Below are 71,020 nucleotides of genomic sequence, written 5' to 3'. Positions count from 1 at the left end.
TCACAATGGACTTTTTGTTCCATGAGCTTTTGTACTGCCAAAACCAGACAACAACAGTCTCCTTGGTTCCATGGTGTCACACTAGACCTTGGTTCCATGGGTACTCACAGTGTCAGAAGGGGCTCCTTGGTTCCATGAGGCCCTGCAGAGCCCCTTGATTCAACGAGGCCTCAAAGTGTCATAATGGCCTCCAGGATTTCATGAGGCCCCACAGTGTCACAATGGACCTTTGGTTCCATGTGTTCCAGCACTGTTCCATTAATCCTTAGTTCCATGGGGCCCTGTAGTGTCACAATGGACTCCTTGGTGCCACACAGTGTGACAACTGCCCCTTGGCCTGCCAACGCTCCATGGTACCACAATGATTCCTTGCTTCCAAGAGGCCTTGTAGTGTCACAATGGCCCCTTGTTTCAATGAGGCCTTTGGTGTCACAGTGGTCTCCGTGATTCCATAAGGCCTTGCAGTGTCACAACAGACCATTGGTTTCACTGAGCCCCGCAGTGTCTCTGTGGTCCCCTTGGCTCCACAAGGTCCTGCTGTGTCACAATGGACCTTTGGTTCCATGATGCCCCAGAGTGTCACAATGGTAACCTTGGTTCCTTGGACCCTTCATCCCATGGAGATCCCCAAGGTTCACTGTAGTCCCCTTGATTCCTTGAGGCCGTGCCATTCTATAATGGTCCTTTGGTTCCAGTGGGTCCCAAAGTGTCAGAACAGTCTCCATTGTTCCATGAGGCCCCACAAAGTCACTGTGGTCCCCTTGGTTCCACCGGCCCCACAGTGTAAAAATGAACTCTCGGTTCCATGAGGTTTCTCAATCCCAATGGCCTCCTTGGATCTGCAGTATCACAGTAGCCCCTTGGCTCCATGTGGCCACGCTGTGTCACAATGGCTCATGATTCCATGAGGCCACAGAGTTTAACAACGGACCCTTGGTTCCATAAGGCCTTGCTGTGTCACAATGGATTTCTGGTTCCATGAGCTTTCACACTGCCCACAGCAGTCTCCTTGGTTCTGCAGGGTCACCATGGACCATTTGTTCCATGAGGTTCCATAGCAGAACACGGTCACCTTGGTTCCGTGAGGTTCTGCAGTGTCACAATGGGCCCATGGTTCTACCAGGCCTTGCTGTGTCGGAATGGCCCCATGGTTCCCAGAGGTTTTTCAGTGTCACAATGGTCTCCTTGAATGTGCAGTTTCACAATGGGCCATTTTTTCAATGTGGCCCCAATGAGCCAAAATGGATTTTGGTTCCATGGGGTGCCATGCTGTCACAATGGACCCTTTATTCCATGGGTTTGCTCAGTGTCACAGCTGAATCCTTGGTTCTGTGAGGCCTCACTACTATCAAAGCCAAAATATCAGAATAGGACTCATTAACACTAAATTGCTGTTTAAGAGGGTATCATTTATTCCGGCCTGAGGTCTAGTTAGGGATAACTCCTAACCCTATGTGGACGTGTAATTCTACCAGCATCACTAAATGTGTATTACAATTTACCCATTACCATAAAATCCACCCCAAGTTCCCAGTTTCAGTCCTTCTTTTTTCTGCCATTACATTCTTGAGCTAGATGTCTTCTTGTCTTCCAACCATCCTTGCTGGGAAAGCAGCCCCTGCATGGCTTGTTCCTGTGCTGAAAGTTCACAGGCACAGTAAAAATTGAATGAACCCTTTTGGTATCAGCCCAAGGCTTTGTGTGGGCAGGCAGAGGCAGGCAGGAGGCAGAGCTGTCAGCAAAGGAAGGGGCCAGCCAGGTGGGGCAGCCGGGGGATGCCCACAGCCTGCAGGGACAGAGGCGCAGGGCAGGGACAGCGTAGGACAGCCTGGGCTGCACAGGCCACAGGGATGGGCAGCAGCTGCAAGACAGCCCTGCCAGAGCCAACTTGGGCAGCACTTTGGCCACGGTAGACACAAAGAGCACCAAAGCCCCAGAGGGTCATTAAAGCCCTTGTGCTGTGTCTGTGCTGCTGAGCTGGGCTGGGCTCCTGGCCCAGAGGCAGCTCCTGGCAAGGGCAGCAGAGCTGCAGAGAGACAGCTCTGGCCAGGAGCAGCTCCTGTGCACAGCCCAGCAGGGCTGGGGCACTGCCAGGGCCCCTCAGGGACACCAGCAGGGCACAGACAGAGCTCCCAGGGGCTCAGCACTGGCAGGGGCTGTGGCATGTCCTAGAGGGGGCTGTGTCACAGCAGCTCCTCTGTGGCTGTGTCATGGAGGCACAGAGCAGTTGTGATGTCAGCAAGGGGCTGTGCGACAGCACAGAATGGGCTGTGTGAGGTCACAGACAGGGCTATGACAAGACAGAGTTTTTTCTGTGAGGTCACTGAGCAGCTACAGCATCATAGAGGGAACTGTATGACATCATAGAGGGGTTCTGTGACATCACAGAGCAGGCTGTGAGATCATGGCATGGCTGTATGGCATCATAGAGCTGGCTGTGAGGTCAGAGTGTATACTGTGACCTTACAAAGTGGCAATATGACATCACAGAGAGGGTTTTGTGATATCATTGAGGGGTTTGTGACATCACACATCTGTCTGTGACATCACAGAGTACGGTGTGAGGCCATAGAGCAGATCCTGAATTCATAGAGGGTGGCTCTGTGACATCAGAGAGAGCATTGTGACATCACTGGGCAGCTGTGTAATATCATAGAGCAGACTATGACATCACAGTACAGATTATGACATCACAGGGTGAGTTTCTGACATCACAGAGTCTTCTGCGGCATCACAGTGCAGCTGCATGACATTCCAGGGTGACATCCCAGATTTGGCTCTGTGACATCACAGGTTGCTGTGTGAGGTCACTGGGGAGGTCACTCTGCCCCGGCCCCCCTCACAGTTCCCCCCAGAGCAGTCCAACCCTGCTCGTGCACAGCGGGGTCCCCTGTCCCCCCGGGTCCCCCCGCCCCCGGCCCCGCAGCCTCCCCCAGAGGATGTTCCACGAGATCGACCCCAGAGCCTGACACGGGGACGGGGGCCGGGGCCCTGGGTGTGGCACAGGGGGACAGGGACCCCCCGGCAGTGTCCCCGTGTCCCCCAGGGCCAGAGCCTGGGCCAGGGCTCCTTCACCCTGGTACCAAGGAGGCCTTGAGAGTGCTGAAAAAATCCCCAGCAAGGGAGCAGCAAAGCCAGATTTAATATTAAGCACCACAAAGTTCCTTGGCAAGAGTCATTTTGCTTCTGACTGGACACTTCAGAGACACCAAGAAAACAAAGCAACAACAAAACCAAAGCAAATCCAGGCAATCAAACCAGAAATGAGCCAAGAACTGTCCCTGTGTGTGAGTGACACAAGGACAGTGAGGGCAAGGATAAAAGGAATACAGCCCTAAGGTTTAACAGAGCTGAAACTTAGCTTATACCTTACCCTTAACTGACACCTTCAATTTCACCGTTTAGCAAAGGACAGCATTTAGCAGGATTTAATCTAATTTATAACCTATGACTTTGGAATTTTACAGAGGATAAACATTTAACAGTATTTAACTCAGCTTATAACTTTTATTAAACATAACAACTAAGGAAATCATCAACTCTTAGCAGTGTTTAACTTCACTTAGACCTTGTGACTTAACCTTACCTACAGGTAATGTAGGTAAGGTTAAGTCATCCTGGCCACACTTGGCATCCACAGCTTTCTTTGGCAGTGTGAGAACAGGGATGTTGTGCCACTGAGGGAACAAAACCAGTTCCCAGGGCTGCTCCTCCAGAAAGCAGGAGCTGGTTGGGCAGCAGCAGTGCCTGGAGCAGACAGTGTTTGTGATGAGCTGCAGAGGAGCTGAGCCCAGGGGCTGTTGGCCAAGGCCGAGCCCCAAGGAGCATTTCTCAGCTGGCAGGGCGGCCTGAGAAGGGAAGAGGGGAATGCAGCAGCACAGGGCCCATGGAACCAAGGGACCATTGTGACACTGTGGGGCCCTGTGAGACCAAGGGACCATTGTGACACTGTGAGGCTGAATGGAATCATGGAGACCATTGTGACATTGCTGGGCCTCATGGAACCAAGGGGACTGTACTGGTGCTGTATGGCCCCATGGAATGCAGGAATCATTGTGACACTGGAAGCCCCATCAAACCAAGGGTCCATTGTGTCACCGCGGGGCCTCATGGAGCCAAAGGTCCATTGTGACATTGCAAGGCCTCATGGAACCATAGAGAGACCATTAAAACACTTCACAGCCCCATGGAACAACCAAGGGGCCATTGTGACACTGCGGGGCACCATGGAACCAAGGAGACCATTGTGACACTGAGGCGACTCATGGGATCATGTAGACCATTGTGACACTGTGAGGCCCAATGGAATAAGCAAAGCATTGTGACACTGTGAGGCCTCATGGAACAAGTGAGGCCATTGTGACACTGGGGGCCTGGTGAAACCAAGGGGCCTTTGTGACACTGCAGGGCTGAATGGAACCAAAGCTCCAGGGTGACATTGCAGGGACTTGTGTCATCAATGGTCCATTGTGACACTGTGGAGCCAATGGGGACCATTGTGACACTGCAAACCTCCAGGCTCCAAAGGTCCATTATGACATTGCAGGGCTCATGGAACAGAGGAGTCACGCGACATTGTGGAGGCCTGGGGAACCACGGAGACCATTGTGACACTGTGGGGCCTAATGGCATCATTGGGACCATTGTGACACTGCAGGGCCTTCTGGAACCTTGGGGCCATGGTGGCACTGTGGAACCCAATTGAAAGAAGGGTTTATTGTGATACTGCTGGACCCCATGGAATCAAAGCACCATTATGACACTGAGAGGCCCCATGGGTCCAAGGCATCATTGTGACACTATGGGGCCCACAAAACCAATGGAACACGGAACAGGTCTGGCTGGATTGGCCTCCCAGGGACCACCTGACTTGTCCAGCTGACCCTGGCATGTTGAGGGTCTCTTCTCATCTGCTGCGGAAACATTGGGGCTTTCCTTCCCAATGGAAAAGAACTGTCCTGCTTCTCCAGATGCCCATGGCTGAGATTGGGGTTGCACCTCCAAAATTCCCTAAAAGCAAAGACTGCTCCCAGACAAAATCTGCCATTCCTGACAAGTCTGGCTGGCCTTGGCCTAGTGAGGCTCTCACCTGCCTTCTAAACACAGAGGGTGTGTGCTTCCCTTCCTATGGAAAATAATTTTCCTTCTCATCCAGATGCCCATGGCCAGAATTGGGATTTCACCTGCAAAATTGCCTTACTGTGAGAGACTGGAGGAGATTGTTGGCTCAAAACATTTTGTGTGTGGGGGAGGAAGGGGCAGGTCCAGCCTTGCCCTGCCCTGGAAGCCCAGCCCTGCCCTGCCCTGGAACCCCAATCCCCCCAGAGCCTCTATCCCAGCCCAGCAGTGGCTGCCAGGCCCTGGCAGAGCACAGGCAATGCTCCACAGCCACCTCTGCAGCCCCAGCCCAGCTCCTGAGGGACCAAATGAGCCCAAGCCCCACCTGGGGGAAGGGCCCAGGGAGACCAAGGGGTATTGAAGGCTGACCACAAGGCAAGCACACATCTTGACCCTGCATCCTCTTGGAATTTCCATCTGAACTCTGCTGGAATCCAGGAGTTGGAAGCTCTGTGTGTGCTTCCCTTTTTTTGTCTTTCTTTCTGTGTCTTCTTCTTCTATTTCTGTCCATTTGCAAATTTTGATTAACTTAAAATTGAACAGGCTTAGAGTTTATGTAGTTGAATGGGCCAAGGTAATGCCTTGAGAAGTGTTTTCTGCTGATTGAATGTGACATTAAACCATTTGCCAAAGTTTCTGTGATTTTCTGAAGTAAAGGCTCTTTGGTTGTTTTGAGCTCCTGAGAACCTCTTGTTGGTATTTCTCCAATGCTCCAACTCAGAGTACACAAACAATTGTAATTACTTTAAATGTCTGCTTGAGAGAGTTTTTTTGGAGATGGTGGTCAGGAATTGTCTGTGCTGCTTGGCCCAGCCCAGGCAGGGCTTTCCCAGCCACATTCCACACTCCATTGCCCAGCTGGAGCCGCTGGTGCCTCTGAGTTGTGCTGCCCCAGCCCCAGGGACGCTCTCCTTGTCTGCCCATTCCCCCACGGTCTCTGGGCAGGGATGGCCTCACTGGGGGCTGCTGACATCCTCAGAAACTTGGAGGCTGCTGCTGAATTTTCCTGCTCCAGAGGCTTGTTCAGCCTTCAGCTCTTCAGTGCAGGAATTCAGTGTCCCAGGGCTCATTAACATTCAGAATACCTTAACAAGCCAAACGTCTGGGAATCATTTGATTTAATTTTCCAAATCACTTGTTCAGCCTTCAGCTCCTCAGTGCAGGAATTCAGTGTCCCAAGGCTCATTACCATTCAGAACGCCTGAACAAGCCAAGCCTCTGGGAATAATTTAAGTGTTCAAATCTTTTGTGGTTAATTTGACAGACTTCCATAGTGTGTTCAAAGTGAATGCATTATATTTAAAAAGCCAGTGAGAAAACATTTTTTAGGTCCTGTTAAGGATTTTTTCCTGTTTATAAATCGATATGTGCAATCTCCAATTGACACTGAATCCAAGTACCTCCTCGTGCAGTTTGAATGGATATGAAAATCAAGACCCTCCATGGCTGACAATCAATCAGACTCTGTCCCTACCCCCACCCCACCATTTCCCCCATCCAAGCCCTGGCACTCAGAGCAGCCTTGTGCAAATCTGAGCTCCCTCCAGCCCAGGCTGCACCTGCAGCTTTCAGCTCCTTGGCTCCCACTCCCACCTGCTTTCCTTGGAGAAGGAGCTGCCCGAGACACAGAGGGATGTTCATTCCTTGTCAGCCAACAAAGCCAAGGGAAGGCACAGCTCCATCAAATGCCAAAGTCATTCTTCTCCCTGGCTCTGCCCTGCCCCTGATCCCCACAGCCTATCCTGGTTCCTTCATCCCTCCTTTGCCAGGGACTCTCTGGGACAAGGGAGCTCTGCTCTGGCTATGGAGGGAAGTCCAAGTGCAGCCCCTGCTGTGGGAGCCACAACTCATCAGGTTTGTGTCCTTTGGGGGTCAGGAACTGGTGAGACTCAGAGTAACAGAAAGTTTCTCTTCATGGCCAACAGACCACAGTTGAACTGGACACAATTTAATAACACTCACGCTCTTCCCTGAGCTAAGTGCAATGTCCCAGCAGTGTCTGATGAGTCCACCACCCACAAGTGATTTCCATCCTAAAAGTAATTTTAGACAAATGTGTCTCTGTGATAGATATAAACACAATGAAGTTCTTGTATCAGGATGCTCGTCCTGGAGTGGGGGCAAAACAGCTCCAACAATTCCTGATTTGCAAAGCTGTCAGTGGTGGATGGAGAAGGGAGGTCAGGCTGCTCTTGGTGCTGAGGAAATGCTGAAACCAGCCTGACTCATTTCATCTCCTCCTGTCCTGGCTGATCTCCCCTCTTTCCCCTCCCACCCATTGGCTTTTGTCTCCCACCAGGCCCCCGGTGAAGAGCCTGGCTCTGTGTTCTCCATCCCCTCCTCGCTGGTACTGCCAGGCTGGGATGAGGAGCCCCTCAGCCTTCCCTGCTCGGGGCTGGACAAGCCAAGCTCCCTCAGCCTCTGCTCACAGCCCAGGGGCTCCAGCCCCACCTTGGAGGCCCTTCCCAGACCCTGCTCCAGCTGCCAGACATCTTTCCTGCCCTGGGCAACCCAACCCAGGCCACAGTGACCTGGATAATCCCCGTCCTTGATGTCCTGGTCACACAGCCCTGGCCCCTTGTCCCCATGTCAGGCTCTGGGGTGGATCCTGTGGAACATCCTTTGGTGGAGGCTGTGGCTCCAGGTGGGCCGGGGGGATCCCGGGGGACAGGGACCCCGCTGGGCATGAACAGCATTGGACTTGTTGGGAGAAACTGTGAGGGGGAGCTGGGGCGGAGTGACCAACCCAGTGACCTGACACAGCCCTGCTGGGATGTCACACAGCCCCTCTGGGATGTCACACAGCCCCTCTGTGATGTCACAGCCTGCTCTGTGATGTCACAGCCCATTCTCTAATGTCACACAGCTGGTCTCTGATGTCACAGCCAACTCTGTGATGTCATAGTCTGCTCTGGGATATTAGACCTCTGCCTAATGATGTCACAGAGGCAGTCTATGATGTCATATCTGATCAATGACCTCACATAACCCACTCTGTGATGTCATAGCCCACTCTGTGACCTCATGTTACCAGATGATCAATTGCCTACACCAGCTGAGCTGACACCTGGAGCTTGTTCTCCACATCCCCAGGCCTATGGAAACCACACAACGCCCATTGTGTGAGAAGGGGAACTGGAAGTTCAGCAGCCTCAGGGTCCTGCCAGCTCAGCCAGGCCCACTGGAACATTGGGGTCCACGACCACCAGGGACCACCAGAGAGACCCCCAGGACAGAAGAACACATGGGTAAAGGGGAGGGGAAATGTGTTAATGAATTTGGGGAAATGATTATCATATGCATGTTAAGTCCAGGACAATCAATGAATGTGTGTGCAAAATACAGAAAATAAACAGAAACTTTCCTGCACTCAGCCTGCATGGCTTTGGGAGGAGCTCTCCCCTGTGCATCCAGCTGAATAAAGAATGCTGCTTCTTAATGCTACACTGGTGTTAAGGAGTTTTCTGTTTCACTGAATTTTTGCTAACACTCCCACTGCCAAGGAAAGCTCTGTCTGCTGCTGTTCACAGAGAGAGAAGGGCTGGGGGCAGATGTGGGGCTCAGAGGCTGCCTGGGGCACAGTGATCATGAAATCATCAAGTTTTCAATGTTCTGTGAAAGAAGGAGGGGCAGCAACAAAACTTCTACACTGGAATTAGGAAGGGCAGACTTTGGCCTGTTTAGGATGCTGATTTGGGGAATATTGAATCAGGTACTGATTTTTTTAAAGAGAAACAGCCCTTAAAAACAGAGGGGTCAAGGAAGGGTGACACATTTCAAGAAAGTAAACTTAAGGGGGAAGGAGCAGCCTGTCCCAGTGTGGCAAAAGATGAGCTAGTGAGGAAAAGGACTGTCCTGGCTCCACATGGTGCTTTTGTAGGAACTTGGGAATGAAAAGAATGCATGAACTTTTGACAGAAGGTCAGGCAGCTTAGGAAGTGTTTAAGAATGTTGTTAGGTTATGCAGAAAGAAAAGTTCAGATGTGAAAGCTCAATTAGACCTTAACCTGGCCACTTCTGTGAAAAATAATAGAAAATGTTTCTATAAATAAAGTATTATCTAACGATAAGATAAGGAGAACCTCTACTCTTTTTTGAGTGCAGTGGGGAATATAGTAACTAAAAATAAGGAAAAGGCTGAGCTACTTTACACTTGTTTCTCTCAATTTTCAATATTAGGACAGGTTGTCTTCAGGACAAGTGTTCTCCTGAGCTGGTAGATGGGCACAGGGAGCAGAACAGCCCCCTGGAATCCAGGAGGAAGCAGCTGGGGACCTGCTGAGCCACTCAGATGCTCACAGGTGTATGGGATCAGATGGGATCCATCCCAGGGGGATGAGGGAGCTGTGGATGAGCTCCCCAAGCTGCTCTCCATCATTTACCATCAGTCCTGGCTCAGCAGGGAGGGCCCAGAGCACTGGAGGTGCCAGGGTGAGCCCATGCCCAGGAAGGGCTGGAAGGAGGAGCTGGGGAACTCCAGGCCTGTCAGCCTGACCTGGGTGCCCGGCAAGGTTATGGAACAGATCACCTTGAGTGCCATCACAGGGCACGCACAGGATGGCCCAGGGATCAGAGCCAGCCTGCGTGGATTTAGGGCTGGCAGGTCCTGCCTGACCAACCTGGTCTCCTTTTATGCCCAGGTGACCCACCTGTGGATGTGGGAAAGGCTGTGGATGTTGTGTGCCTGGAGTCCAGCAGAGCCTTTGACTCTGTCTCTGACAGCATTCCCTGGAAAAGCTGCAGCCCACGGCTTGGGCAGGTTCCCTCCTGGCTGGGAGATTTAAGAGCTGGCTGGAGGCTGGGCCCAGAGAGTGGTGGGGATGGTGCTGCACCCAGCTGGTGTCCAGGCACTGGTGCTGTCCCCAGGGATCTGTGCTGGGCCCAGCCCTGTTTAATATCTTCACTGATGATCTGGGTGAGGGGATCGAGTCCAGCATTCACAAATTGCAGATGGCACCAAGCTGGGTGTGAGTGTGGATCTGCTGGAGGGCAGGACAAGAAGACTCAGCCTTAAGCTGCACCAGGGGAGGCTCAGGCTGGACAATAGGAAGGAGTTCTTCACAGAAAGGGTGAGTGGGAACTGGAATGGGCTGGCCAGGGGGGAGGTGGCAGAGTCACTGTCCCTCTCCAGTGGTACTCAGTGGCATGGTCTGGGTGACAAGGCAGTATTAGGGCATTGGATGGACTTGATGATCCCAAAGGTCTTTTCCAGCCTATTTGATTCTGTCATTCTGTGATGATTGGGACACTCTGGGGCCATTGTGACACTGCAGGGCCTCCTGGAACTAAGAGGACCAGGGTGACACCGTGCAGCCCCACAGAACCAGGGGTCCATTGTGGTGCTGTGGGGCCAAATGGACCCAGGGAGTGCCCCGTGACACTCTGGGTCCTCGTGGAACCACAGAGGCCATTGTGACACTGCAGGGCCTCGTGTAACCAAGGGGTTTCACCATTTTGACACTGCAAAAACAAGGAGACCATTGGGAGACTGCAGGGCCCAGTGGAACCCAGGGGCTGTTCTGACACTGCGGGGCCTCATGGCACCAAGGGGACATTGTGACACTGCAGGATCCTGTGTAACCAAGGGGCCACTGTGACACAATGGGGCCTCAAGGAATCTGGAAGAACGTTGTGACACTGTGTGGCCTCGTGGAAACAAAGAGTCCATTGTGACACTGAGGGGACTTGTGGAACCACAGAGACCATGGTGACAGTGTGGGACCTCATGTGACCATGGGGCCATTGTGACACCCTGGTGCCCCATGGAACCAAGGAGTCCATTGTCACAGTTTGAGGCCTCATGGAACCAAGGAGACCAGTGTGACAGTGCAGGGCCTGGTGTAATCAAAGGGCCATTGTGAAACTGAGGGGCCCCATGGAACCAAGGACATCTTTGCAGATGACACCAAGCTGGGTGTGAGTGTGGATCTGCTGGAGGGAAGGAGGGCTCTGCACAGGGCCCTGGACAGGCTGGATTCAGGGGATGAATCCAACAAGGTGAGGTTTAACAAATCCAAGTGCCAAGCCCTGCTATTTGGCCCAAGTGCTGCAGGCTGGGGACAGAGTGGCTGGAGAGCAGCCAGGCAGAAAGGGACCTGCAGGGACTGATGGACAGCAGGCTGGACATGAGGCAGCAGTGTGCCCAGGTGGCCAAGAAGGCCAATGGCTCCTGGCCTGGATCAGGAATGGTGTGGCCAGCAGGAGCAGAACTGCTGGGCCAGCACTGATCTGCCCCAGCTCTGCACACAGACATTGCTGCTGCAGCTCCACAGAAGGCAACTAAAGGGCATCTCTGCAGAAAACTCTGCTGGGAGATCCTTTAGTTCATTTAAAGCCACCAAGAGCACAACCCCTCATTGACACAGTCTGTGGCCATAGGGAAGGTGGAGAGAAACAAAATGAGAAATGGCACAAACAATGACATTTATTTGTAGATAATATGAAAAAACTAAAAAAAAAGAAAAAGAACTTCCAAAATGAAACCAAGAAGAAGTATCAAATATGAATTTTATTTCAAGTGATTTAAAGAAATTGGCCAGATGTTTAATGTTTGTGAAACCATCCAGTCATCAGTCTCCACACTGCAGCCTTGAGCTCCTGGTTCCTCAGGCTGTAGATGAGGGGGTTCAGGGCTGGATGCACCACCGAATACAAAACTGCCAGTGCCAGATCCAGCGATGGAGAGGAGATAGAGGGGGACTTCAGGTGAGCAAAGATAATAGTGCTGAGGAACAGGGAGACCACAGCCAGGTGAGGGAGGCAGGTGGAAAAGGCTTTGTGCCGTCCCTGCTCAGAGGGGATCCTCAGCACAGCCCTGAAGATCTGCACATAGGAGAAAACAATGAACATGAAACAACCAAGTGCTAAACAGGTACTAACACCAAGAAGCCCCAGTTCCCTGAGTTGGGATTTGGAGCAGGAGAGCTTGAGGATCTGTGGGATTTCACAGAAGAACTGGCCCAGGGCATTGCCATGGCACAGGGGCAGGGAAAATGTATTGGCTGTGTGCATGAGAGCATTGAGAAAGGCACTGGCCCAGGCAGCTGCTGCCATGTGGGCACAAGCTCTGCTGCCCAGGAGGGTCCCGTAGTGCAGGGGTTTGCAGATGGACACGTAGCGGTCGTAGCACATGATCGTCAGGACGGCAAGCTCTGATCCAAGGAAGAAGAAAGTCAGAAAGACCTGTGCAGCACATCCTGAGTAGGAGATGTTCCTGGTTTCCCAGAGGGAATTGTGCATGGCTTTGGGGACAGTGGTGCAGATGGAGCCCAGGTCAGTGAGGGCCAGGTTGAGCAGGAAGAAGAACATGGGCGTGTGCAGGTGGTGGCCGCAGGCTACGGCGCTGATGATGAGGCCGTTGCCCAGGAGGGCAGCCAGGGAGATGCCCAGCAAGAGGCAGAAGTGCAGGAGCTGCAGCTGCCGCGTGTCTGCCAATGCCAGCAGCAGGAAGTGCCTGATGGAGCTGCTGTTGGACATTTGCTTTGCCTTAGCATGGGGATCTGTAAGAAAAGTAATCATGGAATAGTTGGGTTGGGAGAGGACTTGAAATCTCCCAGCACAGGCTGGGGGCACTTTCCCCCCACTGCCTGCCCAGGGCTCTGCTGCCTGGAGCTGTCCCTGCCAGCAGCTGCTTCCCTGTGCCCAGGGCTGGGCCCTGCCAGTGCTGCCAGAGCCCAGCCCAGCCCTGGGGGCTCAGCTCTGCCCTGCAGAGCCCTCCCAGCTCAGCCACTGCCCAGGGGCAGCTCTGGCTCTGCAGGCTCTGATGGCAACGTCAGAGCAACCCTGAGGAGGCTGGAAAAGCGACACTGAGGATGCCCTTGAGAGGCCCTGTGCTGATTTCCTTAAGTGCCTGGTTTACTAACATCTGAGAGAAAATATTTTTATTTTTCTCAACATGATCTGAGAGATGAATATCTATGTGCAATATCCCATCCAGGCAACCCAGAGCAGTAGATTAAGAAAACAGGATTTTCCCTTTTATGCAGGCCCTGCCTTGCTATGCTCCCTGTTTAATCTACTTGAAAATGTTCTGCAGTTAAATGCCATGCTGGGAGCAGTCCTGAACAATGCAGCATCCTCCACACACAAGGAGAACACTCCCAAGCCTCACCAGCTGTCTCCTCCCAGCCAGATCTTGTCCCCCAGTGCTGGGAGCAGCTGCCAGGGCTGGCTGAGAGCTGTCCCTGGCAGGCAGCAGAGTCCCTGCCCCAGCACAGCGCCCTGGGCTGCAGGACCCTGCTCTGCAGGACAGCCCTGGGCACCCCTGGCTGCTCTGCACAAGAGACAAGCAGAGAATGTACTCACAGGCTCTGCAGGCATTGGCATGTTCCAGCTTGAGGAGATGGCTCCAGGAGCTGCAGCTGCATTGTCCTGCAGCCAGAGGTTCCTGTGCCAAGGGCTGGCAGTGATTGTGCCCCAGGCACTTCTCAGCCCCTTCCCAGCCCTGACTGATTGAAGCTCTCTGTGCCTCTGGGCTGTGCCCGCGCTGGCTGCAGGCAGTGCCCCAGCCCTGCTGGGCTGGCACAAGAGCTGCTCATCCAGAGAAATGTGCTTTTGAAGCTCTTCTTGGTGACCAGGAGCTGCCTCTGTGCCAGGAGCCCAGCCCAGCTCAGCAGCACAGACACAGCACAAGGACTTTAATCAGCCTCTGGGCCTTTGTGCTCAGGCCCTGAACATCAGTCCCTGAGAGGGAGCTGAAGAAACCTCTCCAGAACTCCAAGGCAGAATCCAACTCCAAAGTTTCTTGGACTTTTAATGGGTCCCAGTGAGGGACACGACTGAGCAAGTGTCCCCAGGCCCCAGGCAGAGCAGAGAACTGCAGGCAGTGATGACAGGTGGGGACAAAGAGAAGCCAAGTCTTGGTGCCCTGGGGCCCAGCAGGGTCTGTGCCAGCAAGGGCTGGGAGGAGACACCTTGTCCTGAGGCCCTGGGCCCTCCTGGCACAGCCCCAGCCAGGCTGGGCACTGTCAGCCCCTTGTGCTGCCCTCAGCATCCCCACCTAGCCCACATCCCAGTGGCCTCAAGGATCTGCTGCAAGGAGTCCCTGGGGAGCCTTGCTCAGCAATGGCCCTGGGGGCTCCTTCATGCTCCCTGCAGGGACTGCAGCTTTTTCAAAGGACTTTGGGTTTGGCTTTTGCCTTGGAATCTCTGAGAGGTTTTGGCAATCATGGCCTCCAATTATCTGCTGTAATTAGTCTCTGGAGAGGCTTTGTCAGTAACAACACTCAGTGGGCCTCATTAATACTTCAGGGTACTCCAGTTATTTTAGGGTACTTGGTGTTTCCCTTTTGATCCAGACTCTGTGAGAGGTTTGTGCAATCATGGCCCCAGTTATCTGCTTTAACGAGTCCCTGGAGAGCTTTGTACTGACACTCAGTAGTGCTCATTAATACTTTTAGATACTCAAGATTTTTGAGGTACTTTATTGATTTAAGAATACTTTTAGGTAGTTTCAAGGATTTTCCTTCCTTCATTGAGTCTCTGAGAGGTTTTTGTGCCATCCTGGCCTCTAATTCTCCCCTCCAAGGAGTCCATGAGGAGCCTGTGTTGGGTATCTTCCCCCTTTCTCTTTTACAACAAAGATTTAACTGAAAGAGTTTTGTAAGACTTTCTAAAAGCATCCAAACAAACATGGGACAATTAACAATACAACAACAACCACTAAGATAATTGATAGTCCTGTTTTAGCTAGACATCATCCAACACTTTAGTCCCTTAGATTGGATGAGTTTTTTTAACCAGTCGTTGTTTTCCACTTAAAGCTTCTTGAACCCTTCCTTCAGTACCTGAATGCTCTTGTGGATTGACTCGCTGTGGCTGGAGAGGTTCATGCAGCACATGCCCTCAGAGTCTACACAGCCATGCCCATGTGCCCAGAGTAAAAACTCTATCGCTGTTCTGCAAGGTGGCGTGTCTGATGGTCTCTGTGTCTGAGAGCAGCCACTCAATGTGAGGGAGGCAGCATTGGTTTGCTTACTTAACAGGCACCCAGGATGGTCTGATTGCCCTAAAGCTTTAGCTGCAGCCCCCAAGGTAGTAAGATGGAGGCTGCCATTCTTTTGTTTTGACTCCAATAGATGACATTATTTTTGCAATCAGATTCAAAGTAGTGTGTAGATCTTTTTGCTCTGTTTCTCTGGCCATTAATCATTTTTGTGTTGGGTGCCAGCAAGGTAAGCCTCCCCAAGCTACAAGGTCTGCCTTTGATGTCTGAAGGGACACCTTCACAGGCCATGGTCTATCCTTGCAAATAAGAAACACACCCTGCAGAAAGTTGAGTGGGTAGCTACTGGACCGAGAAATCATGGAAGAGGTGTAATTACACCTCTTGTTGTTGTAAGTGGGATGCTATGGGGAGATGTCTCTCCTGATAGCTTCTTTTTTCTTGTAATTTTGTTTCTTTCACCCTCTTCCCATCTCAGACAGTAATAAAACCTTACACAAAAATCCATTTTTACAGAGCTGAGAATTTCTACCCCCTGAGTTCGAGTGGTGCATGCAGGAGCTTCTGGGTCCAGTAGTCCCAAGCACCAACAGGGTTACACTTCTATTTGCTGTCAGGATTGTCACCTGGCATACTGCAAATGGCACCCTCAGTTATTGGCCAGACATCTGTAGGCAACCCCAGTAGGCAGGTGGAGAAGGGGTCATCAGGGCTAGCGACAGACAGGCACAGGGTGTCTTGTTTCATGGCTTTTGCTAGTTATCCATACACTGTGCTTTGTGTTTTTGAGGGCTACCCATCCACTTGCGAGGAGCATGGTTGCAAACAGGCTGAGGAAGGTGAGTAGAAGCTTCCTATGTGTCATCTTCAAGAGAATTGTCTAGTCCAGGTGCTAGAGTCACTGTCTGGTGGGTTTGTCTTGGGGTGGACTTGGGGGTTCCTTTGCAGAATCCACACTCAGTGGCTACAGGTAGGGCTTGATGTTCTTATCTGGGATACACCAAGGTCCTTTATCACAAATGGTCTCATTGTGGCAATTTGGCCTTCAGGTCCTTTAATGTTAATAAGTTCTGCACTTCGGACACTGTCACTATCACCTCCAATCTCAGACAATATTCCTGCAGTAGCTGTAAACACCCAGTTAGGAGCCCACTTGGAACGTGAGATACCTGTCACGTCTGCTCCCATGTCCACAAGCCCTGTCAAAACAATCTTTTCACTGTTAAGTTCCAGAGTGCAGGTGATTTTTGGTCAATCCTGATTTATCACATCCCTAGTGAAGTGTCATCAGCATCCTGCCTAGGCAATTGTTAGTCCTTGGGGTATAAAACAAGGTGGGTTGAGAGACAGGGCCAGCACTGTAATTTCTCATTGTGAGGACATTGATAGTATGGATGGCAATACAAAAAATCCTTCAGTGCTTGATTGATAGTTTACTAAAATTAATAGTTCACAGGGCTGATCTTTGGGCCCCAGCTCTCCTGTCGATATTTCATGGGCAAAATAATCAGTTAAAACAACAGATTCCAGACTCACCAACTTCAATTTTGCCCCCTGTGGTAAGGTGGTTGGCAAATGGGAGATGAGGTGCTGGAGTTTAGGGCTACATTATCTGTAATGGGTGTACAATTCAGCGATTGTAGGCATCATTGGCTTGAACATTTGTGCCATAGCCTGAGGCCACCTTGCACTGCAATGGCAGTTTTTGGCTGCTTGGTGTAATTACCTTTTGAGAAATTCCACCTAATTTGATGTTGATTATCCATTAGGGACCGGATAGGCCCCTCCTCCTTGGGGACAATCTTCTCTAAAATGTCCTGTTGACCACACTGGAAACATATTTTTGGGCCCTGTAGATGTTGCTGGGGCCCCTTAAAGGGGAATTTCATGGCCCCTAGGGCTTCTACAACTCCCGATGCCTGGGCTTGTACAGCTGCTCTGTATTCTGTTGTTCTGAGGCAATTTCAGGCCTCAATCATCTGCAGGCGTGTGGGTTCCAGCTCTAGTGGAAGGGCACACAGCACTTTCTTACATTCCAGGTTGGCATTGGCTACCCCCAACGATTTTAGTAATTAATTTTGAGTCTTTTCATTCCAGACTTGTTTCTCTAGTGCCTGTTTAAGGTGATCAATAAATTTCATGTAGGGCTCTCCAGGTTCTTGTCTTCTGTTTACGTAGTCCAAACTGGGGGTGGTACTATCTGGTACCTGGATTCAAGCTTTCAAAACCATTTTTTTTTATATCATCCAGTGCTTTTCTGGGGATACCTGCTGCTTGATCATCTGGTAGGCTGTGTTGTCCTTCTCCAGCTAGATGGTTGTTTGTCAATTCTGCCCTTGCCTCATTATTAGCACAGTCTTCTATTAATTCATTTAGCAAACGTTTCCATCCCCCTTCCCACAGGGTGTATTCTGTAGGTGACAACAACATGGTCATAATATATTTTAAATCATAGGGGGTTAAGATGTGCTGTAAACATGGCCCTCATTAGGCCATTAAAACAAGGTGAGTCCTTCCTATGGTCTTTAGCTGCCCTACACAGATCCTTGATTTCCCCATAAACCAATGGCTGATACCTGGGGTTCTGCCCCCTTCTTTCATAACATACGGGGGTAACGAGGAGTTTCGAGACAATTTGCCAGTCTCCTTCCTTAACTGCTTCCTTCCAGATCCTTTCCCAGGGATCTTCTGGGGTTGAGGGGCGAGGTGGCTCTGGGGAGTCCAAACTTTCTTCCTGGGAGGAAGAATAACTTGGAGCAAAAACATTCAGATTAGAAATATTGTGACAGCTGGGCTTTTTATCTTTGGTCATGGGGTTATATTTTGCCGGAGAGTGAGGCAAAGGGCGCTGCCATTTTGTCAGGTGTTGGGGAGGAAGGGCCTTGATTGAGGATGGCGGACTCCTGGGGTGGAGTTTTGGAGGCATGGCCCAGGGTGAAGGTGGAATGATTGACAGTGGGGGCGTGACCCGCAGTGGGGGGGGTGGAGTCTGGAGGTTCGTTCAGGGCGGAAGAGAAGGTTGTGGTAGCAGGAAATGGAGGAGCCAAGATGGAGGGAGGATGATTGGGCTCCTGAGCCACGTTCAGGCTCCTTCTGTCTCGAGGGCATGATGCTCCAAGACAGCCTGGCCATTGCCATCTTGGACCATTGTAGAAGGTCTGAGAAAGGCAGGTTTGAGGGGAGGTCCCGAGTTAGGAGTGACCAATGGATTGAGTTTTCAGCACACTGCTTGCTGGTGAAGGGTCTCAAGGATGGTGTGGAAGATGGGGAGCATGCAGGGTGCAATGGGGTCCCTTTTAACTCCCATGGAGTCCCAAAATTCAGTGGTATGAATTTCATCAGCAGAGGCGTCTGGAAAATTTTTAATGATCCACCTCATGATTGATTTTAATTCATACTTTGAAAATATTATGTCATGATCAGTTAGAATTGAAGCATCCATGTATGCTCCTTTCTACTTTGGACATCTGACTGCCTTTTTTTTTTATTCTGCCTTACGGGGAAGAGCCACCAGAACACCCCAAATCAGTTATGGGACATGGGTGCATATTGTACAAACACAGTGGCAAAATGGGCAATAAATGTCTTGCATTTCCCCAAACCCACCTCCAATCCTATGCAGGTGAAACCGTCGTTGTCCCTGCTGATCCTGGGCAAGGTCCCTCAAAGCAACAATGAATCTGCTGGGCCTGGCACAATCCAAAATCCCGGGGAGCCCTGGCCTATCCATCAGCCAACCCCAGCTGACGTGACTGACACAGGGAGCCCTGAGTGTCCTGGTCCCTGCTCGGGCGCCAAAGGTCACAATGAGGGTGGCTGTGACAAACCTCTCTGGTTCCCTGACTTCAGGGCGAGGGTGGTGGAAATGAAAAGGAGTGGGTTCGATGGAGTTGCCCAAAAAGAACTTTAATAACAGGGTGAAAAACAAGAAACATGGAGAAGTTGAGCACAGTACAAGGGGCAGGATCCTAAGACCCAAGACAAAGGGGAAGCAAGAACATAGACACTTGGGGCTAGAACACTCTGGAACAGTACTTGTTTCCGTATAAGGGAAACAAGTAACCAATAGGGGAGTAGAACTTGGACAACTCAGCATAACAACACTAAAGGCTTATTGGGGAACTCTCAAACTCACCCTAAGTTAAACAAATGATTCCCAGGGCTTGAAACTCACGCCCAGATTTTTGGAGTAAAATCTGTCTGACTCTGAGTTACAGCTGGGCTAACTCCCACACTGCTGCTTTGCTCTGGTCCCTTGGGACCATCCGGCCCAACAGAGCCACAGGGATGTCCTTGGTTCCACGAGGCTCCACAGTGTCACAATGGTCCCTTGGATCCATGGTGCTCTGCAGTGTCACAATGGCCCCTGCATTTCACAAGGCTCCAAAATGTCACATTGGTCTCCATAGGAAAGAAAGCACGCAGCCCCCATGTTTCAGGAGCTGATGAACAGCAACCACCAGAGGCCAAGGCAAGCCTGACCTGTCTGTCCTGGCAGGTTTGCTTGGAACAACCCTTGGATATTTGAAATTATGAATGTGAAATCCTAATTTTAGACATTTGTGCCTGGAGAAGGATGATTTTTTCCATACAAAGAAAAGCACAGATCCCTTTCCAGTGTTTAGAAAACAGGTGAGTTCTGGCACTCAGGTTTAAAAGACCAGCCAGACCTGTCTGTCCTGGCAGCTTTTGTCTGGCAGCAATCCTTGGATACACAGAAATTTGGAGGTGGAATCCTAATTTTGTCCATGGATACCTGGAAAAAATGGACAATTCTTTTCTATACAAAGGAAAGCCCAGAGCCCCAGTGTTTCAGGGGCAGATGGGAGTGGCCTTCCACATTCCAAGGTCAGCCAGACCTGTCAGGTGACCCCTGGGAGGCCAAGGCAGCCACACCTGTTTCATGTTCCCTTGGTTCCACAGGGCCCTGCAGTGTCACAATGGCTCCTTGCTCCCATGATGCCCTCAGGTGTCATAATGGCCCCTTGATTACACAAGTCTTTAAGGATCCTAATGGTCTCCATGGTTCCACAAGGCCCCACAGTGTCATGATGGTCTATTGGTTCCATGAAGCCTGGCTGTGTCCAATGGCCCCTTGGTTCCATTGGGGCCCAGTAGTGCAACAATGATTCCCTTGGTTCCACGAGGCCCCACAGTGTCACAGTGGCCCCTTGGATCCATGGTACCCTGCAGGGTCACAATGTCCTCTGCATTTCAGAAGACCCCAAAGCTTCCCAATGGTCTCCACGGTTCCTCAAGACTCCACAGTGTCACAGTGGCCCCTTGGATCCATGGTACTCACAGTGTCACAATGATCCCCTTGGTTCCACAAGTTCCACCAGTGTCACCATGGCCCTTTGGCTCCACAACGCCATGCAGTGTCACAATGGTCTCCATAGTAAGGAAACAAGTGAGCCCCAGTGGTGCAAGGTCAGATGAGAGGCAGTCACCAGAGGCCAAGGCTGGCCAGACTTGACTGTATTGGTAGATTGTTTTGGAGAGTAACCCTTGAATATATGGAATTTTAGAGGTGGAATCCTAATTTCAGCCATGTGAGCTTAGACAAGAAAGACAGTTCTTTCCCATAGGAAGTAAAGCACAGAGCCCCAGTGCTTCATGGTCAGATGGGAGTGGCCCTTGGCATGTCTAATTCAGTGGGACCTGTCAGACAGCCCCCAGGAGGCCAAACCAGGCAGACCTGTTCTATGTTCCATTGACTTCATGGGTCCTAACACTGTCACAATGGTCTCCTTGATTCCATGAGCTCTGGCAATGTCACAATGGCTTCTTGGTTTCATGAGACCCAACAGAGTCACAGGGTTCCCGTGGCTCCATGTGGCCCCGCTGTGTCACAATGGCTCCTTGTTTCTATGGGCCCCAATGTTTGATCATTGACCCTTGCTTCCATAGGGCCCCTGAGTTGCACAATGGTCTCCTTGATTCCATGAGGTTCCGTGGTGTCCTTGGACCTGCATTGTCACAACAGAGCCACAGCTCCATGAGGTTCCGTAGTGTCACCGTGGTCGCTGTCAGAGGCTGGATGAGATCCATGTCCCGAGACACCTTGGGATGCTCGGAATGCCCGTGTGGAGCCAGGGCTGGGTCAGGCCTTGGTTTGTGGTGGGACAGAGCCCCACCCCCAGCCCTGGCCTGGCAGAGCTGTCAATCACACAGCAGGGGCGGCACTAAGCCAGCTCTGATTGGCTGAGCTGTCAATCAACACACCAGCAACTGGTGCCTACCGTGACTCTGATTGGACGAGCAACTGGCAATCCCACCCCAGGGGCGGGGCCATGAAGGCCCAGGGGGTTAAAAGCCGGAGCACGAGGCCAGCCCAGGGTGTGGATCCTGCCTTCTGCTGGGGTTCTTCTGTTGGTGATGCTGGAACCTGAGCTGTTGGTACCTATGTGCGTGTCTTTCTATGGATCTTCTGTCTTGCTGTTCTTTATTTCTTCTCCTTCTAATCCTACTTACCTGGCACATTTTTGGGTAACTTAACATCTTAAGGGTTAACGGTTTTTAGGTTAAATGGGCTAAATTTATGAAGTTAATACTACGATAAGCATTTTCTGTTGGAGTGGATGTTGTATTAAACCCTTTGCAAAAGTTCCTTGATTGTCTATATTTTACCAGTAAAATTTTGTGTCATTTTGACCTCTTAGCTCTGTTGGTTAGAGCATGGTGCTGGTATCACCAAGGTTGTGGTTTCAATCCCTGTGTGGGCCATTCACTTAAGAGCTGGACTTGATGATCCTTGTGGATCCCTTTCTAAAAAGAAGAATATCCTTTGCATCTGTCCATGTTGAGAATATCTGGTTGGTGTTTCTCCTGTGCACCAAACTCAAGGAAATGAACCTTTGGTTACCCCCAGCATTTCAGTGTTCTGGGGTGTTCCAGCCCTGCAGGCTCACAGTGGCCTCTTGTTTCCATGAAACCCCACAGTGTCACATTGGCCCCTTGGTTCCATGGCCCCAACAGTGCCACAATGATCCCCTTGGTTCCACAACTTCCCACAGTGTCCCACTGGCCCCTTGGTTCCATGAGGGTCTGCAGTGTCACACAGGTTTATGACATTTGTCCTTGCTGTCCCTCACATCCCACTGCCCCTCAAAGAGCCCCGAGCCACCCGTGAGGGACAGGCCCTGCTGTCCCAGGCTGAGCTCAGGGCTTGGCCTTTCTGCTTCCCCCAGCCAGCCCAGGCCTTGCTCAGCATTGCAGTTCCCTGCTCAGAGCCTTGGGCTCCCTGAAACCCTGGCCTCAAGGATCTGCTCTCAGCACTCCCTGGGGAGCCTTTGGCACTCTGGTGGGTGACAAGGTTGGAGTTTTGCTTGAAGCCCTTCCCACAGTCGGGGCAGCGGAAGGGCCTCTCCTCGGTGTGAATCCACTGGTGCTTGAGGAGATGGGAGCTGGTCTGAAACCTCTTCTGACACTTGGGACACTCATAGGGCCTCTCCCCCGTGTGGATCATTTGGTGGATGATCAGCTGGGACCTCTGACTGAAGGTCATCCCATATTCCCCACACTTGTATGGCCTTTCCCCAATGTGGATTCTCTGGTGGTGGATCAGGCTGGAGCTGCAGCTGAAGCTCTTCCCACATTCCAGACACTCGTAGGGCCTCTCCTCGCTGTGGATCTGCTGGTGGGTGATGAGGGTGGAGTTTTGCTTGAAGCCCATCCCACAGTTGGGGCAGCGGAAGGGCCTCTGATCCGTGTGAATCAGGAGGAGACTGGAGCTGGTCTGAAACCTCTTCTGACACTGGGGACACTTGTAGGACCTTTCCCAGTGTGGATGATGAGGTGGGAGCTGCAGCTGAAGCCCTTCCCACACTCCCCACACTCACAGAGCCATTCCCCCGTGTGGATCATCTGGTGGCTGATCAGGGTGCTGCTCTGCCTGAAGCTCTTCCCACACTCCAAGCACTTGTGGGGCTTCTCCCCATTGTGAAGCTGCTCATGGACCACCAGCTCTGAGCTCTGGCTGAAGCTCTGTCCACCTTCCTGGCTCAGGGTGGGTCTTTCCTCCTCAGAGCACCCTGGGCTGGGTTTGCAGCCCCTCTTCCTGTGGGATCTCTGGGATTTTCCTCCCCATTGGATTCCTGTACCATGGAGCCACTCAAAATGGCCTCTTCCACGTGGTTCTGCTGTGGGGATTTGTCCTCCCTGGTCTCCATCCTCAGCTCCTTGTCTGGGGGAGGAAGGACAAGGAGAGGATGGGATTTGCCTCCGTGCCAGAGGGAAGGGGAAGGAGATCCCCCCAGTGCATCCCCGGCAGGACGGGGTTGGCAGCAGGGTTGTCCTGGAGCCGGGGGCTGTGCTGGGCTGGGAGATGGAGCAGGAGAGAGCGGGAAAGGGGCACTGACTTCCTCCTCACCTGCCTGGGGCTCATGGAGCATCTTCCTTGCAGCCTTCTCCTCTATCCAGCCAAGGTTTGGGAATGGGAAATCCTGGTTTAGGAAAAATTCAATGCATTAGCACATTGGGTTAGGGGGTTCCCCCGCCCAAGTCCAGCTCTACAAGTCACCAACCATCTGGGGTGCACAAAAACCTCCCAAACACCAAGATTCAGCCCTGAAAATGCCTCCCAGCAGTTCCCTGTCTCTGGTCTCTCCCATTTGGCGTTTGGGGTTCTCCCTGTCCCAGCTGTTGGGGGTCAGATGTATTGGGGGTCCCCTGTCTACCCAGTCCCCACCCTTTCCAGGCTGCTGGGAGTCCCAGCAATCCAAAAAGTTCCCCTTTTCCATCTCCCCACTTAGGGATGCTGGGGGTCTTGCGGTCCCAGTGTCCCTTCTCCCTTTATTCTCTGCTTTGGGGTGCAGGGGCTCCAAGGAGTCCCCCCTGCCCCTCTCCAGGCTCTTGAGGGTCCCACCAATGGCAGCGCTCCCCCCTCTCTGGGCTCCCCACTTTGGGCTCCTGGAGGACACAGGGCTCTGCTCCTCCAGGCTGCCTCTGCCGGCAGCTGCCACTGGGACCCCCCAGTGTCCCCCCAAGGGGCATTTTCTGCTCAGCTTTGGAGTTCTTCATTCTCCAAACATCCCCCCCAAAAAACCCAACCCAGGGACCCCCCAGGGTATCTGGGCAGAGCTCCCCTGCCCAGGGCACCTGCGGGATGGGGGGGTGATGATCCCACAGGTGGGGGCTGTGAATTCAGGGAGGGCTCAACCTCTTCGTTCCTTCTTCTTTCCCTGATCCTCCTTTGTCCCTCCTCCTCCTCCTCCTCCTCCTCCTCCTCCCCCTCCTCCCCCCCCTCCCCCCCAAGCCCACCTCCTTCCCCTAGCCCACCTCCTTCCCCTACTTCCATCCCTTCTGGCTCTCCTCTTTCATCCCTTCCCTTCCTCCTCCTCCCCCAGCAGTAGCCACACCCTCGGTGCCCGTTCCCGCAGCCCTCGCAGCACGCGGCAGGAGCGGGGATGGAGCCGGGATAGGTTGGGATGGGCAGCGCGGGGCTCTCGGCTGCTCCCAGCCGCTGCGGGCGGGGGGAACCCGGCCCGGGCCAAAGGAGAGGCAAACTGGGCAAGCTGGGGGCTGCACATCCAAACTGGGCCTTGCTGGGGACCCTGGCTGGGCACTGCCAGCCCTTGGGGCTCCTCTCGGGAGCTCCATGAGGGGGGAACGCAGAGAGGGGTGGGGGATCCCAGGAGTGGCGTCTCTGGGAGGGACTGGGCTGTACTGGGATCATACTGGGAGTGAGTGGGAGGCTGCAGGGGGCAATTGAGACCATGCTGGGGGCAAATGGGATATACTGGGAGTGAGTGGGATCGTTCAGAGGGTGACCAGGAGCAGCTGTGAGCAACTGGCATCATGCTGGAAGGAACTGGGAGTCACTGGGTGCATGCTGGGCATGATTGGAAGCAACTGGGCTTATACTGGGATGAACTGGGATCATGCTGGAAGTGACTGGGATCATACTGGCAGTGAGTGCAGCTACACTGAGGCTGACTGGGAGTGGCTGGCAGCAAATGGGATCAGGCTGGAAGGAACTGGGACTGACCTGGAATATGCTGGAAGGAACTGGGTGAGACTGGGAGTGACTGGAACAAAAGTGAGGCTGAAAGGGAGCAACTGGAACCATGTGGGGCACAACTGGTTCATACTGGCAGTGACTGGGAGCACACTGGGCTCATCTCTGGATCATACTGGGAGGGACTGGACTAATGATGGGAATGTCTGAGAGTGACTAGGAACACACCATGCACATCATCCCCCATACTGGGGGGTACTGGGGGGGACTGGGAGCAACTGGGAGCACGCTGGGAGCAAATGGCATCATACTGGGACTGACTGGGTTGATCTAGCTGGAGGCAACTGGGACCATTCTGGGAGTGATTTGAAGTTTCTGGGATTATACTGGGACCATACTGGGAGTGCTGGCATGTGACAAGGATCATACTGGAGGTTACTGGGCTCATATTGGTGTAGAAAGGGAACAATTGGGATCACACTTTGGACTACTGGGAGCAACTGAGAGAAACTGGGATCATGCTGCAAGCAAACTGGAGGGACTGGGAATGACTGGATGCGTGCTGGAGGCAACTGGGATATATTGAGCATGACTGAGATCATACTGGGATAACAAGCACCTTACTGGGACCACTGGGAGTGTCTGGGAATGACCACGGACATGCTGAGGGCACCTGGGATGTACTGGGAGTGTCTGTAACCATACTGGGGATGACTGGGAACACACTGGGAACAGCAGGGATCATGCTGGGGAGAACTGGGACCCCATGCTGGGGGCAACTGGGAGTGAGTGGAAGAGACTGAGTCTACACTGGGGGTAACTGGGCATGACTGGGACCATGCTGGGAGGGACTGGGATCATCTATGGAGTGACTGGGACTACAGAAGGGACAACAGGCTTCAACTGGTATCACACTGGGAAGAGCAGGGAGCAACTGGAACCATGCTGGGGGCAACTGGGATCATGCTGGGTCATACTTGGAGCAACTGGGACTGCACTGAGGGTGACTGGGAGTGGCTGTGAGCAACTGGGATCAGGCTGGAAGCAACTGAGGACAACTAGGACTAACTGGGAACCTGCTGGGAGTAACTGGAATACGCTGGGAGTGATTGAAACCACAGTCGGGGTAAATGGGAACAACACTGGAACCACACTGGATGATAATGGGAGCAGCTGTGCCCATGCTGGAGTCATACTGGAACTGAGTGGGATCATACTGGGAGTGCCTTGAAAAGTATTAGGAGTATCTGAGAATGACTGGGATCCTGCTGGAACCAGACTGGGAGTGACTGGAAAGGTGCTGGCTGTGACTGGAACCATGCTGGAGGTGACTGGGAGCAACTGGGCCCACACTGGGAGTGACAAGGGGTCACTCTGGGCATGACTGGAATCATACTGGGAGGATCTGGGAATGACTGGGGTCATACTGGGAGTGACTGGAACCACACTGGGGGGAGGGGACTGGGTACAACTGGGATCATCCTGGGAGCCACTGGGATTACAGCAGGTGAGAATGGATCCTGACTGGGGGGTACTGGGAGCTACTGGGCCCATGTTGGGAGGAAAATATGGCACATTGGGAGCAACTGGGATCAACTGGAAGGTACTGGAACCATGCTAAGGGGACTAAGGACACAACTGGAGCAACTGGGTGTGAGACTCTGTCCGAAATTTCCCTCATCTGCCTCACGATTGTCATTGGGGACCACTGAAGAAAAGATCCCCTGTCTTAAATCTCTGGCCCTGTAGGAGAAAGTTACATGCTAAGGGCCCTGAGACCCGAGAGCATTGCTAAGCTATTGTTTCACAGATGTGTTTACTGTATGCTACACTGAGCTCCATGAAAAGAAGAGAAGGACATTCTGCCCTTTTTGCAACAATAGCTCTGGGATTTTTCCCCCACCTCTGGCTGGACTTCTCTCGAGTTTTGGGTGGTCCTCCAAAGAAGACCCCTCTCGCTCCTTTGCAATCACCGTGACAGACAAACTGAGATGTAAGAAGCCTCTTCACCAGAGAAAAACCGAGACATGAAATCCCTCTGTGAGAAGGGCCCCTCTCACTCTTTCCAAGGACTGGGACTGAGACCCCCAACCTGGGGGAGGTGTGTGGGGGAGGCAAGCTGACCAAAGCAAGATGGATGTTGCAGGTGTGAGCATTGGAGCACAAAGACAATGGCTCTCGCCCACTGCTGAGAACATGGACTGTGTGTACCCTTCTCTAAATACCATTCTTTCCCCCGAAGAAACAATAGATTAGCTTTGATTCGGTTTCAAGATCTATTCCCCTTCCCCCATCAAAAGAGAGTATAACTAGAGTCCAGATGGACTGCACCTCTGAGATCTGCCCGGACGTGACCTGGTGAACTCCATTGGCTGGACATGGAAGGACTTCGCCGTTCTACGTTTGGTAGCTCTATACCCATTCATTCCCTCCCTCTTTTATCTTATTTTTTCCTTTTTTCCCCCGCTTCCTCCCCAATGCATTTTTGCTGTGGTTATTTCAAAAGAGGTGCATTTGTTTGGATTATCACTGCAAACCCCCTTGTACCATGTTGGTTCTTTTGCACTCTGAGATCGCGAACCATCACAAAACTTGTTTGTAAGGATGGATTGTGACACCAGGTCAGTGTGGCCTGGGTTGGGTTGCCCAGGGCAGGAAAGATGTCTGGCAGCTGGAGCAGGGTCTGGGAAGGGCCTCCAAGGTGGGGCTGGAGCCCCTGGGCTGTGAGCAGAGGCTGAGGGAGCTGGGCTTGTCCAGCCCAGAGCAGGGAAGGCTGAGGGGCTCCTCATCCCAGCCTGGCAGTGCCAGCGAGGAGGGGATGGAGAACACAGAGCCAGGCTCTTCACCGGGGGCCTGGTGGGAGACAAAAGCCAATGGGTGGGAGGGGAAAGAGGGGAGATCAGCCAGGACAGGAGGAGATGAAATGAGTCAGGCTGGTTTCAGCATTTCCTCAGCACCAAGAGCAGCCTGACCTCCCTTCTCCATCCACCACTGACAGCTTTGCAAATCAGGAATTGTTGGAGCTGTTTTGCCCCCACTCCAAGATGAGCATCCTGATACAAGAACTTCATTGTGTTTATATCTATCACAGAATGACGTTTGTCTAAAACTACTTTTAGGATGGAAATCCCTTGTGGGTGGTGGACTCATCAGATGCTGCTGGGACATTGCACTTAGCTCAGGGAAGAGCATGAGTGTTATTGAATTGTGTCCTGTTCAACCATGGTCTGTTGGCCATGAAGAGAAACTTTCTGTGCCTCTGAGTCTCACCAGTTCCTGGCCCCCAAAGGACACAAACCTGATGAGTTGTGGTTCCCACTCCAGTGGTGGCACTTGGACCTCCCTCCATCCCCAGAGCAGAACTCCCTTGTCCCAGAGAGTCCCTGGCGAAAGAGGGATGAAGGAAACAGGACAGGCTGTGGGGATCAGGGGCAGGGCAGAGCCAGGGAGAAGAATGACTTTTGCATTTGATGGAGCTGTGCCTTCCCTTGGCTTTGTTGGCTGACAAGAAATGAACATCCCTCTGTGTCTCGGGCAGCTCCTTCTCCAAGGAAAGCAGGTGGGAGTGGGAGCCAAGGAGCTGAAAGTTGCAGGAGCAGCCTGGGCTGGAGGGAGCTCAGATTTGCACAAGGCTGCTCTGAGTGCCAGGGCTTGGATGGGGGAAATGGTGGGCTGGGGGTAGGGACAGAGTCTGATTGATTGTCAGCTATGAAGGGTCTTGATTTTCATATCTATTAAAACTGCATGAGGAGGTACTGAGATTCAGTGTCAATTGGAGATTGCACATATCAATGAATTAACAGGAAAACAAAACTAAACAGGACCTAAAAAATCTTTTCTTGCTCTCTTTTTAAATATCATGTATTCAGTTTGAATACACAACTGAGATCTACTTAACCACAAAGGATTTGAAAATTAAAATCAAATGATTCCCAGAGGCTTGGCTTGTTCAGGTGTTCTGAATGTTCATGAGCCCTGGGACACTGAATTCCTGAACTGAGGAGCTGAAGGCTGAACAAGCCTCTGGAGCAGTGAAATTCAGCAGCAGCCTCCAAGTTGCTGAGGATGTCAGCAGCCCCCAGTGAGGCCATCCCTGCCCAGAGACCGTGGGGGAATGGGCAGACAAGGAGAGCGTCCCTGGGGCTGGGGCAGCACAACTCAGAGGCACCAGCGGCTCCAGCTGGGCAATGGAGTGTGGAATGTGGCTGGGAAAGCCCTGCCTGGGCTGGGCCAAGCAGCACAGACAAGCCCTGACTCCCATTCCCCAAACAACTCTCTCAAGGAGACATTTAAAAGGAATTACATTTGTTTGTGTCTTCTGAGTTGGAGAAATACCAACAAGGGATTGTCAGGAGCTCAAAGCAACAAAACAGACTTTACTGGCAAATTTAGAAAATCAGAGAAACTTTGGCAAAAGGTTTAATATGACATTCAATCAACACAAAACACTTCTCAAAGCATTAACTTGGCCCATTCAACTTCATAAACTCGTAGTTTGTTCAATTTTAATTTAGTCAAAATTTGCAAGGGGACAAAAATAGAAGAAGACACAGGATGAGAGAAAAATGTGATATAGAGATGCACTGTTCAGATGGAAATTCCAAGAGGAGGTAGGGTCAAGATGTGTGCTTGACTTGTGGTCAGCCTTCAATACCCCTTGGTCTCCCTGGGCCCTTCCCCCAGGTGGGGCTTGGGCTCATTTGGTCCCTCAGGAGCTGGGCTGGGGCTGCAGAGGTGGCTGTGGAGCATTGCCTGTGCTGTGCCAGGGACTGGCAGCCACTGCTGGGCTGGGATAGAGGCTCTGGGGGGATTGGGGTTCCAGGGCAGGACAAGGCTGGACCTGCCCCCTGCTCTCCCCCACACACAAAATGTTTTGAGCCACCATTCTCCTCCGGTCTCTCACAGTAAGGCAATGTTGCAGGTGAAATCCCAAATTTGGCCATGGGTGCCTGGATGAGAAGGACAGCTCCTTTCCATAGGATGGAAAGCACAGAGCCCCAGTGTTTGGAAGGCAAGTGAGAGCCTCTCTAGTCCAAGGCTTGCCAGACTTGTCAGGAATGGCAGATTTTGTCTGGGAGCAGTCTTTGGATATAGGGAATTTGGAGGTGACTCTTTGTGTCTGTGTGCACACAGGAGTGCCTGTGCTGGGGAAATGTGGCAGAAATGCTGCTCTCTGAGGGGTTTGAGAGCCTTGCATAGCTGAGTCAGTCAGGCCTGTAAGTAAGGTTATATCATAAGGAATAAGTTATTTGGTGTTAAGAGCTTTTTTTTGCTAAGTAAAGTTTAATATAAGCTAAGTTGAATATTGTTTAATGTTATTCTACCATTAAATCATTGAGTCATAGGTTGTAAGTTAGGTTAAATACTCTTTGTGGGAATCCATGCAATTAGAGGGTTCTAGGAAAGCTGCAAAAGGCAGGCCTCAGATACAGCAGAATTGTGAACAGTGCTAAAGCAACAGTCATGAGATAGGTCAGCAGAAAAATTATTTAAACTGTAGAAAAGGCAAGGGCAAATAGAACAATAGCCTATGTATTAATGCTTGTCTGAAAAGCTCTCTAAGTTGCAGAAAGTTTATCTAGCAAGATACTAGGAAGGTTAAAGCTTGATAATGGAGCTCTGTGCGTTGTCTCTTACAAACGGGTATTGTATTCTAAATAAGCAAGCATTGTTTTAACCAAAGGTACGTGTGCTTATGGTGGTTGGATAGAACTACTCTCAATATGCTTTTGCTTTCTGTGATTGGTCAAGAAGCTTATAAAGTATGTTGTAACATTAAGTTTTCTGGCCTGCTGCCTGGATTGTGAGCTGCTAGCATCTTCCCATTATCAAAATCATGTAATGAGACTGATGCTGAAAAAAGAAACAGCTCGAGACACTTTCCATAGCAGCCCCATCTCGTTCGCATCTGTAAAAAAACCCCCGGCTGGTGTTAAAGTTAAGTGCTGTTCTTTTGCTAAATTGTGAAGTTGAAGGTATCAGTTAAGGTTAAAGTGTAAGTAAAGTCCTGTTAAGTTTGAGCTCTGTTCAGCTTTTGGGCCATATTCCTTTTATCCTTGCCCTCACTGTCCTTGTGTCACACACACACAGGGACAGTTCTCGGCTCATTTCTGGTTTGATTGTCCAGACTTTATTTGGTTTTGTTGTTGCTTTGTTTCCTTGGTGTGCCTGAAGTGTCCAGTCAGGAGCAGAGTGACTCCTGCCAAGGAACTTTGTGCTGCTGTCCCTTAATATTCAATCTGGTTTTTGCTGATCCCTTGCTGGGGATTTTTTCCGCACTCTCAAGGCCTCGTTGGTACCAGGGTGAAGGAGCCCTGGCCCAGGCTCTGGCCCTGGGGGACACGGGGACGCTGCCGGGGGGTCCCTGTCCCCCAGGGCCACCCCCAGGGCCCCGGCCCCCCGTCCCCGTGTCAGGCTCTGGGGTCGATCTCGTGGAACATCCTCTGGGGGAGGCTGCGGCGCCGGGGGCGGGGGGACCCGGGGGGACAGGGGACCCCGCTGTGCACGAGCAGGGTTGGACTGCTCTGGGGGGAACTGTGAGGGGACCGGGGCAGAGTGACCTCCCCAGTGACCTCACACAGCCCCTGTGATGCCACACAGCCTCCTGTGATGTCACACAGCTGCTGTGAAGTCACAGAGCCCCCTGTGATGTCACACTGCCCCCCTGTGATTTAAAACACCCCCCGTGACAACACACAATCTTCCTATGATGTCACAACCCCTGTGATGTCATACGACATCCAGTGATCTCACACAGTCCCCTAGCATGTCACACAGCCCCCCCCTTTGATGTCACCCTGTGATGTGATACATCTGCTCTGTGATGTCACAGAAGACACTTTGATATTAAAAGTCATCATGTGATGTCACTGTCTGTTCTGTGATGTCACAGACTGCTCTATGAATTTACAGCCAGCCAGTGATGTCACAACTCACTCCCTGATGTCAAAGTTCCATCCTCTATGATAGCAGGATCGGCTCTATGGCCTCACACCCTACTCTGTGATGTCACATAGAGCTGTGTGATGTCACAACCCCCTCAGTGATGTCACAAAGCCCTCTCTGTGATGTCATACTGCCACTCTGTAAAGTCACAGCACACACTTTGACCTCACAGCCAGCTCTATGATGTCACACAGCCATGCCATGATGTCACAGACTGCTCTGTGATGTCACAGAATCCCCTCTATGATGCTGTAGCTGCTCAGTGACCTCACAAAACAAACTCTGTGATGTCATAGCCCAATCTGTGACCTCACACAGCCCACTCTCTGCTGTCACACAGCCCCTGGCTGACATCACAGCTGCTCTGTGCCTCCATGACACAGGCACAGAGGAGCTGCTGTGACACAGCCCCCTCTGGGACATGCCACAGCCCCTGCCAGTGCTGAGCCCCTGGGAGCTCTGTCTGTGCCCTGCTGGTGTCCCTGAGGGGCCCTGGCAGTGCCCCAGCCCTGCTGGGCTGTGCACAGGAGCTGCTCCTGGCCAGAGCTGTCTCTCTGCAGCTCTGCTGCCCTTGCCAGGAGCTGCCTCTGGGCCAGGAGCCCGGCTCAGCTCAGCAGCACAGACACAGCACAAGGACTTTAATGACCCTCTGGGGCTTTGGTGCTCTTTGCATCAGACTCAGTCCCTCAGAGTGTGCTCAAAGAACTTCTGAGGGACTCAAAAAGAGGGTGAAACAATGAAGTTTCCCCTCATACTTTAGAGAGATCCATGTGAGGGAAAGGACTGAGAAAGCGTCCCCAGGTTCCAAGCAGAGCAGAACACTGGTGGCAGTGATGACAGGTGGGGACAAGCAAGGCAAAGGTGTCTCTGGTGCTGAGCAAACCTGGATGTGATTCAGGATTGCAAAGGGCCAAGGCCTGAGCCCTTTGGAATTAATTCTTCCTTTCTCCTGCTGTTCTCTACTATGTCAAAAGGATCCTCCACCTCTGAAACCACCCTTCAATCCCTCCCAAAGCTCTCCTCTGCTGTCCTCAGTTTCCACCCCACTGAGCACAGAGCTCCTGTGTCCCTATAGAGTGGTCAAGTGCTTGAGGCCAAGAGCACCTGGACAAGAGGCACAGTTCTTTTCTATAGGAAAGAAATCTCAGAACCCCAGGGTTTGATGGTAGATGAGAAGCAGTCACCAGAGGCCAAGGCAAGCCAGACCTGTCTGTCCTTGCAGCTTTTGACTGAAAGCAGCCTTTGGATATATGGGGAAGTTGGGAGGTGGAATTCCATTTCAGCCATGGGTTCCTGGACTGGAATGACAGTTCTCCATAGGAAGGAAAGTGCAGAGCCCCAGTGTTTTAAGGGCTGATTAGAGGCGGCCCCAAGGAGGCCAAGGCCAGCCAGACTTGTTGTCAGGGAAGAATCCTTGGAGAGACAGAATTTGGGAGGCCAAACCCCACTTTTGTCTACAGGGATCTGGATGAGAAGGACAGTTCCTTTCCATAGGAAGAAAAGTGTGGAACCCTAGAGTTTCAAAGGTAGATGAGAGCTGGCCCTCAGGAAACCAAGGGAACCTAAACAATCCTGGCAGCTTTTCTCTGGAAGCTATCCTTGGATTTAAGGAATTTTGGAGGTGGATTACCAATTTTGGCCATGGATGCCTGGACTTGAAAGATGTTTTTTTCCATGGGAGGAAAAGCACAGGCCCACAGTGTTTTGAAGGCAGATGAGAGGTGGCCCCCAAAAGGCCAAGGCCAGCCAGAGCTGTCTGTCCTGGCAGGTTTCATATGGCAATAATCCTTGGATATAATCAAATTTGGAGGAGGAATCCCAATTTCAGCCTTGAACCCCTGGAGGAGAAGGACAGTTCTTTCTGACAGGAAGGGAAGCATGGAACTCCAGGGTTTCAGGGGCAGATGAGAAGTGACCTTCAACGTGCCAAGGTCAGCTAGACCAGTCAGGCAGGCCCCAGGAGGCCCAGCCAGCCAGACCTGTTCCATGTTCTTGGATCCTTGGGGCCCTCCAGCATGACAATGAGCCCTTGGGTCCATGAGGCCCTGTAGGATCACAACAGATCTTTGTTTCCACGAGGCCCAGTGATATAACAATGGTCTCCTTGGCTCCACAGTGGCACAATGGCCCCTTGCTTCCATGAGACCTTGCAGTGTCACAGTGGTTTCCTTGTTTCCATGGGACTGTGCAATGCCACAACGGCCCCTTGGTTCCATCACATGGCAGAGTCTCAAACTGGCCCCTTGGTTCTATTGGGTTCCCCAGGATCACAATGGCCCCTTGGTTCCACCAAGCCTGGATGTGTTACACTGGCCCCTTGCTTCCATGAGACCTTGCAGTGTCACAGTGGTTGCCTTGGTTCTACGAGACCCTGAGATGACACAATGGCCCCTTGGTTCCAGTGGGTCCCTAAGTGTCATATCAGTCTTCTTGGTTCTATGAGGCCCCACAGTGTCACAATGGACTTTTGGTTCCATGAGCTTTTGTACTGCCAACAACAGTCTCCTTGGTTCCATGGTGTCACACTGGACCCTTGGTTTTATTGGGACTCACAGTGTCAGAAGGGTCTCCTTGGTTCCATGAGGCCCTGCAGAGCCCCTTGATTCAACGAGGCCTCAAAGTGTCATCATGGCCTCCAGGATGTCATGAGGCCCTGCAGTGTCATAATGGAACTTTGGTTCCAGGTGTTCCAGCACTGTTCCACGAATCCTTAGTTCTATGGGGCCCTGTAGTGTCACAATGGACTCCTTGGTGCCACACAGTGTGACAACTGCCCCTTGGCCTGCCAACGCTCCATGGTACCACAATGATTCCTTGCTTCCAAGAGGCCTTGTAGTGTCACAATGGCCCCTTGTTTCAATGAGGCCTTTGGTGTCACAGTGGTCTCCGTGATTCCATAAGGCCTCGCAGTGTCACAACAGACCATTGGTTTCACTGAGACCCGCAGTGTCACTGTGGTCCCCTTGGCTCCACAAGGCCCTGCTCTGTCACAATGGACCTTTGGTTCCATGATGCCCCAGAGTGTCACAATGGTATCTTTGGTTCCTTGTACCCTTCATCCCATGGAGACCCCCAAGGTTTACTGTAGTCCCCTTGATTCCTTGAGGCCGTGCCATTCTATAATGGTCCTTTGGTTCCAGTGGGTCCCAAAGTATCAGAACAGTCTCCATTGTTCCATGAGGCCCCACAAAGTCACTGTGCTCCCCTTGGTTCCACCGGCCCCACAGTGTAACAATGAACTCTCGGTTCCATGAGGTTTCTCAGTGCCAATGGCCTCCTTGGATCTGCAGTGTCACAGTGGCCCCTTGACTCCATGTGGCCACGCTGTGTCACAATGGCTCATGATTCCATGAGGCCACAGAGTTTAACAACGGACCCTTGGTTCCATAAGGCCTTGCTGTGTCACAATGGATTTCTGGTTCCATGAGCTTTCACACAGCCAACAGCAGTCTCCTAGGTTCTGCAGTGTCACAATGGACCCATTTGTTCCATGAGGTTCCATAGCAGAACACGGTCACCTTCCGTGTTCCGTGAGGTTCTGCAGTGGATATGGACCCATGGTTCCACCAGGCCTTGCTGTGTTGGAATGGCCCCATGGTTCCCAGAGGTTTTTCAGTGTCACAATGGTCTCCTTGAATGTGCAGTTTCACAATGGGCCATTTTTTCAATGTGGCCCCAATGTGCCAAAATGGATTTTGGTTCCATGGGGTTCCATGCTGTCACAATGGACCCTTTATTCCATGGGTTTGCTCAGTGTCACAGCTGAATCCTTGGTTCTGTGAGGCCTCACCACTATCAAAGCCAAAATATCAGAATAGGACTCATTAACACTAAATTGCTGTTTAAGAGGTATCATTTATTCAGGCCTGAGGTCCAGTGAGGGATAACTCCTAACCCTATGTGGACATGTAATTCTACCAGCGTCACTAAATGTGTATTACAATTTACCCATTACCATAAAATCCACCCCAAGTTCCCAGTTTCAGTCCTTCTTTTTTCTGCCATTACATTCTTGAGCCGGATATCTTCCTGTCTTCCAGCCATGCTTGCTGGGAAAGCAGACCCTGCATGGCTTGTTCCTGTGCTGAAAGTTCACAGGCACAGTAAAAATTGAATGAACCCTTTTGGTATCAGCCCAAGGCTTTGTGTGGGCAGGCAGAGGCAGGCAGGAGGCAGAGCTGTCAGCAAAGGAAGGGCCCAGCCAGGTGGGGCAGCCGGGGCATGCCGAAAGCCTGCAGGGACAGAGGCTCAGGGCAGGGACACCGTAGGACAGCCTGGGCTGCACAGAGCACAGGGATGGGCAGCAGCTGCAAGACAGCCCTGACAGAGCCAACTTGGGCAGCACTTTGGCCATGGCAGACACAAAGAGCACCAAAGCCCCAGAGGTCATTAAAGTCCTTGTGCTGTGTCTGTGCTGCTGAGCTGGGCCGGGCTCCTGGCTCAGAGGCAGCTCCTGGCAAGGGCAGCAGAGCTGCAGAGAGACAGCTCTGGCCAGGAGCAGCTCCTGTGCACAGCCCAGCAGGGCTGGGGCACTGCCAGGGCCCCTCAGGGACACCAGCAGGGCACAGACAGAGCTCCCAGGGGCTCAGCACTGGCAGGGGCTGTGGCATGTCCCAGAGGGGGCTGTGTCCCAGCAGCTCCTCTGTGCCTGTGTCATGGAGGCACAGAGCAGCTGTGATGTCAGCCAGGGGCTGTGTGACAGCAGAGAGTGGGCTGTGTGAGGTCACAGATTGAGTTATGACATCACAGAGTTTGTTTTGTGAGGTCACTGAGCAGCTATGTCATCATAGAGGGGATTCTGTGACATCACAGAGCAGTCTGTGACATCATGGCATGGCTGTATGAAATCATAGAGCTGGCTGTGGGGTCAAAGTGTGTGCTGTGACATTACAGAGTGGCAGTATGACATCACAGAGAGGGCTTTGTGACATCACTGAGGGGTTGTGACATCACCGAGGGTGTTGTGACATCACACAGCGATCTGTGACATCATAGAGTAGGTGTGAGGCCATGGAGCATATCTTGCCATCATAAAAGGTGGCTCTGTGACATCAGAGAGTGGGTTGTGACATCACTGGCTGGCTGTGCAACATCATAGAGCTGGCTCTGCCATCACAGAACACACAGTGACATGATATGGTGACTTTGTGACATCACAGTGTCTTCTGAGACATCACAGTGCAGCTGCATGACATTCCAGGGTGACTTCCAAGAGTTGGCTCTGCAACATCACAGGGATGCTATGTGACATCCTAAAGTGGGCTATGACATCACTGGTGGCTGTGTGACATTGCAAAAGTGATCTGTGGCATCAGAGTGGGCTGTGTGACATCACAGGTGCTGTGTGAGGTTAAAGAGATGTCAGTATGACATCACAGGATTCTGTGTGACATCACAGGGGCTGTGTGAAATCACAGGTTGCTGTCTGATGTCACAGGAGGCTGTGTGACATCACAGGAGGCTGTGTGACATCACAGAGTGGGCTGTGTGAGGTCACTGGGGAGGTCACTCTGCCCCGGCCCCCCTCACAGCTCCCCCCAGAGCAGTCCAACCCTGCTCGTGCACAGCGAGGTCCCCTGTCCCCCCGGGTCCCCCCGCCCCCGGCGCCGCAGCCTCCCCCAGAGGATGTTCCACAAGATCGACCCCAGAGCCTGACATGGGGACGGGGGGCCAGGGCCCTGGGGGTGGCACAGGGGGACAGGGACCCCCCGGCAGCGTCCCCGTGTCCCCCAGGGCCAGAGCCTGGGCCAGGGCTCCTTCACCCTGGTACCAAGGAGGCCTTGAGAGCACTGAAAAAATCCCCAGCAAGGGAGCAGCAAAAAACAGATTTAATATTAAGGGACAGCAGCACAAAGTTCCTGGGCAAGAGTCACTCTGCTCCTGACTGGACACTTCAGGCACAGCAGGGAAACAAAGCAACAACAAAACCAAACAAAATCCAGACAATCAAACCAGAAACAAACCAAGAACTGTCCTTGTGTGTGTGTGTGACACAAGGAGAGTGAGGGCAAGGATAAAAGGAATATGGCCCAAAAGCTTAATGCAGCTTAAACTTTACAGGACTTAACTTACACCTTAACCTTAACTGATACCTTCAATTTCACAATTTAATAAAAGAACAGCACTTAACACTATTTAACCTAACTTAGAACATATGACTTAGCAATTTAACAGAGGAATAACATTTAATATTCAACTTAGCTAGTAAAGTAAATTAAACTTAATACCTTAGCAAAAGAACAACTCTTAGGAGCATTTAACTTAGTTTAGACCTTGTGATTTAACCTTACCTACAGGCCTGACTGACTCAGCTTTCCAAGGCTCTCAAACCCCTCAGAGAGCAGCATTTCTGCCACATTTCCCCAGCACAGGCACTCCTGTGTGCACACAGACACAGAGTCAGTGCAAGGCACCTGGGAGAAATTCCCCTGAGGGCAGGAAATGCTCTCTGTGGATCCTTTGGCATCTCCCCAGAGGGTGAAGGGTTGAGCCTGGAGGAGTGGGGGGATCGGCCCAGGCTCCGTCATTGTTGGGGATCCCCGAGTGCAGCAAACGGGAGAGTTCCCGGCTGGGAGAGGCCCCACTCAGAGGGAGTCGCTGGCCCAGGAGAGCTCCAAGGGCTCCTTTTGGAGCGCTGTTTGCAGGGCCCCAAGAGAGGGGCTTCAGTCCCAGCAATGGTTCATCCTGGCCGCACTTGGCACCAACAGCTTTCTTTGGCAGTGTGAGAACAGGGATGTTGTGCCACTGAGGGAACAAAACCAGTTCCCAGGGCTGCTCCTCCAGAAAGCAGGAGCTGGTTGGGCAGCAGCAGTGCCTGGAGCAGACAGTGTTTGTGATGAGCTGCAGAGGAGCTGAGCCCAGGGGCTGTTGGCCAAGGCCAAGCCCCAAGGAGCATTTCTCAGCTGGCAGGGCGGCCTGAGAAGGGGAGGGGGGAATGCAGCAGCACAGGGCCCATGGAACCAAGGGACCATTGTGACACTGTGGGCCCTGTGAGACCAAGGAACCATGGTGACACTGTGAGGCCTCATGGAACCAAGGGACCATTGTGACCCTGGGGAACTCTGCAGAACCAAGAGGACCATTGTGATACTGTGGGGCCTCCTCAAACCAAGAGGCCTTTGTGACACTGCAGGGCTGCATGGGACCAAAGGCCCATTGTGACATTGCAGGGCCTGATGTTATCAGTGGTCCATTGTGACACTGTGGAACCAAAGGAGACCATTGGGTAACCACAAACCCCCAGGGTTCAAAGGTCCATTGTGACACTGCAAGGCCTCATGGAATAGAGGAGTCATGTGACACTGTGGGGCCTGGGGAACTACTGAGACCATTGTGACTCTGCAAGGCCCCATGGAATTGTTGGGACCATTGTGACACTGCAGGGCCTTCTGGAACCTTGGGGCCATTGTGACACTGTGGCACCCCATGGAACCAAGTCACCATTAGGTCACTGTGGGGCCTCATGGATCCAAGGCATCATTGTGACACTATGGGGTCCCACAAAACCAATGGAACACAGAACAGGTCTGGCTGGTTTGGCCCCCCAGAGGCCACCTGACTGGTCCAACTGACCGTGGCACGTTGAGGGTCTCTTCTCATCTGCTGCTGAAACATTGGGGCTCTGTGCTTTCCTTCCTATGGAAAAGAACTGTCCTTCTTCTCCCGGCACCCATGGCCAGAATTGGGATTTCTCCTCCAAATTTCCATATATCCAGGGATTGTTCCAATAGGAATATTGCCAGAACAAGTCTGGCTGGCAATGGTTTCACAAGGGTCACCTCTCATGTGTCCCCAAAACACTGGGGAAGACTCCATGCTCCCCTTCCTATGGGAAAGAACTGTCCAGCTTCTCCACGAACCCATGGGTGAGACTGGGCTTCCACCTCCAAATTTCCATATATCCAAAGACTGCTCCCAGACAAAATCTGCCATTCCTGACAAGTCTGGATGGCCTTGCCCTAGTGAGGCTCTCACCTGCCTTCCAAACACTGGGGCTCTGTGCTTTCCTTCCTATGGAAAAGAACTGTCCTTCTCGGCCAGATGCCCTTGGCCAGAATTGGGGTTCCACCTCCAAAATTCCCTGTTGTGACAGCCCGGAGGAGATTGTTGGCTCAAAACATTTCATGTGTGGGGGAGGAAGGGGCAGGTCCAGCCTTGCCCTGCCCTGGAAGCCCAGCCCTGCCCTGCCCTGGAACCCCAATCCCCCCAGAGCCTCTATCCCAGCCCAGCAGTGGCTGCCAGTCCCTGGCACAGCACAGGCAATGCTCCACCGCCACCTCTGCAGCCCCAGCCCAGCTCCTGAGGGACCAAATGAGCCCAAGCCCCACCTGGGGGAAGGGCCCAGGGAGACCAAGGGCTATTGAAGGCTGACCACAAGGCAAGCACACATCTTGACCCTACCTCCTCTTGGAATTTCCATCAGAACACTGCTGGAATCCAGGGGTTCGTAGCTGTGTGTATGTCGGGATTGTTAGCTTGTCAGAGTGACCCCGAGAAAAGTTTGAAAGTCTCTTTTCCCAGCCTGGCGCTTGAAGAAGGAGTCAGAGCTCTTCATTTCTTGGTCTCAAGGTTGTTTATTTTACCTTATCTATACAAAATTTTCTTCTGCCCTGCTGAGGTCAGATAAGCAGGACAGTCCGAGGCATTCTGCCTGCCCCCGGGGTGGTGTTATGTCTTTATACTAAAAACTATGTGTACAATGTTTACAATTACTTTCCAATTCCTATCACCTATGTTAGACAGTGAGCTTCTACTCGAAACCAATCTCTAAGTGCCAACATCACAGCAGAAGATGGAGGCCAAGAAGAAGAAGGAGAAAATACCCAGTTCCAAGTTCCCTCCATGTTGCCTCCTGGACCCCCATACCAAAAGCCCTAAAATCTACTTTTCCACCCCATGATAACTTCACTAATATTCTACTTAAACTGTTGTGCCTTGCTGATTTTCATACAAGGTTGGTAATTTGCTCCACGGGTCATAATCAAAACCAGAGGTGTTTTGGGCTCTGTGCCAGGGTCTCTGAGACCCCGGCAGGGGTCTTGGCTGCTCAGGACAGCCAGAGGGATGTCCTGGGTCCTGACATGTGTGCACTTCTCTAAATTATATTTTCTCTCTTTCTGTGTCTACTTCTATATACGTCCTCTTGGACATTTTGTTTAACTTAAAATTGAACAGGCTTAGAGTTTGTGAAGTGGAATGGGCCAAGATAATGCTTTGATAAGTGTTTTTTGTTGATTGAATGTCATATTAAAACTTTTGCCAAAGCTTCTCTGATTTTCTGAAGTTCCAAGTAAAGTTCCTGTTTTGTTGTTTTGAGCTCCTAAAAATCTCTTATTGATATTTCTTAGTGCATCTAACTTAGAGTACACAAACAATTGTAATTCCTTTTAAATGTCTGCTTGAGAGAGTTTTTTTGGGATATGGGAGTCAGGGCTTGTCTGTGCTGCTTGGCCCAGCCCAGGCAGGGCTTTCCCAGCCACATTCCACACTCCATTGCCCAGCTGGAGCCGCTGGTGCCTCTGAGTTGTGCTGCCCCAGCCCCAGGGACGCTCTCCTTGTCTGCCCATTCCCCCACGGTCTCTGGGCAGGGATGGCCTCACTGGGGGCTGCTGACATCCTCAGCAACTTGGAGGCTGCTGCTGAATTTCACTGCTCCAGAGGCTTGTTCAGCCTTCAGCTCTTCAGTGCAGGAATTCAGTGTCCCAGGGCTCATGAACATTCAGAACATCTGAACAAGCCAAGCCTCTGGGAATCATTTGATTTAATTTTCCAAATCACTTGTTCAGCCTTCAGCTCTTCAGTACAGGGATTCAGTGTCCCATGGCTCATTAACATTCTGTCATGGTTTGACACTGGCACAATGCCAGTGCCCCCATGAGGATACCCTCTCCCTGGTTTCTGCTGTGAGATGTGACCAGGAATAAGCAAAGCGGGCTTCCACTTGGAAATGAAGAAAACAAAACTTTATTAACTACGCTACAACTATATATAAAAAGGAACACCCACAGGAAAATGAAAACCATACAAGTACATTTCCTTCTCCCCCCACCAAATTTCCAATACAATACATCTATTCCCCAAAATCACCAACTCCTGGTCCAGCACCACCCTTCAGACAATCAATCCTCAGTTCATCAAGAGGAGAGGAGTCCTTCTTGTACCATGGGCTTCCCCTGGAAACACAGCTGAAGCCTCGTGAGTTTCTGTGTCACTCGTGGCACCGCCCGGAGTACATCTGCCGTCGTGACCTCTTCCTTTCATGTCCAGTGCTCTCACCACTGAACACGTGCCCGAGCTGCTTCTAGGGTTGTCTTTTTAAGGATGCTCTGTCCCGATCCAAAAAGGGCACAGTCTCTCCTTTGGGACACCTGTCCACCCCATATTTTTTCATCCCCTGGGGCCGAGGGGCACCAACACTGGACCCTCTTGGTTCTGTGGCCATTGCCTTTTCCTAGATGCAGTCTCTGTGTCACAAGGAACATGGTTCTGTCCATGGCTATACAAAAATAATCCAGCAAAAGCCACTCCATCATCTCTTCCCTCTAGGATTCTTCTCTACTCTTCCACTATTTCTCACTTGCCCAGACCTCTCTTACACTTGCACATTTCCTTTCTCATCTTCCACTCTATCTTCTAGGAGAGGTCAATGATCTGTAAAGTTCTCATTCTCCAAAAAGGGGTTAAAAGCTCCTACAAGTGGCTGGCTGAACCCCCCCTTCTTCTCCGTCCCAGCCGTGCTGCCGGCACAGGACCATGTTTATCCAGTTTCAAGGTTACAGTCTCGGGCACCGGCTCTCTCTTTCTCTCTCTCTCTCTCTCTCTCTGTGTCTCTCAGGGGGGCTGCCCATTGGCTCCCAGTGTCTCACTCTCTCTCTTCCACCCTTCCACCCCCGGGCTCAGGCCTACCTCTCCCGGCCACATGGCTTTTCCCCTCCCCCTGCCCAGCCAGCAGCTGGGCCGGGGCAGAGACCCGAACTCTTTCCTGCCGGAAACCCAAAAGGACCCTCTCAGGAGAGAGCCCTGCTTTTAACCCCGTGTTCTCAGAGGCGTGTCCATGTCCTAATGGCCAGGTTAAATGCCAATATTAAAGCCTGAATATCCATTGGCCCAAAACACAGCATCCCAGGAAACACATTTCCTGTCAAACCACCACAGTATGGAACTTTTGCAATAAGCTGACAACATAATGTGACTCCTCTATTCCATGAGGCCTGCAATATCACAATGGACCTTTGGACCCTGGGGGTTTGCAGTGTCACAATGGTCTTCTTTGGCTCCACAGTGTCACAATGAACCATTGATAACTGGAGGCCCCTCTGTGTCACCCTGGAGCTTTGGTTCCATGCAGCACTTCAGTGTCACAGTGGTCCCCTTTGGTTGCCCATTGTCACAATGGATCCCTGATGACATCAGGCCCTGCAATGTCACACTGGAGCTTTGGTTCCATGCAGCCCTGCAGTGTCACAAAGGCCTCTTGGTTTGAACAGGCCCCACAGTATCACAATGGTCCTCTTGGTTGTGTGGGGACCCCCAGGGTCACAACGGTCTCACTGGTTCCATGAGACCTCACAGTGTCACAATGCTCTGCTTATTCCATGAGGCCTCACAGTGTCAAAACGGTCTCCATGATTCCATGGTGCCCCTCAGTGTCACAATGGTCTGCTTGGATCTATGAGGCTGTGAAGTGTCCTAATGGTGTCTCCATGATTCCATGAGACCCCAAATTGCAATATCACAGTGGACCTTTGGCTCTGTGGGGTCTCACAGTGTCACAATGGCCCCTTGGTTCCATGACACCCCAAAGTGTCACAATGGCCTCCACAGTTCCATGAGACCCTATGGTGTCATGAATGGATCATTGGTTTGATGGGGTCACTCAGTGACATAATGATCCCTACATTTTATGGATTCACACAGCATCAGTACAGTCCCCTGGGTTCCAAGAGGCCCAGCAATGCCACAGTGCTCTGCATGATTCTGCATGATTCCACAGTGTCACAATGGTCCCTTGGTCTCACAGGGCCCCACAGTGTCACAATGCTCCCTTGGTTCCATGGGCCCTGTGCTGCTGCATTCCCCCCTCCCCTTCTCAGGCCGCCCTGCCAGCTGAGAAATGCTCCTTGGGGCTCGGCCTTGGCCAACAGCCCCTGGGCTCAGCTCCTCTGCAGCTCATCACAAACACTGTCTGCTCCAGGCACTGCTGCTGCCCAACCAGCTCCTGCTTTCTGGAGGAGCAGCCCTGGGAACTGGTTCTGTTCCCTCAGTGGCACAAAATCCCTGTTCTCACCCTGCCAAAGAAAGCTGTTGGTGCCAAGGGTGGCCAGGATGAACCATTGCTGGGACTGAAGCCCCTCTCTTGGGGCCCTGCAAACAGCGCTCCAAAAGGAGCCCTTGGAGCTCTCCTGGGCCAGCGACTCCCTCTGAGTGGGGCCTCTCCCAGCCGGGAACTCTCCCGTTTGCTGCACTCGGGGATCCCCAACAATGACGGAGCCTGGGCCGATCCCCCCACTCCTCCAGGCTCAACCCTTCACCTGCTGGGGAGATACCAAAGGATCCACAGGGAGCATTTCCTGCCCTTAGGGGAATTTCTCGCAGGTGCCTTGCACTGACTCTTTGTGTCTGTGTGCACACAGGAGTGCCTGTGCTGGGGAAATGTGGCAGAAATGCTGCTCTCTGAGGGGTTTGAGTGCCTTGGATAGCTGAGTCAGTCAGGCCTGTAAGTGAGGTTAAGTCATGAGGTCTAAGTGAAGTTAAATGCTGCTAAGAGTTGTTCTTTTGCTAAGTTATTTAATATAAGTTATAGGCAGAGTTAAATACTGTTAAATGTTATTCCTCTGTTAAATTGCAAAGTCATGGGTTAAAAGTTAGGTTAAATACTGTTAAGTACTGTTCTTCTGCTAAATTGTGAAGTTGAAGGTATCAGTTAAGGTTATGTTAAGTCCTATTAAGTTTGAGCTCTGTTAAGCTTTTGGGCCATATTTATTTTACCATCACTGTCCTTGAGTCTCATACACACACACAGGGACAGCTCGTGGTTCATTTCTGGTTTGATTGCCTGGATTTGCTTTGGTTTTTTTGTTGCTTTGTTTCCTTGGTGTGCCTGAAGTGTCCAGTCAGAAGCAGATTGACTCCTGCCAAGGAACTTTGTGCTGCTGTCCCTTAATCTTAAATCTGGTTTTTGCTGCTCCCTTGCTGGGGATTTTTTCAGCGCTCTCAAGGCCTCGTTGGTACCAGGGTGAAGGAGCCGTGGCCCAGGCTCTGGCCCTGGGGGACACGGGGACGCTGCCGGGGGGTCCGTGTCCCCCTGTGCCACCCCCAGGGCCCCGGCCCCCCGTCCCCGTGTCAGGCTCTGGGGTCGATCTCGTGGAACATCCTCTGGGGGAGGCTGTGGCGCCAGGGCGGGGGGACCCGGGGGGACAGGGGACCCCGCTGTGCATGAGCAGGGTTGGACTGCTCTGGGGGGAACTGTGAGGGGGGCCGGGGCAGAGTGACCTCCCCAGTGACCTCACACAGCCCCTGCGATGTCACACAGCCCCTGTGATGTCACACAGTCACCTGTGATGTTACACAGCTGCTCTGTGGTGTCACAGAAGACTCTGATGTCAAAGAGTCACACTGCAATGTCACAGTTCTTTCTGTGACGTCACAGGCTGCTCTATGATGTTACACAGCCACCCGGTGATGTCACAACCCATTCTCTCATGTTCACAGAGCCCCTCTCTATGATGGCAAGATCTGCTCTATGGCCTCACACTATGATGTCACAGACAGCTGTGTGCTGTCACAATGCCCTCTGTGATGCCACAAAACCCTCTCAGTGATGTCATACTGTTGTTCTTCTATTATTTCTAGAGTCCCATATTGTTGTTATTAGAGTTCCAAAGTCCATACCTCTCTGATGTATTCTCATGGCTGCAGATCTTTGCTGCACAGACTCCTTCTTCTGCATGCTGTTCTCTCTCAGGTCAGGGCTCCCCCAAGGCTCTCCCCGACTGGCTTACCCACCCCCTTTTATCCCGGTCATCTTCATCAGTTACAGCTGCAGCCCAATTAAGGACATCGCAGCTGCAGCCCATTGAGGGCAACCGGGACCTCTGGGGCAAAGCCTCTATACACATATTCAAATACATTTCCTCTACTATATTTCCCCCTTTGCTTTTACTTAAGTTAACAGTTATACAGATATTAAATTACAATACATACATTTCTCATGACTCACAGGTCATGCACAAAACCCACATTCTCCCATGACTCACAGGCCATGTTCAATACACATAGCTCTTTGCTCAAAGGCCATACTCTTTCACAGCTCCCTGACCCAAAGGCTATGTTGTCACAGCTCTTGGCTGTCACAGCTCTCGGCTGTCTTATCTTCTGCTAGCAACCACCACAGCTCTTGGCTGTTCCGTCGCAGCTCTTGGCCACCACAGCTCTCGGCTCTCTTATGCTCTGCTAACTATCACGTCGGGGTCACCACTTCTTTTTCTTCTATTATTTCTAGAGTCCCATATTGTTGTTATTAGATTTCCAAAGTCCATACCTCTCTGATGTATTCTCATGGCTGCAGATCTTCGCTGCACAGACTCCTTCTTCTGCACGCTGTTCTCTCTCAGGTCAGGGCTCCTCCAAGGCTCTCCCCGACTGGCTTACCCACCCCCTTTATCCTGGTCATCTTCATCAGTTACAGCTGCAGCCCAATTAAGGACATCGCAGCTGCAGCCCATCGAGGGCAACCGGGACCTCTGGGGCAAAGCCTCTATACACATATTCAAATACATTTCCTCTACTATATCATACTGCCACTCTGTAATGTCACAGCACACACTTTGACCTCACAGCCTGCTCTATGATGTCATACAGCCATGCCATGATGTCACAGACTGCTCTGTGATGTCACACAGTTCCCTCTGTGATGCTGTAGCTGCTCAGTGACCTCACACAACAAATTCTTTGATGTCATAGCCCAATCTGTGACCTCACACAGCCCACTCTGTGCTGTCACACAGCCCCTTGCTGACATCACAGCTGCTCTGTGCCTCCATGACACAGCCACAGAGGAGCTGCTGGGACACAGCCCCTTCTGGGACATGCCACAGCCCCTGCCAGTGCTGAGCCCCTGGGAGCTCTGTCTGTGCCCTGCTGGTGTCCCTGAGGGGCTCTGGCAGTGCCCCAGCCCTGCTGGGCTGTGCACAGGAGCTGCTCCTGGCCAGAGCTGTCTCTCTGCAGCTCTGCTGCCCTTGCCAGGAGCTGCCTCTGGGCCAGAAGCCTGGCCCAGCTCAGCAGCACAGACACAAAGGATTTAATGACCCTCCGGGGCTTTGGTGCTCTTTGTGCATCAGACTCAGTCCCTCAGAGCGTGCTCGAAGAACTTCTCAAGAACTCAAAGTGAGATTGAAACACTGAAGTTTCTTAAAATAGATCCTTTTGGAGGACAGGACTGAGAAAGTGTCCCCAGGTTCCAGGTAGAACAGAACACTGGTGGCAGTGATGACAGCTGGGGACAAACAAGGCAAAGGTGTCTCTGGTGCTGAGCAAAGCTGGATGTGTTTCAGGAATGCAAACGGCCAAGGCCTGAGCCCCAGCCCCTGGCCAGGCAGATCCTGTCCCTCCCTCATTGCTCAGGGCTCTTCCCGGGATGGGCACTGGCATGTGGGGATGGGCAATGCCAAGGGCAGGAGCATGGGGCAGCCCCTGCCAGGCTGCTGAGCAGGGACAAGGAGGCAATGAGGCCCCAGGCCTGCAAGGGTCACTTGTCCCCTCGTGGCCTCAGGCCCAGGGCCAGCAGCCATGGCCAAAGTGCTGCCCAAGTTGGCTCTGTCAGGGCTGTCTTGCAGCTGCTGCCCATCCCTGTGCCCTGTGCAGCCCAGGCTGTCCTACGGTGTCCCTGCCCTGAGCCTCTGTCCCTGCAGGCTGTCGGCATCCCTCGGCTGCCCCATCTGGCTGGGCCCTTCCTTTGCTGACAGCTCTGCCTCCTGCCTGCCTCTGCCTGCCCACACAAAGCCTTGAGCTGATACCAAAAGGGTTCATTCAATTTTTACCGTGCCTGTGAACTTTAAGTAGAGGAACAAGGCATGCAGGGGCTGCTTTCCCAGCAAGGATGGTTGGAAAAGATGAAGAAGACATCTGGCTAAAGAATGCAGTGATAGAAAAAAGAAGGACTGAAACTGGGAACTTGGGGTGGGTTTTATGGTAATGGGTAAATTGCAATACACATTTAATGACGCTGGTACAATTACATGTCCACATAGGGTTAGGAGTTATCCCTCACTGGACCTCAGGCCTGAATAAATGATACCCTCTTAAACAGCAAATTAGTGTTAATGAGTCTTATTCTGATATTTCGGCTATTTGATTGTGGCGAGGCCTCACAGAACCAAACTCATGGAACAAAGGGTCCATTGTGACACCATGGAACCCCATGGAACCAAAATCCATTTTGGCACATTGGGGCCACATTGAACCAATGGTCCATTGTGATACTGCCAATCCAAGGAGACCACTGTGACACTGAGAAACCTCTGGGAACCAAGGGGCCATTGTGACACAGCAAGGCCTGGTGGAACCATGGGTCCATTGTGACACTGCAGAACCTCACAGAACCAAGGTGACCATGTTCTACTGTGGAACCTCATGGAACAAAGGGTCCATGGTGACCCTGCAGAACCAAGGAGACTGCTGTGGGCAGTATGAAAGCTCATGGAACCAGAAATCCATTGTGGCACAGCAAGGCCTCATGGAACCAAGGGTCCGTTGTTAAACTCTGTGGCCTCATGGAACCATGAGCCATTGTGACACAGCATGGCTACATGGAGCCAAGGGGCCACTGTGACACTGCAGATCCAAGGAGACCATTGTGACTTAGGAACCTCATGGAACCAAGAGTCCATTGTTCCACTGTGGGGCCTAGGGGAACCACAGGGATGACAGTGACTTTGTGGGGCCTTATGGAACAAGGGAGACTGTTCCGACACTTTGGGACCCACTGAAGCCAAAGGGCCATAGCAGCATGGCAGGGCCTCATGGAACCAAGGGGAATGCAGTGAACACTGTGGGTCTCCATGGGATGAAGGGTCCAGTGGAACCAAGGATACCATTGTGACACTCGGGGGCGTCATGGAACCAAGGCTCCATTGTGACACAGCAGGGCCTCATGGAATCATGGAGGCCATTTTTACACTTTGAGGCCTTGTGGAACCAAAGGGCCATTGTGACACAGCAGGGCCTTGTGGAACCAAGGGGACCACAGTGACACTGTGGGGCTCAGTGAAACCAATGGTCTGTTGTGACACTGCAAGGCCTTAGGGAATCATGGAGACCACTGTGACATTACACGGCATCACTGAACCAAGGGGCCATTGTGACACTACAAGACCTCATGGAAGCAAGGAACCATTGTGACACTATGGAGTCTTGGCAGGCCAAGGGACAGTTGTCACACTGTGTGGCACCATGGAACCAAGGAGGCCATTGTGACCCTACAGGGCCCTATGGAACTAAGGATTCATGTGATAGCGTGGGACCCCATGGAACCAAAGGTCCATTGTGATATTGAGGGGCCTCATGGAATCCTGGAGGCCATGATGACACTTTGAGGCCCTGTTGAATCAAGGGGCTCTGCAGGGCCTCATGGAACCAAGGAGACCCTTCTGACACTGTGAGTCCCCATGGAACCAGGGGTCCATTGTGACACCAAGGTACCAAGAAGACCTCTGTGACACAGCAAGGCCTCGTGGAAGCAAGGGACCATTGTGACATCATGGGGTCCCATGATGTCAAGTGGACAGTGTGACACATCTGGGCCTCATGGAACCAAGGATCCAATATGACACCACCATTGTGACACTGCAGGGGCCCATGGAAAAAGGGGAACAGGTAACAGGTCTGGTTGGCTTAGCCTGACTGGTCCAACTGCCCTTGGCTTGTCAAGGGTCTCTTCCTATATACCCCTGAAACACTGGGGCTCTGGACATTCCTTCCTATGGAAAAGAACTTTCCTTCTCATTCAAGCATCCATGACCAAAATGGGATTCCCTCTCCCAAATTCCCAAATTCCCAATATCCAGGGATTGCTCCCAGACAAAAGCTGCCATTAACAACAAGTCTGGCTGACCTTGACTTTCTGAGAGCTGGCTCTCACCTGCCTTCAACACTGGAGCTCTGTGCTTTCCTTCCTATGGAAAAGAAACCTCCCTCCTCCACAGGCACCCATGGCCAAAACGCGTACTTTTCCTCCAAAATTCCCTACAAGCTAGGGTTTCTCAAGACAAAAGCTGCCAGGACAGACTGCTCTGTCTGGCCTTAGCTTCTGGTGGTCGCCTCTATTCTGCCCTGAAACACTGGGGCTCGGCGCTTTCCTTCCCATGGAAAAGAACTATCCTTCTTCTCCAGGTGCCCATGACCAAAATTGGGATTCCACCTCCAAAAGTCCTATATTCAAAGTTTCTTCCTAAAGAAAAGCTGCCATTACAGACAGGACTGGCTGGCCTTGGCCTCCTTAGGGCCAGCTCTCCCCTTCCTTTCAAACACAGGGGCTCCATGCTTTCCTTCCAATGGAAAAGATCCGGCCTCCTCATCCAGGCTAAATGGGCTGAAATTGGGATTCAACATTCAAAACTTCAAATATCCAAGAGTTGCTCTCAGACAAACCTGTCAGGACAGACAGGCCCATCTGATCTTGGCCCCTGCTGACTGCAGTTCATCAGTGGTCAGTGGCTGATCGGTTCCATTGACTGGACATGGCTCTGGACGCTTCCCTTGGAGCATCTCCAGGGAAGGAATGCTGGGGCTGTCACCACTGGGGTGTCACAGACAGGGGAACATGGGGGCTCTGAGGTTTCCTTTCTGTGGAGACCAATGTGACACTTCAGGGCCTCATGAAACCAAGGGGCCACTGTGACACTGTGGGGCCTCGTGGAACCAAGGACATCTTTGTGGCTCTGTTGGGCTGCATGGTCCAAAGGGGCCAGTGTGAAGCAGCAGGGCTTTGTGGAACCAAGAGGCCATTGCTGCATTTCTGGGCCTTGTGGAGCCAAAGGGCTGTTGTGATCCTGCAGGGCACCGTGGATCCATGGAGAGCATTGTGGCATTGCAAGGCCCCATGGAATCGTGGAGACCCTTGTGACACTGTGGGACCCCAGGGAACCAAAGGGCCACTGTGATCCTGCAGGGCCTCTTGGAAGCACGGGGCCATTGTGACACTTCAGAAGCAAGGAGAACATTGTGACACTGCAGAGTGCCATGAAACCAAAGGAATATGGAACAAGTCTGGCTTGCTTGGCCTCCCAGGGGCCACTTGACAGGCCCAGCTGATCTTGGAATGTTGAGGGCTGCCTCTCATCACCCCTGGAGAACTGGGGCTCTGTGCTTTCCTTCCCATGGAAAAGAACTGTCCGTCTTTCCAGGAGCCCATGGCTAAAACTGATACTCACTCAGAAAAATTCCCTACATGCAAGGGTTCTCCCAGACAAAAGCTGCCAGGAAAGAGAGCACTGGCTGGCCTTGGCCTCTGGCGGTCACCTCTCATCTCAAGGAAGCTCTAAGGAAAATATTTGAACAGGTTTGACTGCTGGAACATCAATGAGTCTCACGCACTTAAAAACCCAGATGCTATTCTGATCATGTGTCCTTTTATTCTTATTGTGTATTATGCATGAAAGATTACTTTCAGCTAAAAAATATCATTCTTCCCACTTTACCAGTGTTATCTGACACAAAATACCCCCTCTGTATATGGATGCAGGTCACCTGTATAAGCAAACACAATAAACAATCCAGCAGAAATTATTTGTCTCTGCTCCCATCTGTCGCATCTCCTCTGGAGCTGGAGGTGCAGCCCCAGCACCGGGGAGGGCTCAGGGGCCACAAGCTCAGCTCCCACACAGAGAACTTGCGGACCCTGGGCTGCTCTTCTTGGGCCCTGCACGCTCAGCCAGGCTGAGATGGACACTGATGGTTTCTGGGCCAGGCTCTCGGAGCCCAGCCCAGCTCCCTGCAAGCTCTGCCAGCTGCCCTGAGCTCTGGGCAGCACCAAGGGCCTCTCTGAGCCCAGCCCAGCCCAGCCGGCTCTGGCCCCACAGCTCTGCTCAGGCCAGGCTGCTCTGGGCACTGCCCCACGGCCTCAGCCCCTGCCAAGGGCACAGCAGCAGCTGCAGCTGCCACAGGACTCAGCCCCAGCCATGGGGGAAGGTGCCTGGCCAAGGCCAAAGGAGGCTCCCTGGCTGCCCTGCTCCCCTCGGCCTGAGGTGCTGAGAGCTCTGCAGCCCCTGCTGCCATCCCATCTGCCCAGGGCAGCACAAGAGCCCCGGCCTTGGGGCCCTCAAGAGCTGCTCCTGCTCCAGGCCCAGGGCCCATGCCAAAGCTGGGGCAGCCACAAAGCTGTGCCCATTTCTGTTTGTTACTGCTCTGATGGAGGTGGATCTTCAGCCACTTGGAGCTGATGATGAATTTTGCTACTCCAGAGGCCTCTTCTTTCTTGAGCTCTTCAGTTGAGGAATTCAGTGAGAAAAGCTCATAAATATTTGTTTGAAACACCTTAACAAGAAAAGCCCCTGGGAAAAATTGACGTTTTCAATTATTCTCTGGTTAGTTAGACAAATTTCAGAAATGCATTCTAATGTCGAAATGATATTGACCCCCAGCACCTTCTAATGCAGTCTGAACAGATATTAAAATCAAGACCCTTCATGGCTGACATTTAATCAGACTTTGTCCCCACTCCCTCTCCACCATTTGCCTCATTCAACTCCTGGCACTCCTATGGATCAGGAATGGTGTGGCCAGCAGGAGCAGGGCAAGGATTCTTGTCCTGTGCTCAGCACTGGGTGGGCAGCACCTCGAGTGCTGTGTCCAGTTCTGGGCCCCCCAATTTAGGAAGGACCTGGAGGGGCTGGAGCGTGTCCAGAGACGGGCAACAAGGCTGGGGAGGGGTGTGGAACACAAGTCCTGTGAGGAGTGGCTGAGGCAGCTGGGGTTGTTTATCCTGGAGAAGAGGAGGCTCAGGGGAGACCTCATCACTCTCTACAACTCCCTGACAGGAGGGTGCAGCCAGGTGGGGGTCGGGCTCTTTTCCCAGGGAACAGTGACAGGACAAGAGGACACAGCCTTCAGCTGCACCAGGGGATTTTTAGACTGGACATTAGAAAATATTCTCCACACAAAGGGTGGTTGGGCGTTGGAATGCGTTGGAGGGTAGATAGGTGAGTCACGGTCCCTGGAGGTGTTTAAGGAAAGACTGAGTGCCGTGGTCTGGGTGCGAATGTGGTGTCTGGTCCCAGGTTGGACTTGATGCTCTCCAAGGTCATTTCCAGCCTGGTTGATTCTCTGATGATTGTGACACTGCAGGGCCTGGGGAAGCAAGGGGCCATTGTGACACTGTGGGGTGGAATGGAAGCAAGGAGTCCATTGTGACAGTCTGGGTCCTCCTGGAACCACAGAGGCCATTGTGACCCTGCAGGGCCTTGTGGAACCAAGGGGCCATTGTGACACTGCAGCACCAAGGAATTCATTGTGGCACTCTGAGGCCCCATGGAACCACAGAGGCCACTGTGACCCTGCAGGGCCTTGTGGAACCATGCAGAGCATTGTGACAGAGCAGGACGTGGTGTCACGATGGGGCCATTGTGACACTGCAGGACCCCATGGAACCAAGGGGCCAGGGCTGCTCCTCAGGGACTCCTGGAATGAAGGAAACATGTTTGACACCGTGGTGGCCCTTGGGACCAAGAGGCCATTGTGACACTGTGGAACCAAGGAGAGCATTGCTGCACTGCCAGACCTCATGGAACCAAGGATCCATTGTGAAACTGCAAGGCCCAAGGATCCAAGGGACTTTGTGACACCAAGGGGTCCCATGGAACCAAAGGGACTTTCTGACACTGGGAGGCCTCATGGAATCATGGAGACCATTGGGACACTCAGGGGCCTCATGGAACCCTGGTGACAGCAAGTTGTCTGGGAGTGTGGATCTGCTGGAGGGTAGGAGGGCTCTGCACAGGGCCCTGGACAGGCAAGTCCAAGTTCCGGGTCCTGCACTTTGGCCACAACAACCTCTGCAGCGCTAAAAGCTGGGGACAGAGTGGCTGGAGAGCAGCCAGGCAGAAAGGGACCTGCAGGGACTGATGGACAGCAGGCTGGACATGAGGCAGCAGTGTGCCCAGGTGGCCGAGAAGGCCAATGGCTCCTGGCCTGGATCAGGAATGGTGTGGACAGCAGGAGCAGGGCAGGGATTCTTCTACTGTGCTCGGGGGCACTGCTTGGGCAGCACCTCGAGTGCTGTGTCCATATCTGGGCCCCCTGGGGTGGGCAAGAGGAAGAAATTTGAAGCAGGAGGAGTAAATAAGCAAAGGTGCAGCCAAAGAAATTCTCAGGGCAGTTTGGGGGTGGCTGCCAGGCAGCCCTGGCTCTGAGCAAAAGCGTCTGCAGTGGCACAGGAAACTCCCAGCTGATGGGAACAAACTTTCTGGCTGAGTGCAGAGGCCAGGACAAAGCTGAGTGGTTTCCCTGGTGTCCCCCAGCCCTGGCTGACCCCCAGGGGCTGATGGCATTTGTGCTCCCTCAGGTTCATGTCCCCACAGCAACAGCATGGGGGTGCTGGCCCTGCTGTGTGCAATGCAAACAGGGGCTGCTGAGGCAGTGCTGCCGTGTCTGTGCCTGCAAGGATGGGGCACCTGTGTGAGCTGGGGGAGAGGCCAGGGCTGCAGAGGGGGGATGTTGTTGGCAGCTGCATGAGGATGCTCAGGGATGCTGCCCTGGGCTGTGCAGCGCACTGGGCATGGATCAGCCCCTGCTCTGCTGCTCCTTCCCGTCTGCCCCAGGGCCCTTGCAGAGCCCCAGCCATGCTGTTTGCCCCCAGCCTGCCCACAGCCAGCCTGGGGCTGCTGACGGGGGTTTCTGTGCTGAGCATTGGCCTGGCCGTGTTCTTGAGAGAGCCTGGGCAAGGAGCCTGGAGCCCCCAGGGCCTGGCCTGAGGCGTCAGCGCTGCCCCAGCAGTGCCCATGGCCTGTCCCTGCTGCAGCCCCGGCACTGCCACCCCCAGGGCTGTGCCCGGCCCCGAGAGCACTCAGGCCCTGCAGCAACACCAGGGCCACCAGGGCAGCGGGGCAGGGCCACGGCAGCAGCACTGGCAACACCAAGTGCTGCTGCTGCTGCTGCTGCTGGGCACAGCTGCTGGGCCAGCACTGATCTGCCCCAGCTCTGCACACAGACATTGCTGCTGCAGCTCCAGAGAAGGCAACACAAGGGCATCTCTGCAGAAAACTCTGCTGGGAGATCCTTTAGCTCCTTTAAAGCCACCGAGAGCACAGCCCCTCATTGACACAGTCTGTGGCCACAGGTAGGTGGAGGGAAACAAAATGAGAAATGGCACAAAGATTGACATTTCTTTGTGGACAAGATTAAAAACCTAAAATAAAAGATACAGAACCTCCAAACTGCAGCCAACGTGTACTATAAAAGATGAGTTTTATTACAAGTGATTTGCAGAAATTGGCCAGCAGTTTAATGTTCCTGAAAGCATCCAGTCATCAGTCTCAACACTGCAGCCTTGAGCTCCTGGTTCCTCAGGCTGTAGATGAGGGGGTTCAGGGCTGGAGGCACCACCGAGTACAGAACTGACAGGGCCAGATCCAGGGATGGGGAGGACATGGAGGGGGGCTTCAAGTAGGCAAATGTCCCAGTGCTAATAAACAGGGTGACCACAGCCAGGTGAGGGAGGCAGGTGAAAAAGGCTTTGTGCCGTCCCTGCTCAGAGGGGATCCTCAGCACAGCCCTGAAGATCTGCACATAGGAGAAAACAATGAACACAAAACAACACAATGAAAAACTGCTAGTAACCACAGTGAGCCCCAGTTCCCTGAGGTTTGAGTGTGAGCAGGAGAGCTTGAGGATCTGAGGGATTTCACAGAAGAACTGGCCCAGGGCATTGCCCTTGCAAAGGGGCAGGGAAAATGTATTGGCTGTGAGCATGAGAGCATTTAGGAAGCCACTGGCCCAGGCAGCTGCTGCCATGTGGGCACAAGCTCTGCTGCCCAGGAGGGTCCCGTAGTGCAGGGGTTTGCAGATGGACACGTAGCGGTCGTAGCACATCAGGGTCAGGAGATAAAACTCTGTTAGAGCACAGAAAACAAAGAAAAAGACCTGTGCAGCACATCCAGTGTAGGAGATGTTGCTGGTGTCCCAGAGGGAATTGTGCATGGCTTTGGGGACAGTGGTGCAGATGGAGCCCAGGTCACTGAGGGCCAGGTTGAGCAGGAAGAAGAACATGGGCATGTGCAGGTGGTGGCCGCAGGCTACGGCGCTGATGATGAGGCCGTTGCCCAGGAGGGCAGCCAGGGAGATGCCCAGCAAGAGGCAGAAGTGCAGGAGCTGCAGCTGCCGCGTGTCTGCCAATGCCAGCAGCAGGAAGTGCCTGATGGAGCTGCTGTTGGACATTTGCTGGGGCTGCACATGGGGATCTGTAAGAAAAGTAATCATGGAATAGTTGGGTTTGGAGAGGACTTGAAATATCTCAGCACAGCCTGGGGGCACTTTCCCCCCACTGCCTACCCAGGGCTCTGCTGCCTGGAGCTGTCCCTGCCAGCAGCTGCTTCCCTGTGCCCAGGGCTGGGCCCTGCCAGTGCTGCCAGAGCCCAGCCCAGCCCTGGGGGCTCAGCTCTGCCCTGCAGAGCCCTCCCAGCTCAGCCACTGCCCAGGGGCAGCTCTGGCTCTGCAGGCTCTGATGGCAACGTCAGGGCAACACTGAGGAGGCTGGAAAAGTGACACTGATGCTGGCTCTAAGGGGTCCTGTGGTGATTTCCTTAAGTGCCTGGTTTACTAACATCTGAGAGAAAATATTTTTATTTTTCTCAACATGATCTGAGAGATGAATATCTATGTGCAATATCCCATCCAGGCAACCCAGAGCAGTAGATTAAGAAAACAGGATTTCCCCTTTCATGCAGGCCCTGCCTTGCTATGCTCCCTGTTTAATCTACTTGAAAATGTTCTGCAGTTAAATGCCATGCTGGGAGCAGTCCTGAACAATGCAGCATCCTCCCCACACAAGGAGAACACTTCCAAGCCTCACCAGCTGTCTCCTGCCACCCAGATCTTGTCCCCCAGGGCTGGGACCAGCTGCCAGGGCTGGCTGAGAGCTGTCCCTGGCAGGCAGCAGAGTCCCTGCCCCAGCACAGTGCCCTGGGCTGCAGGACCCTGCTCTGCAGGACAGCCCTAGGCACCCCTGGCTGCTCTGCACAAGAGACCAGCAGAGAATGCACTCACAGGCTCTGCAGGCATTGGCATGTTCCAGCTGCAGGAGATGGCTCCAGGAGCTGCAGCTGCATTGTCCTGCAGCCAGAGGTTCCTGTGCCAAGGGCTGGCAGTGATTGTGCCCCAGGCACTTCTCAGCCCCTTCCCAGCCCTGACTGATTGAAGCTCTCTGTTCCTCTGGGCTGTGCCCGGGCTGGCTGCAGGCAGTGCCCCAGCCCTGCTGGGCTGGCAGAAGAGCTGCTCATCCAGAGAAATGTGCTTTTGAAGCTCTTCTTGGTGACCAGGAGCTGTCTCTGTGCCAGGAGCCCAGCCCAGCTCAGCAGCACAGACACAGCACAAGGACTTTAATCAGCCTCTGGGGCTTTGTGCTCAGGCCCTGAACATCAGTCCCTGAGAGGGAGATGAAGAAACCTCTGCAGAACTCCAAGGCAGAATCCAACTCCAAACTTTCTTGGACTTTTAATGGGTCCCAGAGAGGGACAGGACTGAGCAAGTGTCCCCAGGCCCCAGGCAGAGCAGAGAACTGCAGGCAGTGATGACAGGTGGGGACAAAGAGAAGCCAAGTCTTGGTGCCCTGGGGCACAGCAGGGTCTGTGCCAGCAAGGGCTGGGAGGAGACACCTTGTGCTGAGGCCCTGGGGCCTCCTGGCACAGCCCCAGCCAGGCTGGGCACTGTCAGCCCCTTGTGCTGCCCTCAGCATCCCCCCCTAGCCCACATCCCAGTGGCCTCAAGGATCTGCTGCAAGGAGTCCCTGGGGAGCCTTGCTCAGCAATGGCCCTGGGGGCTCCTTCATGCTCCCTGCAGGGACTGCAGGTTTTTCAAAGGACTTTGGCTTTGGCTTTTGCCTTGGACTCTCTGAGAGGTTTGTGCAATCATGGCCTCCAATTATCTGCTGTAATTAGTCCCTGGAGAGGCTTTGTCAGTAACAACACTCAGTGGGGCTCATTAATACTTCAGGGTACTTCAGTTATTTGAAGGTACTTGGTGTTTCCCTTTTGATACAGACTTTGGAAGAGGTTTGTGCAATCATGGCCCCAATTATCTGCTTTAATGAGTCCCTGGAGAGCTTTGTACTGACACTCAGTGGGGCTCATTAATACTTTCAGATACTCAAGGTTTTTAAGGTACTTTGGATCTAAGAATACTTTTAGCTATTTTTAAGGATTTTCCTTCCCACACTGAGTCTCTGAGAGGTTTTTGTGCCATCCTGGCCTCCAATTCTCTCCTCCAAGGAGTCCATGGAGAGCCTGCCTTGGGTATCTTCCCCCTTTCTGTTTTAACACAAAGATGGAATTGAAAGAATTTGGTAAGACTTTCTAAAAGCATCCAAGCAAACATGGGACAATTAACAATACAACAACAACCACTAAGAGAATGAAGAGTCCTGTTGTAGCTAGACATCATCCAGCCCTTTTAGTCCCTTGGTTTGGAAGAGTTTATGGACCCAGTCTTTGTTTTCCACTTGAAGCTTCTTGAACCCTTCCTTCAGTACCTGAATGCTCTTGTGGATTGACTCGCTGTGGCTGGAGAGGTTCATGCAGCACATGCCCTCAGAGTCTACACAGCCATGCCCATGTGCCCAGAGTAAAAACTCTATCGCTGTTCTGCAAGGTGGCGTGTCTGATGGTCTCTGTGTCTGAGAGCAGCCACTCAATGTGAGGGAGGCAGCATTGGTTTGCTTACTTAACAGGCACCCAGGATGGTCTGATTGTCCTAAAGCTTTAGCTGCAGCCACCCAAGGTAGTCCAAACTGGGGATGCAACCATCCGATACCTGGATTAAAGCTTTCAAAGCCATCTCTTTGATATCGTCCAATACTTCTCTGGGGATACCTGCTGCTTGATCATCTGGTAGGCTGTGTTGTCCTTCTCCAGCTAGATGGCTGATTGTCAGTTCCACCCTTGCCTCATTATTAGCATAGTCTGCTATTAATTGATTTAATAAACACTTCCATCCCCCTTCCCACAGGGTGTATTCTGTAGGCGACAACAACATGGTCAAAATATATTTTAAATCATAGGGGGTTAAGATGTGCTGTAAACATGGCCCTCATTAGGCCATTAAAACAAGGTAAGTCCTTCCTATGGTCTTTAGCTGCCCTACACAGATCCTTGAGTTCCCCATAAACCAATGGCTGATCCCTGGGATTCTGCCCCCTTCTTTCATAACATATGGGGGCAATGAGGAGTTTCGAGGCTATTTGCCAGTCTCCTTCCTTAACTGCTTCTTTCCGGATCCTTTCCTAGGGATCTTCTGGGGCTGAGGGGCAAGGTGGCTCTGGGGAGTCCAAACTGTCTTCTGGGGAGGAAGAATAACTAGGAGCAGAAACATTTGGATTAGAAATAGTGTGACAGTTGGACTTAGTATCTTTGATCATGGTGGTTATATTGTTGCTGGAGGGTGAGGCAGAGGGCGCTGCCATTTTGTCAGGTGTTCCAGGCCTTGATTTAGGATGGCGGACTTCCAGGGTGGAGTTCTGGAGGCATGGCCCAGGGTGGAGGTGGAATGATTGACAGTGGGGGCGTTGCCTGCAGTTGTGGGGGTGGAGTCTGGAGGTTCGTTCAGGGCGGAAGAGAAGGCTGTGGTAGCAGGAAGTGGAGGAGGCAAGATGGAGGGAGGATGGTTGGGCTCCTGAGCCACATTCAGGCTCCTTCCCTCTTGAGTCTCCAGGGCATGATGCTCCAAGACAGCGTGGCCATTGCCATCTTGGACCATCGTGGACGGTCTGAGAAAGGCAGGTTAGAGGAGAAGTCCAAGTTAGGAGTGACCAATGGATTGAGTTTTCAGCACACTGCTTGCTGGTGAATGGTGATGTGGAAGATGTGGAGCATGTGGGGTGCAATGGGGTCCATTTAGATCGAAAGGTTGTACAATTTAACTCTCACGGAGTCCCAAAATTCAGTGGTATGCATTTCATCAGCAGAGGCATCAGGAAAATTTTTCATGATCCACCTCATGATTGATTTTAATTCGTTCTTTGAAAATATTATGTCATGATCAGTGAGAATTAACTTAAAGCATCCATATATGCTGCTTTCTAATTTGGACATCTGGCTTCCCATTTTTTTCTTTCTCCACCTTAAGGGGAAGAGCCACCAGAACACCCCAAATCAATTATGGGACATGGGTGCATATTGTAAAAACACAGTGGCAAAATGGGCAATAAATGTCTTGCATTTCCCCAAACCCACCTGCAATCCTATGCAGGTGAAACCATCGTTGTCCCTGCCGATCCTGGGCAAGGTCCCTCGAAGCAACGATGAATCCACTGGGCCTGGCACAATCCAAAATCCCAGGGAGCCCTGGCCTATCCATCAGCCAACCCCAGCTGGCCTGACTGACACAGGGAGCCCTGAGTGTCATGGTCCCTGTTTGGGCACCAAAGGTCACAATGAGGGTGGCTGTGACAAACCTCTCTGGTTCCCTGACTTCAGGGCGAGGGTGGGGAAAATGAAAAGGAGCAGGATCGATGGAGTTGTTTAAAAGAAACTTTAAAACCAGGGTGAAAAACAATAAACATGGAGAAGTCGAGCACAGTATGAGGGGCAGGATCCTAAGACCCGAGACAAAGGGGAAGTAACAACATGTACACTTGGGGGTAGAACACTCTAGAACAATAACCATATAGGGGAAACAAGTAACCAATAGGGGAGGAGAACTTGGACAAGTTAGCATAACAACACTAAAGGCTTTTTGGAGAACTTTCAAGCTTACTGTAATTTAAACAAATGATTCCTAGGACTTGAAACTTGCGCCCAGTACTTCTGGGGTAAAATCTGTCTGACTCTGAGTTACAGCTGGGCTAATTCCCACACCGCTGCTTTGCTCTGGCCCCTTGGGACCATGTGGCCCAACAGAGCCACAATGATGTCCTTGGTTCCACGAAGCCCCACAGTGTCACAATGGTCCCTTGGATCCATGGTGCTCTGCAGTGCCACAATGGCCCCTTCATTTCACAAGGCTCCCAATGTCACATTGGTCTCCATAGGAAGGAAACCACGGAGCCCCCATATTTCAGGAGCTGATGAACGGCAGCCACCAGAGGCCAAGGCAAGCCTGACCTGTCTGTCCTGGCAGGTTTGCTTGGAGCAACCCTTGCATATTCAAAATTATGAATGTCGAATCCTAATTTCAGACATTTGTGCCTGGAGAAGGATGATTTTTTCCATACAAGAAAAGCAGAGAGCCCTTTCCAATGTTTGGAAAACAGGTGAGTTCTGGCACTCAGGAGTTAAAAACCAGCCAGACCTGTCTGTTCTGGCAACTTTTGTCTGGGAGCAATCCTTGGATACACAGAAATTTAGAGGTGGAATCCAAATTTTGGCCATGGATACCTGGAAAAGATGGATAGTTATTTTCTATACAAAAGAAAGCCCAGAGCCCCAGTGTTTCAGGGGCAGATGGGAGTGGCCTTCCACATTCCAAGGTCAGCCAGACCTGTCAGGTGACCCCTGGGAGGCCAAGGCAGCCACACCTGTTTCATGTTCCCTTGGTTCCAGAGGGCCCTGCAGTGCCACAATGGCTCCTTGCTTCCATGAGGCCTTGCAGTGCCACAAAGGTTCTCTGGCTTCCGTGATGGCCTCTGGTGTCATAATGGCCCCTTGGTTACACAAGTCCTTAAGGATCCTAATGGTCTCCATGGTTCCACAAGGCCCCACAGTGTCATGATGCTCTATTGGTTCCATGAAGCCTGGCTGTGTCCAATGGCCCCTTGGTTCCATTGGGGCCCAGCAGTGCAACAATGATTCTCTTGGTTCCACAAGTGCCCATAGTGTCACAATGGCCCCTTCCTTCCATGGGGCCCCACAGTGTCACAGTGGTCTCCATGATTCCATGGGGCCTTGCAATGCCACAATGCTCTCCATGGATCCACGGTGCCCTGCAGGATCACAACGGCCCTTTGGCTCCACGAGGCCCTGAAATGCAGCAATGGCCTCTTGGTTCCACAAAGCCCTGCTGCTTCACACTGGCCCCTTGGGACCATGCGGCCCAACAGGGCCACAAAGATGTCCTTGGTTCCACGAGGCCCCACAGTGTCACAGTGGCCCCTTGGATCCATGGTACCCTGCAGGGTCACAATGTTCCCCTTGGTTCCACAAGTTCCTACAGTGTCACAGGTTCCACAAGGGCCTGCAGTGCCACCATGGCCCATTGGTTCCACAACGCTCTGCAGTGTCACAATGGTCTCCATAGGAAGGAAAGAAGTGAGCCCCAGTGGTGCAGGGGCAGATGAGAGGAAGTCACCAGAGGCTAAGGCTGGCCAGACTTGACTGTATGGGCAGATTTTGTCTGGGAGTAACCCTTGGATATAGAGAATTTTAGACGCAGAATCCCAATTTTCGCCATGGGTGCCTAGACAAGAAAGGCAGTTCTTTCCCATAGGAATAAAAGCACAGAGCCCCAGTGCTTCATGGTCAGATGGGAAGTGGCCCTTGACATGCCAAATTCAGTGGGACCTGTCAGACAGCCCCCAGGAGGCCAAACCAGGCAGACCTGTTCCATGTTCCATTGACTTCATGGGTCCTAGCACTGTCACAAGGGTCTCCTTGATTCCATGAGGTCTGGCAATGTCACAATGGCTTCTTGGTTTCATGAGCCCCAACAGAGTCACAAGGGTCCATTGGCCCCACACAGCCCCGCTGTGAAACAATGGCTCCTTGTTTCTATTTTAAATCAATCACAATCAAACCACAGTTTGATCATTGATCCTTGCTTCCATAGAGCCCATGATTTGCACAATGGTCTCCTTGATTCCATGATTCCTGGGTTCCACAGTCTCACCATCGTTTCCTTGGATCTCCATTGTCACAACTGAGCCATGGCTCCATGAGGTTCCGCAGTGTCACCGTGGTCACTGTCAGAGGCTGGATGAGATCCATGTCCCGAGACACCTTGGGATGCTCGGAATGCCCGTGTGGGGCCAGGGCTGGGTCAGGCCTTGGTTTGTGGTGGGACAGAGCCCCGCCCCCAGCCCTGGCCTGGCAGAGCTGTCAATCACACAGCAGGGGCGGTGCTAACCCAGCTCTGATTGGCCCAGCTGTCAATCAATCAATCAATCAATCACACAGCAGCAGCTGGTGCTACCCTGGCTCTGATTGGACTAGCAACTGGCAGTCCCACCCCAGGGGCGGGGCCATGAAGGCCCAGGGGGTTGAAAGGTCGAGCACGAGGCCAGCCCAGGGTCTGGATCCTGCCTTCTGCTGGGGTTCCTCTGTTGGTGATGCTGGAACCTGAGCTGTTGGTACCCCTGTGTGTGTCTTTCTACAGATCTTCTGTCTTTCTGTTGTTTGCAATTACTTCCCCTCTAATCCTGCTTATCTGGAGCATTTTTGGTGAACTTCACATGTTAAGGGTTAAAGGATTTTAGGTTAAATGTGTGAGAATCCAGGGCACAGGGAATATTTCTCTGTCTGCTCTGAGGGGTCCTGACCCCCAGAGAAACACTGCCTTTAACCTTCACCCATGGAGAGGACTTCCAGGACTTTGAGACAGATTAAAATTTACCCAAGTGAGAAATAGGTAATAGAGAGTAGCATACTATGTCACTTGGGTAAGAAATAGAGGTTTTGGGATTTTTATTATTGTGTAGATAGGAAGCAAGATGGAGGAATTTGGATGTAGCGCCTGTCTTCTACTTCATCTACTCCATTTTCTGCAGTGTTGGTGGCACAGGGTCATTGGTCAAGGAAAGCACAGTGCAGAGGTTATGTGGACAGTCAAGGGATGACTTAGTGGTAGAAAAGTAGAAATAATGTATGTTTTAAGAGTTAATTAAATGAGATTTCTTTAAAAGACCTTGAAACTGTACATTTTGGGGCCATTTTGCGGTGCTTTTCCAGCATGCTGAGCCTGGTGTGCACAGCATGCAAAACTTTACATAAGATGATAGTAAACAAGAAGCTGAAGACTGAAAAAGTCGCTTGCATCTCCTTTTTCCTGGCACAGAACTGCTACAGGAGGGTTTCCCCCATCCAGGGAGCCCCCAGAAGGTACCAAGGTAAAACAAACATCGATAACTGGTGCCCTTTTTACAGTATTTGTAAAAAGTTGTTTTTTTCATAAAGTTGTTTACTGAAGGGTGTTGTCGTAATTAGCCAATCATGTGAAATGTGTTGATTAAATGACCAATGAGGTCCACCTGTAGAGAACCAAGGTAGAAAAGAAGAGGACTGAATAAATGGGTGGTTTTTAGCCCATAGCCTTCTGATCTGAGTCTGTGTCATCTCTGATTCAACAGTGACATTTGGGGATCTGTGGGGGCTATTGGGGATCCTTTTTGCACCTCGAGACCCAACAGGAGCTTCTCCAATAAACTTTGCCTGAAGCTCCCACTGTGCCCATGAGAGGAACCCCTGTGAGTGTCTGGGACATCCCGGCTCTTTGGCAGCCTGGGGACTCCTGGGATGTCACTGTGGAGCCCCCGTGAGTGCCTGTGACAGATGGGTGCCTTTGCAGCCCAAGGTGCCCTGGGATGTCACCATGGAATGGCTGTGACTGCCTCTGACCACAGGGCTCTTTACCATCCCCAGAAAGCCCTGGGAGGTCTCCATGGAGCCCCTGTCCATGCCTGTGACATTCCAGCTCTGGAACAGCCTGGAGACACTTGGAAAGTCCCCATGGAGCCCCTCTGAGGGCCTGTGACAAATCTGATCTTTAGCAGGCAACCATTGCCAGCCCCCTGTTGCTATGGTCAGTTTCCATGGCAACCATCACCAGCCCCCTGTTGCTATGGTCAGTTTCCATGGCAACCATCACCAGCCCCCTGTTGCTATGCTCAATCCCTTGGCAGCTCCATGGAGACCCCATGCCAGGGGTGGTTGCCATGGACACCAGCTCAGGCCTGCAGCCAGAGCCCATTGCCATGGCAACCATTGGCAGCCCCATCCCCAGGCTGATGGGATCCCAGAAGCACAGAATTGGCTGAGCTGGGAGGGACCCATCAGGATCCTCCAGTCCAACTGCTGGCCCTGCACAGGACACCCCAACAATGCCAGCCTGGGCCTGGCAGCGCTGGCCAAACGCTGCTGCAGCTCAGAGAGCCCTGGAGCTGGGACCCTTCCCTGGGGAGCCTGGCCAGGGCCCCAGCAGCCTCTGGCCAAAAACCTTTTCCTGACATCCAACCTGAGCCTGCCCCAACTCAGCTGCAGCCGCTCCCTCCACTCCTGTCCCTGGGCACCAGAGGGAAGAGGTTCCCACAGCCCCAGCCAGGGACCCGCTCCCAAGGCTGCTGCCATGGCCACCAGGGCTGGCACCAGCTGGGATGCTCGCTTTCCACGGGCCGGGCTTCAGGAATGGGATTCCCCAATTTCCTGCTCCCGCTAAAACTGCGCTGCCCTTGCTGCCCTCCAGCCTCCCATGGAAAGCACAAAAGGCAAAGATCCCGGGCTGGGATAAGAACAATTTAATGGGAACAGCAACCAGATAAGCAACAAACAGGAACAGAAACAATATTGATAACAGAAGGGATAAATAAAACTGTTTACAGGGAAAACTACAACACAACTCACAGGGTCTGCCTGGCTACAATATTTCTTGCCTGGAAAGGACACCCTTCTCCTCAGGGAGACAGAGAGAGTCCCTTTCCTGTCCCTGGCAATGATCTGAGGTGGGACTGAATGTAATGACAGGGCCATGGGCAGACCCTCACATTTTTCAATGCCACATCAGGTCATTTGCAAGGGCAGGAAAAGGTACAGGTGTCTTCCCAGCATGGATCACAGGGAACATGGATCACCAGGGCTCTTTCCAATCTGGCTTCTCCCATGGGGGTTGAAATTGGAGTGGTGAATCAAGCTGTTCCTGCAATCAGAGCATTGGCAAGCCTTTCCTTACCGGTGACTTGGCTGGTGTCTTGTCAAATGAGAGCTGCTGGTGAAGCTCTTCCCACACTGGGGACACTCGTAGGGCCTCTCCCCAGTGTGGATGCGCTGGTGGGTGACGAGTTGGGAGTTGTGCTTGAAGCCCTTCCCGCAGTCAGGGCAGCGGAAGGGCCTCTCATCCGTGTGAATCTGTGCATGCAGGAGGAGATTTGAAATCTCCTGGTCCGAAACCTCTTCCCACATGTGGGGCACTCGTAGGGTCTCTCCCCAGTGTGGATGAGCTGGTGCCTGATGAGGTGGGACTTGCGCTTGAAGCCCTTCCTGCAGTAAGGGCAGTGGAAGGGCCTTTCCTCTGTGTGAATCTGCTGGTGCCTGGTGAGATCAGAGCTGGTGTGAAACCTCTTCTGGCACTCAGGACACTCGTAGGGCCTCTCCCCAGTGTGGATGCGCCAGTGGGTGATGAGGGTAGAGCTGTGCTTGAAGCCCTTCCCAGAGTTGGGACAGAAAAGGGCCTCTCATCCCTGTGAACCTGCTGGTGCTGGAGGAGATTGGAGCTGCTCTGAAACCTCTTCCCACACTGGGGACATTTGTAGGGCCTCTCCCCAGTGTGGATGCGCTGGTGGGTGATGAGGGCAGAGCTGCAGCTGAAGTCCTTCCCACACTCCCCACACTCGTAGGGCCATTCCCCAGTGTGGATCATCTGGTGGCTGATCAGGGTGCTGCTCTGCCTGAAGCTCTTCCCGCACTCCAAGCACTTGTGGGGCTTCTCCCCATTGTGAAGCTGCCCATGGACCACCAGCTCTGAGCTCTGGCTGAAGCTCTGCCCACCTTCCTGGCACAGGGTGGGTCTTTCCTCCTCAGAGCACCCTGGGCTGGGTTTGGAGCCCCTCCTTCTGTGGGATCTCTGGGGCTTTTCCTCCCTGTTGGAATTCTGCACTGTGGAGCCACTCAAAATGGCCTCTTCCATGAGGTTCTGCCACAGGGATTTGCCCTCCCTGGTCTCAGTCCTCAGCTCCTTTTCTGGGGGAGGAAGGCCAAGGAGAGGATGGGATTTGCCTCCGTGCCAGAGGGAAGGGGAAGGAGATCCCCCCAGTGCATCCCCAGCAGGACGGGGTTGGCAGCAGGGTTGTCCTGCAGCCGGGGGCTGTGCTGGGCTGGGAGATGGAGCAGGAGAGAGGGGGAAAGGGGCACTGACTTCCTCCTCACCTGCCTGGGGCTCCTGGGGCACCTTCTTCTTCCTCACAGCCTCCTCCTCCATCTGGCCAAGTTTACGGGATGGAAAATCCTGTTTTGAGAAGAAAACAAGGGATAAGTACATTGAATTTTGTACTTGTTTGAAGGCAAACCTGGGGAGGGTCTAAACCAGGATTACAATTTAATAAGAAAATGAAGATCAAGGCAATGATGCAGAAACACTGCCTTAAACTGACAGAGTCAGGATATAACCTGACACCCTGTTGCTGCTCAGGGTGGTGGCTGCAGTCCCATTAAATGGTGGCTGCAGTCCTGTTGGAGTGATGAACGTGATTCTGTCCAAGCAGTGATCCTGTAGAAGGGTCTGGTCTTCCTCTGGAGGTCCAGGGGTGGTTCTGGAGCCCTTGTCCTCTGGGAATCCAGTAGGCAAGCTGCTCCTGGTGTTGCAAAGCTCTCCTTATATCCAGGTAGGAATGCTTGGATCCTCCCCCTGGGCGGAGCATCCCACAATGGGAGGATGGAATTTTATCAGTCCTGCAGTGACACTCAATGGCCCATTCCCAGAAGATATCTCCCCTGGAGGGTGTTATCAGGGCTGAGTCATGGAAGAGATCAAGAACACTGCCCCACCTGTTTATAGCAGTTGATGAAGATGGGCATTGAAAACATGCATTTGGTTCCATCTTACACTGCAGCCTGAAACAGTGGGGGAATCCCTGCTCAGGGGGTGAACACCACCCCCCTTACCCAAACTGGCTCAGGTGTAAAACCCCCACCCCGGGAAGGCCACACACACAGGGGACAATGTCACACTTGCCCTGCCCCAGGGGAGGTCTCTGTCCCTGTCACTCTGTGGCTGTCCCCCCTTTTCTCTTTCACAGGCTGGGAGGCTTTTCCAAACATGAGAATAATTTTTCTCTTTGTCCCTTTCACCTTTGTGACAGCTACAGAGAGCTTTCCCTTCCTTTTCATAATCTGTATTGGGCCGAATTTCCACATTTCTTTTATCAGAATGTGCCAGCAGCTGAGCTGGAGCTGTGCAGGAACCAATGAAACTTGGAATTGCCACAGAATTGTTTGTACTGTCAGTTTATTTAAGTTTGGGATTTGTTGCATTTCCATCACAAGTGACTTGTGGGAAGAGCAAATTCAAGGCATTTTATGTAGGGTAAAGTTTTTTTTTCTGACAAGAAACAACTTTATTTTGTCCAGTGCCCAGGGGATGCTCAAGGGGTCTCTGTGCCTCTCACCCTGGGGGATGCTTGGGAGGAGCTTGGGGGGGTTGTCCCTGTCTCTGTAACCCCCGTCCATTCCCCAGGGGTGTCCCTGTCCCTCTCACCCCAGATTTTCCCCCCTCTCTTTCCTGTGGGAGGATGAAGCCCGGCTGCCCTTTTCTTCTGGTGCCTCCTCCTCTCCTCAGCTGAGGATGTCAAACTCCCCAGGAGCAGGAAAATCCCCATTCCCTGTTTGCTTGTTGTCATGGTTTAACACTGGCACAATGCCAGTGCCCCCATGAAAATACCTTCTCCCTGGTTTCTGCTGTGAGATGTGACCAGGAATAAGCAAAGCAGGCTCCTACTTAGGGAAAAAAGAACCAGAACTTTATTAACTACTCTACAACTACAGATAAAATGAAACACACACACAGGGAAAATAAAAACCTCACAAATGCATTTCCTCCTCCCCCCACCAAATTTCCAACACAACACATTTGATCCTCAAATCACCAACTCTCGGTCCAGCAGCACCTTTTACACAATCAATCAATCAATCCTCAGTTCATCAAGAGGAGAGGAGTCCTTCTTGTACCATGTGCTTCCCCTGGAAACACAGCTGAAGCCTCGTGAGTTTCCGTGTCCCTCGTGGCACTGCCCGGAGTACATCTGCCGTCGTGACCTCTTCCTTTCATGCCCAGTGCTCTCACCACTGAACACGGACCAGAGCTGCTTCTAGGGTTGTCTTTTAAGGATGCTCTGTCCCGATCCAAAAAAGGCACAGTCTCTCCTTTGGGACACCTGTCCCCACAATCTCTCTTTTGGGACACCTGTCCCCCCCATATTTTTCACCCCCTGGGGCTGAGGGGCATCAACACTGAACCCTCTTGGCTCTGAGGCCATTGCCTCCCCCTAGAATGCAGTCTCTGTATCACAAGGAACATGGTTCTGTCCATGGCTATACAAAAAGAGTCCAGCAAAAGCTACTCCATCATCTCTTCCCACTAGGATTCTTCTCTATTCTTCTACTATCTCTCACTTGCCCAGACCTCTCTCACACTGGCCCATTTCCTTCCTCATCGTCTACTCTATCTTCTAGGAAAGGTCAATGTTCTGTAAAGTTCTCATTCTCCAAAAAGGGGTTAAAAGCTCCTACAAGCGGCCGGCTAATCCCCCCCTCTTCTCCTTCCCAGCCGTGCTGCCGGCACAGGCCCATGTTTATCAAGCGTCAAGGTTACAGTCCCAGGCAGCGGCTCTCTCTCTCTCTCTTTCTCTCTCTCTGTGTCTCTCAGGGGGGCTGCCCATTGGCTCCCAGTGTCTCACTCTCTCTCTTCCACCCTTCCATCCCCGGGGCTCAGGCCTACCTCTCCCGGCCACATGGCTTTTCCCCTCCCCCTGCCCAGCCAGCAGCTGGGCCGGGGCAGAGACCCAAACTCTTTCCCGCTGGAAACCCAAGAGACCCTCCCAGGGGAGAGCTCTGCTTTTAACCCCATGTTCTCAGAGGCGTGTCCATGTCCTAATGGCCAGGTTAAATGCCAATATTAAAGTCTGAATATCCATTGGCCAAAAACACAGCATCCCAAAAAACACATTTCCTGTCAAACCACCACAGCTGGTGGATACAGCCTGGAACATCCACCCAGAATCAAGGACTTTCTGACAGCCCTGCTGAATGACACTGGGAGGAGGTTTGTGAGAAGGGGAAGAAATTGTATTTTGATAGGAAATAAATATGCAAAATTATTTCTTTCTCTCATATTCCTTTTCAGTCAGTTCTGTTGTGTTTTCAGAGTGCCACCTTCTCAGCTGATTGTGTTTGTGTCCTCCTTTCTCTCCTGCCTCTCTTTGCCTGCTCTGTTTCTCTCTCAGTGTCTCCCTTGACCCAGGGCAGCTCCCACCAAAGACCCTGCCCTGATTTAATTCCCAATCCAGGAGCTACAACAACCATGGGTGAAGTTATGAAGGCTTGCAGTGAAATGTCACTGTAAGATCTTGCTCCACTTGGCTTTTGGCTCCTTCTTAAGAGCTTTGCCTTCCAGGGCAGGAACATCTTTTCCTGGTTGGGAACTGGAATTCCAGCCCCTGGCAGTGTGTGCCATGGATCCCAGAGGGGCATTCCCGAGGCTGCCAGGGTGCTGCTCCTGCCGTGCCTCCCAAGGAGCTGTGCAGGGCCAGGGCACAAGGGCCAGCAGCTCTGTGGGCTCCCAGAGCACACAGCAAAGGTGGCTTTGCTGGACATTTCCCAGCACCTTCCCCGCTGGAAGCAGAGGGAGGGAGGAAATGGAAGCGAGTCCCCGACAAAATCTTGGAAGGATTGGGCTGGGAAGGGACCCTGCCCGTGGGTTACGATTTCGCGAGGGAGAGACGCCTCTGCCCCAGGGAAGGTGCGAATGAGACCGTGGGAACGCAACCTGTGGATCTGCTCGAACTTGGATTGAACTGAACAAGAAATGGGGAGGAGAGAGGGAGAGAAAGAAATCGGGAAGAGATCTCAGAGAGAGAAAGAAATAGGAAAGAGTTCTCAGAGAGACAGAAAGAAAGAGGAAAAGGCTCCGGCCCGGACTCCGCAGCTCCCGGGGACACCTGC

General features: G+C 52.3%; 1 protein-coding gene and 1 pseudogene across 1 annotated transcript; both read right to left on the bottom strand.

The window, feature by feature from the left end:
- Positions 1-11,661: 11,661 nt before the first annotated feature.
- On the bottom strand, positions 11,662-12,594 carry LOC139603987 (olfactory receptor 14J1-like). The gene has a single exon (XM_071454987.1). It carries the CDS (start codon positions 12,592-12,594, stop codon positions 11,662-11,664), a length of 933 nt encoding a protein of 310 aa, XP_071311088.1.
- Positions 12,595-16,025: 3,431 nt separating this feature from the next.
- LOC139604032 (zinc finger and SCAN domain-containing protein 2-like) lies at positions 16,026-67,283 on the bottom strand (annotated as a pseudogene).
- Positions 67,284-71,020: the final 3,737 nt, after the last annotated feature.

The sequence above is a fragment of the Agelaius tricolor genome, unplaced genomic scaffold (genome assembly GCF_023055355.1).
Source record: "Agelaius tricolor isolate 1412-34295 unplaced genomic scaffold, bAgeTri1.0.p SCAF_43, whole genome shotgun sequence".
In the NCBI taxonomy this organism is placed as follows: domain Eukaryota; kingdom Metazoa; phylum Chordata; class Aves; order Passeriformes; family Icteridae; genus Agelaius; species Agelaius tricolor.
This window is presented reverse-complemented; position numbering and strand designations above follow the sequence as displayed.

What these genes read in the sequence shown, in the direction of transcription:
- LOC139603987 (XM_071454987.1), bottom strand. Translation starts at nt 12,594, where the DNA reads ATGTCCAACAGCAGCTCCATCAGGCACTTCCTGCTGCTGGCATTGGCA.